The 72,089-nt window shown below is 38.9% G+C and overlaps 1 protein-coding gene and 1 long non-coding RNA gene across 7 annotated transcripts; one reads left to right on the top strand and one right to left on the bottom strand.

Moving 5' to 3' along the window:
- Positions 1-40,971: 40,971 nt before the first annotated feature.
- On the top strand, positions 40,972-49,584 carry LOC104221351 (uncharacterized). Of its 4 annotated transcripts, none has more exons than XR_709696.2 (4): positions 40,972-41,107; positions 45,719-45,787; positions 45,857-46,635; positions 48,980-49,583. It is a non-coding gene; the product is annotated as an uncharacterized lncRNA (long non-coding RNA). The 4 variants fall into 4 exon arrangements; XR_011404383.1 differs by lacking the exon at positions 40,972-41,107 and adding an exon at positions 41,115-41,375 and having other exon boundaries at positions 48,980-49,584; XR_011404384.1 differs by lacking the exon at positions 40,972-41,107 and adding an exon at positions 41,392-41,835 and having other exon boundaries at positions 48,980-49,584.
- On the bottom strand, positions 43,165-45,886 carry LOC104221350 (myb-related protein 2-like). 3 transcript variants are annotated; one of them, XM_009772404.2, is made up of 6 exons: positions 45,589-45,886; positions 45,421-45,497; positions 45,130-45,190; positions 44,957-45,032; positions 44,794-44,863; positions 43,165-44,221 (listed from the first exon to the last, which is right to left on the bottom strand). In XM_009772404.2, the coding sequence occupies exons 1-6, from the start codon at positions 45,791-45,793 to the stop codon at positions 43,484-43,486; spliced, it is 1,227 nt and encodes a 408-aa protein (XP_009770706.1). In that variant the 5' UTR covers positions 45,794-45,886; the 3' UTR covers positions 43,165-43,483. The 3 variants fall into 3 exon arrangements, with proteins under 3 accessions (XP_009770706.1, XP_009770704.1, XP_009770705.1); XM_009772402.2 differs by having other exon boundaries at positions 43,165-44,239; positions 45,589-45,883; XM_009772403.2 differs by having other exon boundaries at positions 43,165-44,239; positions 44,957-45,029; positions 45,589-45,864.
- Positions 49,585-72,089: the final 22,505 nt, after the last annotated feature.

The following is a 72,089-nucleotide window of genomic DNA, read 5'->3' as shown; positions in this document are numbered from 1 at the left end:
ACTCGTCCCATTTTCCATTTTTATCAATTTGGAGCTCGGGAAGAGGCAATTTTCGGGAGATTTTCAGAGAAAACAACGGGGTAAGTGTTCTTAACTTAATTTTGGTTAGATTACCCGAATCTATTACTAGTTTTGGCATTTAATTGGTGATTTTAGTTGGGAAAATCTTGAAAACCCTCTTGGTTTAATTTGAAGATTTGAGGGTCGAGTTGATGTCGGATTTTAGTAAAATTGGTATGGTTTGACTCATGGTTGGATAAGGTTTCATATTCCGTAATTTTTGTCAGGTTCCGAGACATGGGCCCCACAGGCGAATTTTGAGTGCAATTTCGGATTTTTAATGGAAAATGTAGAATTTCATATGGAATTAATTCCTATAATTTTTATTAACTGAATCGAATTATTGTGGCTAGATTCGATGCATTCGGAGGTCGATTTGAGAGACAAAGGCATCGCGAGCTAGAGGATTAGCCGGTTCGAGGTAAGTAATGATTGTAAATACTGTCCTGAGGGTTTGAAACCCCGGATTTATACGTTGTTGTGTTACTTTGAGGTGACTTGAACGCTGGATGACGAGCGTGGGGTAGAGCACCGTTGGGGATTGTGACCTAGTCCATCCCGAACGAATATTTTAATGCGTATTTGATAGTTAATTATTTGACATTATTATATTTTTGGGTTGTATGCCATGTTTGGGCCTTGTGCCGACTTGTTGAGACCCTTAGGGGCATTTTTACTATCTTTCCTCACTCTATTTGTTTGAAAGCATATTCTCAGTCATGTTTTACCTGTTTACAACTCAAATCTGGCTTTATCACTATATTCTTAAAATGTGGAAATTGTTTCGGGCTGAGTTCCCTGTTTTACTGAGATAGACCGAGGGTCTGATTGTAAGATTGATGACTGAGATAGACTGAGAGTCTGATGGTGAGGTTAATGACTGAGAGAGACCGAGGGCCTAGTTGTGAGGATTATATATCTATGGATCGGGATGCACGCCGCATCAACGTATATATATATATATATATATGGATCGGGCTGCACGCCGCAGCGATACTAATATGGATTGGGCTGCGCGCCGCAGCAATATAGCACTTGGGCTGTAAGAGCCCCTCCGGAGTCTGCACACCCCCAGTGAGCGCAGTCGACTATTTATATGGATCGGGCTATGCGCCACAGCGATGCATGGATCGGGCTGCATGCCGCAGCAGTTACTTTGATTTCAGTTATTGTGAGAGATATACGGATCGGGCTGCAAGCCGCAGTGGTTACTATATGGTACCAATTGAGCGTGAATGCTGAGTGCGAGTACTGATTGGTAAGAGTTGAGTTACGAGTGACAGAGAGGCTAGCCCGAGGGGCGATAGATATATACATGCATATGAGTGCTGTTTTTGCCTGAGAGGCCTGTTTATGAACTTATTGATTTCACTCCTCTTTAAAGTGAATTTCTATCGAATATGTTGATTTATCGACTATTTTCACTCATCTTTATATTGAGCCTCTGTCGGAAAGTTGAACAAATGTTTTAAAACAACTTTTATTTAAACTGGGGTTTATGAGATGTTCAGAAATTAATCACTGATTTGGCATTGGTTATTTCCACTGAGATTTTTAAGTTATGAAGTGTTTATGATTACTGTTTTGTCCGAGGGGCTATTTTACAAACTATGTTTTGTCCGAGGGGCCGATTATGGCTTTAATCTCTATTATTATCTTAAATGGTATTGAACCCCTACCGAAACTGCTAGAAAGTATTTCAAAATGATTTTTACTAAAAGCTGGATTTTAAAAGGGAAGATTGACTCGTATTATGATTTGAAGACCTGTTGTGGTTATTGAGCCTAACGTGAATGTGGATTCGTTGTTTCCTACTGCTCAACCTTTATTTACTCTTATTACTTACTGGGTTGGAGTACTCACATTACTCCCTGCACCTCGTATGCAGATTCAGGTATATCGGAACCCGGTAGCGGGTGTTGATAGCTCAGTCGCAGAGTCATCAGAGTTAGCAAGGTGGATGCATGACATTCGCAGCACCACTTCCTTCCCTTCATTGTTGTTACTGTATTTAGTACATTTTTAGACTTTTGTTGTATTCAGACCTTGATAGTTGCTCATGACTAGTGACACCCCGATGTCGGGCTGGTATTTTATTCCGCACTGTTATTCCAGGATTTTATTATGAAACATTGTTTAATTTAAAGACTTAAAAATGACTCTTAATGCTTAAAGGGTTAAGGTGAGTGTTGTGTTGGCTGGCCTTGTCTTCATGAGAGGCGCCATCACGATCGGGTCGGTTTGGGATCGTGACAAGTTGGTATGAGAGCCTAGGTTACATAGGTCTCACAAGTCATGAGCAGGTTTAGTAGAGTCTTGTGGATCGGTACGGAGACGTCTGTATTTATCCTCGAGAGGCTGCAGAACCTTTAGGAAAGCTTCACATTCTTGAATTCTTATCGTGCATCCTTTGATTCAGCTTGAAATGTAACTCTTTGAATTCCTTCCACGCGTTCGTATGCATGCATGAGCGCTCAGTATTAGATGTGCCTTGATGGCTTGTGATTCCCCAATCGAGGGGCGAGATGTGATCTCTATAAGTTTGATGTTGGGCCAGTCTGGAGAACTTGAGGCCGAATATTTGCCTATGGCTTGAGCACCGAGCTGCTGATTGTATGAGCAAGTATTTTTGAACTTATATATTCGGTAGTGTCCCTATTAGTGGGAGTGATGGCTGGATAACTATGTGATGAGTATGTTAGTACTGCGAGATGTATCCATTTTGATTTGAGGTATAGCCCCGAGTTATGGGTGTGCAAAGAGTCTTTTCATGTGTCCTAGTTGGGAGTGAAGTAAATTTCATGTTGCGATATGAGTTCAGACTCAGGAAGACTAAGTGACTGCGTAATGGTTATGACGGTGGATGGTATACATAAATATTAGTTTAAGGCGAAGAAGGTGGGTTATCTCATGCAAAGTGTTCTGAGGTTGTACGATCCTTATGTGTCTGTTAGATTTGCGAGTGAAGGATATGTGTTGCAACTTAAATTGGGTCGCTTAGTGAGTGGGTGTAACTGTTGCGAGAGTGGAATGCGAGATTTGCAGAAGAGTTAAAATTCTAAAGGCTATGTGTTTTCACAAGCTTATAAAAGATTTGAGTTTAATCTCATTATGGTATCATGGCATCAATAGAGTATAATCGTTATGAGTTATTGAGCGTGTGTTGATCTATGGCTTCGAGCCAAGTGGGGGAGTCCGCTATTGAATAGTTGATTGCACGGTTATGTGCTCTAATGGTTCCAGTTTGAGGCGTATTTGTGAATCAGTTATGGCTCGAGTAAAGGAAATTTCAATAAAGGTTATGTTATGCTTTATGGGTGTACGAGAATCGGGGAATGACTTGAGTTGTGGTTGGTAAGGAATGCTCGGTGCATAGGGCAGGAAGTTACTTGGTTATATTGAAATGAGGTCACATTCTGCAGTGTTAGAGTGCAAATGAAGCACAGGTTGTTCGGTTCGTTTAATCAATCTAACTGCGGTTTGAGTAAAGTGGATGCCTCTAGAGAATGGTCCTATTGTGTTCCAAATTTTACATGCAATAATTGGAGGCTTTCAAGTTATACTTATGGATAGAAACTGAGTTTTCCTTGGAAGACGTCAAGACTTGTGTTATTTTCTATATTAATTGTGGGATTCTATGTATTAGTATTAGGAGGTAACGGATTTAGATCCGCAGGAAGTTCTTCAGAGCGAAGTATTTCGAATGTGGTGTTTTTGGGAATATTTAAGAGAGTATTCAGCGGCTTATGAGTATTAGATAGTGTGGTTTTATGCTTGGGTCTCGTGTGGTAATCCTGGGTTGAGAAATTGTGGTGCTACAGCAAGAGACAATATCAAGTTGAAAATGAATCAGAAGGAAATTTATATAGATGGAATAGTTTGATAGTAGACCGAGTCGGTATGGATATGATTAATTTCGTGCGTGTGTTCGAGGTAATGAGTTCTTTTAGGTATTTTGCGGCGATGCTCTTAGGTTTTGATGACTTGCTTAGCTTGATCAAGTTAGAAGGATTCAGTCCTGACATGTCTGATTTGTGCAAAGGGAACTCAGAGAGTTCTTGATGGTTTTACCACAGTTTGGGTATGTATATTTTCTGTGAACATGGGATGTATAGTGATTTTCCTTCTAGATGGGACTAATGGAAGGTTCGTGACTAGTGAATATATAGTTGATTATGGCTCGGAAAGGAATTTTAAAGTTCTCATATTTATCATAGGATGACATGTTATATGTGGTATGTTGTGTAGGGCGGGGATTGGCATATGTAAGGTCACAATTCAGTTTTGAAAGGAAGGTCATAAATTCTTAGACAGCACAGGCAGTTTCAGATGACTAGATAAATGATATTACTAAATGGTGTGTCTTCATAATGGTATGCACTTCAGAAAGAGGGAAATGTGGTTGAGTTAATAATACATCATAGGTATTGCGGTTGTGGACTGTGAGAAAATAGCTAAGGTTGGTTAGAGGGTAGTATGTGCTATGATTCAGTCGTTGTGAACCTTCGGAGGATTATTTATCTGTTGTGTGTGACTAGACTTGATGTATGGTCCATTGGTAGACCTATGTGGATGCGTGTTCTAGCTCGAGTCGGCTTGGTTGGCCCCGAATTGTATTGTTGAGGGATAGGTTGATTCGACCGTTATTGAGCTTATTAGTGATCTGGGGAGATCTATGAGTTGCCTTTTTGTGTTGCGAGACATTATGATTTATTGGTTATGGGCACATATGGTGCGGTTCTAATGGGGTTCATAGTGGAAGTCGAGCGGGAAGAGTAATCGGGTGTTGCTCGGTGAATGGTGTATCGGTTACATCCTATCGGGTTTGCATGGTATATGTTACTTGTTTCACTGTTGGTGTAATGATTTGCTTTGGTTCCGGACGTCAAATTGTGCGTGGTTGTCAATTTTGAGCATAGTGAGTTGAGGTGTCCCATGTGGAGCAGTGTTTGGATAGGATCGTGCATTGTAGCGAAGCTATGACCTTGCGAGTTAGATTCGTGTGTCCTATTCTATGATGTGAGACGGGTTCTCAGCCCTGCATTGTGGTGGTACTGGTGAGCTTGAGGTATAACCCTTTCATTTGAGTCATTTTTATGATTTGAGTATGTTCGGACCGTTGCTTATTGGTGCGCGTATTATGCTAGATGTGGCTTAGGCCTCTATTGGTGTGACATGTCACCTGGGTAGTGTGTTGGGTCAGAGGAGATCGTTGGGATCATTAATGAAAATAAACGGATTCAATTTCAGCATGTTTGATGGGTAAACATCGAGGTTCGGTTCAAAAAAAAATTGCTATGGTAATTGCCAGAGGAGAAATGGTTCATGAATGGTTGATCTGAGAAATGGTTATGGTTTATTGCGTGTTTTATTTATCATTGGCAGTATATGAAAGTGTTGGAACGAGACTTTAGGTGATAAGAGGTTTTCTATCGGTATTTGGTTGTTATGGGCAGCTGCTGTGAATAGAAGTTATTGCTGCGAGCGTTAGAGTTATATGGTATATCATGGGATTGCTCCCGAGGTGGCAGGCATGGGTTACTACAGCTAGTTTGGGTCTATTCATAGTATAGGTGTGAGGTTTTGATCGTATTGATGGTTTTAGAAGTGAAAATGTGGTTCTATGATTTATGGGCTAGATTGGATTGTGTAATCAGACCTATATGAGATAGGGTGACGTGGGATCACCCCTGGCTATATGCATGGCAAGGTTATTTAGCGAATGGTGGGCTTTTAGAATAGCTCTGGGTACGTTCGAGGATGAACGTGTGTTTAAGTGGGGGAGGATGTAACGACCCGACCGGTCGTTTTGAACTTCTGCACTTTGATTGCCAGTTCCCGGGCAGGACTTGCCTCGTGTAACGTATTATGACTGATGTAGATCGTTGATTTTAGTTTTCAGGAAAAATCAGAATGAATTTGAAGGAACAGTCTCAGTTGAAAGCTTTGAAATTGAGAGGTTTGACTAAGAGTTGACTTATTTGTATATGAGCTCGGATCGAAAATTTTATGATTTGGATAGCTTCGTTGGGTGATTTATGACTTAGGAGCGCGATCGGAATGCATTTTGGAAGTCCGTGGAAGGATTTGGCTTGAATTAGCAAAGTTAATATTTTGGCGAATTTCTGTTGATAGGTGAGATTTTGATCCGAAGGTCGGAATGGAATTCCGAGAGTTGCTGTAGCTTTGTTATGTCATTTGTGATGTGTGTGCAAAATTTCAGGTCATTTGGACGTCGTTTGGTCGGCTTTTTGATCCAATTCGGATTTCGGAAGTTTTGGAATTCTTAGGCTTGAATCCGAGGGTGATTTGATGTTTTGATGTTGTTTTGAGCGTTCCGAAGGTTGGAACAAGTTTGAATTATGTTATGGGATGTGTTGGAATGTTTGGTCGGGGTCCCATGAGGCTCGGATATGTTTTGGAAGAGTTTTTGGAAGATTTTGCCGTTGTGAGCATAAGCATGTAATGATCCAAAGATCCATTTTTAGTTCTAGAGATCGAAATTTGATTTCGAGACTTCTGAAATTTTGATAATGAATTATAGGACTGATATGGAAAGTTTGGTCTAATTTCATCAAGCCGCGATTGGGTTTTTGACACGAAACATGAGTTAATTGTTTGACGAGCGAAATGGGTATTGAACTGAGCAAATGATCTCCGAATTGAGTTTCGACTGAAGGGTTATGTTTGTATTATTATTTGTGACTCATAGGAACAAGAATCATCAAATACTGAGTTCGTATGATGGAGTTAGAGCCTTTTTAGTGAAAAGAAAAGCTGCTGCAATTTTCTGGGCTGTTTCTGCATTTTTCGCACGTGTGAACAGTAACCGCACATGCGTGAAACGTATCTGTGTACAGTACCATGTACAGTAAACATGAACAGCATTCGTGTACAGTACCTGTGTACAGTACATATGAATAGTACCCCATGAATAGTGTAGTGAACAGTACCCAAACGCGTGAACAGTACCCCCGACATTTTGTGGGCAGATTCTTAAGTTCTGAAAATGGGACTTCCATTTTTATCAATTTGGAGCTCGGGGAGAGGCAATTTTCGGGAGATTTTCAGAGAATACAACGGGTAAGTGTTCTTAACTTAATTTTGGTTAGAATACCCGAATCTATTACTAGTTTTGGCATTTAATTGGTGATTTTAGTTGGGAAAATCATGAAAACCCTCTTGGCTTAATTTGAAGATTTGAGGGTCGAGTTGATGTCAGATTTTAGTAAAATTGGTATGGTTGGACTCGTGGTTGGATGAGGTTTCATATTCTGTAATTTTTGTCAGGTTCCGAGATGTGGGCCCCACGGGCGAATTTTGAGTGCAATTTCGGATTTTTAATGGAAAATGTAGAATTTCATATGGAATTAATTCCTATAATTTTTATTAACTGAATCGAATTATTATGGCTAGATTCGAGGCATTCAGAGGTCGATTTGAGAGACAAAGGCATCGCGAGCTAGAGGATTAGTCGGTTCGAGGTAAGTAATGATTGTAAATACTGCCCTGAGGGTTTGAAACCCCAGATTTATACGTCGTTGTGTTACTTTGAGGTGACTTGCACGCTGGATGACGAGCGTGGGGTAGAGCACCGCTGGGGATTGTGACCTAGTCCATCCCGAACGAATATTTTAATGCGTATTTGATAGTTAATTGTTTGACATTATTATATTTTTGGGTTGTATGCCATGTTTGGGGCCTTGTGCCGACTTGTTGAGACCCTTAGGGGCATTTTTACTATCTTTCCTCACTCTATTTGTTTGAAAGCATATTCTCAGTCATGTTTTACCTGTTTACTGCTCAAATCTGGCTTTATCACTATATTCTTAAAATGTGGAAATTGTTTCGGGCTGAGTTCCCTGTTTTACTGAGATAGACCGAGGGTCTGATTTTGTGAGATTAATGACTGAGATAGACTGAGAGTCTGATGGTGAGGTTAATGACTGAGAGAGGCTGAGGGCCTAGTTGTGAGGATTATATATCTATGGATCGGACTGCACGCCGCAACAATGTATATATATATATATATATATATATATATATATATGTATATGGATCTGGCTGCACGCCACATTGATACTTATATGGATCGGGCTGTGCGCCGCAGCAATATAGCGCTTGGGCTGTAGGAGCCCCTCCGGAGTCTGCACACCCCCAGTGAGCGCAGTCGACTATTTATATGGATCGGGCTGTGCGCCACAGCGATTCATGGATCGGGCTGCACGCAACTGTTACTTTGATTTCAGTTATTGTGAGAGATATACGGATCGGGCTGCACACTGCAGCGGTTACTATATGGTACCAATTGAGCGTGAATGCTGAGTGCGAGTACTGATTGGTGAGAGTTGAGTTACGAGTGACAGAGAGGCTAGCCCGAGGGGCGATAGATATATACATGCATATGAGTGATGTTTTTGCCTGAGAGGCCTGTTTATGAACTTATTGATTTCACTCCTCTTTAAAGTGAATTTCTATCGAATATGTTGATTTATCGACTGTTTTCACTCATCTTTATATTGAGCCTTTGTCGAAAAGTTAAACAAATGTTTTAAAACAACTTTTATTTAAACTGGGGTTTATGAGATGTTCAGAAATTAATCACTGATTTGGCATTGGTTATTTCCACTGAGATCTTTAAGTTATGAAGTGTTTATGATTACTATTTTTCCCGAGGGGCTATTTTACAAACTATGTTTTGTCCGAGGGGCCGATTATGGATTTAATCTCTATTATTATCTTAAATGGTATTGAACCCCTACCGAAACTGCTAGAAAGTATTTCAAAATGATTTTTACTAAAAGCTGGATTTTAAAAGGGAAGATTGACTCGTATTATGATTTGAAGACCTGTTGTGGTTATTGAGCCTAACGTGAATGTGGATTCGTTGTTTCCTACTGCTCAGCCTTTATTTACTCTTATTACTTACTGGGTTGGAGTACTCACATTACTCCCTGCACCTCATATGCAGATTCAGGTATATCGGAACTCGGTAGTGGGTGTTGATAGCTCAGCCGCGGAGTCATCAGAGTTAGCAAGGTGGCTGCATGACGTTCGCAGCACCGCTTCCTTCCCTTCATTGTTGTTACTGTATTTAGTATATTTTTAGACTTTTGTTGTATTCAGACCTTGATAGTTGCTCATGACTAGTGACACCCCGATGTCGGGCTGGTATTTTATTCCGCACTGTTATTCCAGGATTTTATTATGAAATATTGTTTAATTTAAAAACTTAAAAATGACTCTTAATGTTTAAGGGGTTATGGTGAGTATTGTGTTGGCTGGCCTTGTCTTCACGAGAGGCACCATCACGACCGGGCCGGTTTGGGGTCGTGTATGGAATTTTCTTTTAAGTGGCATATTTTAGTAAAAGTTTTATAAGTATAATTTTAGATAGTTACCATTTTTACTATTTTTGGATATGGTAAATTATACATATAGTATAAGAAAGTTTATGAGATTTTCTTTATTGTAAAAATAGAAATTATTTTCTCACTAGAAAGGAAAGTTATCTGTAACGACCCGATCGATTGTTTTGGGCTTTTGCACTTTGCTCGCCAGTTTTCGGGCATGACTTGCCCCGTATGATGTATTATGACTTATATAAATTGTTGGTTTTGGTTTTCAGGGTAACCAGAATGAATTTAGAAGAACAGTTCTCAGTTTGAAGCTTAAAATTTGAAAAGTTTGGCCAAGATTTGACTTATTGGTATATGATCTCGGATCGAAATTTTTTTTGGTTTGGTTAGTTTCGTTAGGTGATTTGGGACTTAGGAGCGTGATCGGAATGCATTTTGGAAGTCCGTAGAAGGTTTAGGCTTGAATTGGCGAAAATGAGATTTTGGCGTTTCCCGTTTGATAAGTGAGATTTTGATATAGGGCTCAGAATGGAATTCCGAGAGTTGCAGTAGTTCCGTTGTGTCATTTGTAACGTGTGTGTAAAATATCAGGTCATTCGAACGAAGTTTGATAGACTTTTTGATCGAAAGTGGAATTTGGAAGTTCTTGAAGCTCTTAGGCTTGAATCCGATGTGATTTTGGTCTTTTGATGTTGTTTTGAGCGTTCCGAAAATTGGAACAAGTTTGAATAGGGTTATGGGATATGATGGCATGTTTGATTGAGGTCCCGAGGGCCTCAGGCGGGTTTCGGGTGGTTAAACGGATCAATTTTGGACTTTGGACTTGGCAGTTTTTGCTGGTATCTCTTGAAGACGAATTGTTCTTCGCTTTCGCGGTCAGGGACTCGCATTCGCGAAGAGTGTTTTGTGTGATGATATTTTTGTTCTACGCATTCGCGAGGATGAGAACGCGAACGCGAAGGTGGAGGATTCATGTGCATCGCGGATGCGAGACTGGTGTCGCGTTCGCGTTGAGGAGTAAGGTCATTGGGCACCCCAGGCCCATGTGCTAAGCGTTCTCGAGAGTTGCATCGCGTTTGCGAAATCCTGGTATGGCGAAGCATCGCGTTCGCGAAGGGAAAAGTGGAGAGGCAGTGAATTTGGTCTACGCAAACGCGAGAGGCCGGTCGCATTCGCGAAGAAGGTAATTTTACCTGGGGAAGAATGTTTAAAGGTGATAACAACACGATAGGGGATTCAATAAGTACTAGAGAATTTCAAAAAAACATGCGGAAGCTAAAAGAAAATAAAGAAACGAAAAACACGAAAATTAAAGATAGATTGAATAAAAGAAAGAGTTTCTTGAATTCAAGAAATCTATTCTTGAAGTTGAATCCTAGCAATAACAATTGGCTAACGAAAACTAATCGCCTTTGGTAGAGAATTAAAAATATGAGATAGATTGTGAAACTCGACCCTTTAGAATAACAAGAACAACAATAAGCCTAAACTTATCACCTTCCTTGAATACCTAGATGTGATCTAAGATTTTGAAAATGGTGAAATCCGACCCTTTAGAATAACAACAACAACAATAAGCCTAAACTTATCACCTTTCTTGAATACCTAGAAGTGATCTAAGATTTCAAAAATGGTTTAATCTTACCACCTTAAGTTGATTCTTGAAGGTTGAAGAATAAATCCAAGAGTAACCACACACAAGGGTGCAAGAAAATTTCTCACATTTCTTTATTGATATTGTCTATCATAATATTCCCTAAAACAAAGAAGACACCCCTTTATATAGAGAGGGAGTCACTTAACTCTACCAAAACAAAGAAAGAAAGTCCTAACTACTTTGGACAAAAAATCCTAATTACTTTGGACAAAATGTCCAACTACCTTAGGATATGATCTTGAAAGTCCAACACCAATCTTGGAAATCTTAGAAATCCTTGAAAAAGAAATAAAGTCCTTCTACTTTGGACAAACTGTCCAACTACCTTAGGATATGATCTTGAAAGTCAAAAATCAATCTTTGACTTGGAAATCTTGAAAATCTTGAAGGAAATTTGCAAGCAACTTGGTACCAACTTGTACTCAACTTCTAGCACGTCTATTTTACCCTTCTTTGACATCAAGTAAGTCCTTTTTATGTTATAAAATTGTGACTTCATGTAAGACTTATTAGGCTGCAAGTTTGGACACATTTTAGGTGCCAAAATGGTCCAAAATTGGGCTGATTAGGACCTTCTTCAAAGGATGTCTCTTGGAATCCAATACTCCTCTTCTTGGACATAAATTTGGGCCATAAAACAATTTTAATACCTAGCCAATTCATATCCTTTATCCTTGAGCTCTTTCTCCCAATTAACAACTTCTTTATTTGCACTTGAAGTCTAGTGACCTTGTTTTTGCAACTCTTTAGCTTGACATCTTGTTAAAGGGCCTCTTTGAGATTCCAAAGTTTCATCCTTGTCCTTGAGTAGAGTTGAGCTTCCTAGGATGCTATCATTCCCCTCTTCTTGAAAAGAATTCGTCCTCGAATTTTGACCTTAATCTTCAAGAACTAGGATCCCCTCTTCTTGTTTCTTTTCTTGACTTGGAAACCAAATAATACTTGAATTCTGAAAATAATAATGAGCAATAACACCTTCTTCTTCTTCTTTTTTGGGTTGATTGTTTTTTTTTTTGCTCAAGAACCTCCCAAGATTATCAAGATTGGAATCTTAATATGCCTGTGCTCTGATACCATTTGATAGCAACACGATAGGGAATTCAAGAAGTACTAGAGAAAATCAAAAAAACATGCGGAAGCTAAAAGAAAATAAAGAAACGAAAAAGACGAAAATTAAAGATAGATTGAATAAAAGAAAGAGTTTCTTGAATTCAAGAAGTCTATTCTTGACGTTGAATCCTAGCAACAACAATTAGCTAACGAAAAACTAATCGCCTTTGATAGAGAATTAAAAACACGAGATAGATTGTGAAACCCGACCCTTTATAATAACAAGAACAACAATAAGCCTAAACTTATCACCTTCCTTGAATACCTAGAAGTGATCTAAGATTTTGAAAATGGTGAAATCCGACCCTTTAGAATAACAACAACAACAACAACAATAAGCCTAAACTTATCACCTTTCTTGAATACCTAGAAGTGATCTAAGATTTCAAAAATGGTTTAATCTTACCACCTTAAGTTGATTCTTGAAGGTTGAAGAATAAATCCAAGAGTAACCACACACAAGGGTGCAAGAAAATTTCTCACATTTCTTTATTAATATTGTCCATCATAATATTCCCTAAAAACAAAGAAGACACCCCTTTATATAGAGAGGAAGTCACTTAACTCTACCAAAACAAAGAAAGAAAGTCCTAACTACTTTGGACAAAAAGTCCTAATTACTTTGGACAAAATGTCCAACTACCTTAGGATATGATCTTGAAAGTCCAAAACCAATCTTGGAAATCTTAGAAATCTTTGAAAAAGAAATAAAGTCCTTCTACTTTGGACAAACTGTCCAACTACCTTAGGATATGATCTTGAAAGTCAAAAATCAATCTTTGACTTGGAAATCTTGAAAATCTTGAAGGAAATTTGCAAGCAACTTGGTACCAACTTGTACTCAACTTCTAGCACGACTATTGTACCCTTCTTTGACATCAAGTGAGTCCTTTTTATGTTATAAAATCGTGACTTCATGTAAGACTTATTAGGCTGCAAGTTTGGACTGATTAGGACATTTTAGGTGCCAAAATGGTCCAAAAATGGGCTGATTAGGACATTCTTCAAAGGATATATCTTGGAATCCAATACTCCTCTTCTTGGACATAAATTTGGTCCATAAAATAATTGTAATACCTAGCCAATTCATATCCTTTATCCTTGATCTCTTTCTCCCAATTAACAACTTCTTTATTTGCACTTGAAGTCTAATGACCTTGTTTTTGCAACTCTTTAGGTTGACATCTTGTTAAAGTCCCTCTTTGAGATTCCAAAGTTTCATCCTTGTCCTTGAGTAGAGTTGAGCTTCCTAGGATGCTATGAAAAGGTCAGTTTCGCGATTTTTGGTCTACTTTCTCCATTGTTGAGCGATTTTTGGAGCTTTTGAGAAGTATTGAATAGGGAATCGAAGGGGAACACTTGGAGGTAAGATTTTTGAACTCTATACTCAATCCTATGTTGATTGTTACTTGTTTAATCATGAAATATGTGGAAATTAAAGCTTAAAATTGAGTAATTAGGGCTTGAACTTGGAGAGTATAAATTGGGAATTCGATGGGCAATTGAGGTCCGAATTTGATGTTCTTGGTATGTATAGACTCATGAGAGGATGAAGATTCCATTGATATTAATTTTTTCGGATTCCGAGACGTGGGCCCGGGGCCGGGTTTGAGCAATTTTGGAATTTCTGATGTAAATTGGATATTTTCGAGTGGACTTTTTTCCCTTAGCATATTTTAATGATTATGTACTGATTGTGGATAGATTTGGAGCATCCGGAGGTCGATTCGTGAGGGAAGAGGCATCGCGAGCTAGAGTTTGGACCGGATCGAGGTGAGTAATGATTGTAAATGATGTTCTGAGTGTATAAAACCCCGGATTGCACATCATTGTGCTATATTGAGGTGACACACACGCTAGATGATGAGCATGGGGTTGTACACTATTGGGGATTGTGACTTAGTCCATCCCGAATGACTATTTTACAGCATATTTGACTAAAAAACTATTTTCTATCATCATGTTTTGGGCTGAATGCCATATTTGGGCTGAATGCCAACTATTTGAACCCTTAGGGGATTTTATTGATATTTCCTCACTACCTTGATTTCATACTTGAACTCAGTCATGCTATATTTCACTATTTTCATAACTCAGCCATGTTTACTCTATTTTAATATATCAAATGATATTTCAAATAATATTTTGGGCTGAGCATCATGTTTTACTATTGCCCAAGTGGCTTATGTGATTTTGACTGAGTAAGGCCGAGGGCCTGTGTTGTGAGGATACTTTTGGGTCGGGCTGCATGCTACAGCGGTTATACACTGATTATGATTATGAGGCTGTGGTCCTGAGTTTTGTACGCTACGAGGTGGCTTCTTGATATGAGGTCGAGAGCCTAGTGATGATGCCACGAGATGGCTTAATAATGCGCTTGGGCCGTAAGGGGCCCCTCCAGGAATCTGCACACCCCCAGTGAGCGCAGGTACCCATTGTGATGTGAGATATATCCCGAGGGTCTGGTATTGTTCTGAGATATTGCCCAAGGGGCGGATTTGTTGACATTGTGCCCGAGTGGCGAACCCTTATGTGTTTATCTTCCTTATTTGCCTATCATATACCTGTTTAATTGTGTAGTTGTGCCCGAGGGGCGGATTTTCTGTGCTTATCTGTTCGAATTGCTTTTCATTCAATTGCTTAATTGTTAAAAAGTTATTTTTTCTAGAGAAGTTTAAACTGAGCTAAGGTGCTTTAAGAGATTTCACAACTTCATTCTTTTCTTACTGGTTTTGTACTACTCTCTACAGCATGTTGATGTATTTTTCGTGATTTCCTATCACTCAGTCTTTAGTTATGATTATTACTCACTGAGTCAGAGTACTCACTTTACTCCATGCACCTTGTGTGCAGATTCAGGTATTTCTGAACCCAGTAACGGGTATTGGTTGATCGGAGGCAGAGTCATCGGAGTTTAGCAAAGTAGTTGTAGGCGTTCGCAGCATTGATTTTCTGCCTCTTGATTTCATTAGACCGTATTTAGTATATTTAAGACATTTCCGTTATATTTAGACCCTAGTAGATGCTTGTGACTTGTGACTCCCTGATGTTGGGCTATATTTATTTCCGCACTTATTTTATTTTGCTAAATCTATACTTGTTGGGGATTTATCCTTATAAATGACTTAAATTGACTTATTAAACTATTAAAACTGAATTTGGGAATTGTGTCAGCTAGCCTTGTCTTCATGAGAGGCGCCATCACGACCGGGTCTGGATTGGGGTCGTGAAAAGTTGGTATTAGAGCCTAGGTTACATAGGTCTCATGAGTCATAAGCAGGTTTAGTAGAGTCTCGCGTATCGGTACAGAGACGTTTGTATTTATCCTCGGGAGGCTGCAAAACCTTTAGGAAGAACTTCACATTCTTGAATTCTTATCATGCGTCCTTGATTCTGCTTGAAAAGTAACTCTTTGAATTCCTTCCACGCATTCGTATGCGCGTATGAGCACTCAGTATCAGATGTGCATCGATGGCTTATGATTCCCTGATCGATGGGCAAGATGTCATCCCTGGGTGTTGATGTTAGGCCAGTCTGGAAGACTTGAGGCCGGATTGTTGCCTATAGCTTGAGCCCTAAGCTGTTGATTGCGTAATGCACGTGTTTTTGGATCTATATGTGTTGTTTTGTCTCTATTAAGGGAAGTAATGAATGGATATATACGTGATGAGGGTGATGTGACTGCGAGATGTATTCATATGATTTGGAAGCGACGAGAAGGGTCTGCTGGAGGATAGAAGGACTATTGGGTGCTTGATTTCCATCTTGATTTGAGGTATAGCCCCGAGTTATGGGTGTGTGAAGAATCTTTCCATTTTTCCTAGTTGGGAGTGAAGTAAATTTCATGTTGTGGTATGAGTTCAGACTCAGGAAGATTAAGTGACTGCGTAACGTTTATGACGGTGGAAGGTATACAAAAATGCCAGTTTGAAGCAAAGCAGGTGGGTTATCTCCTGCGGAGTGTTCTGAGGTTGTGTGAGCCTTATGTTGTCTGTCAGAAGATCTCATTTATAAGTGAAATATATATGTTGCAATTTAAATTTGGGTCGCTTAAGAGAGTGGGTTTAACTGTTACGAGAGTGAATGCGAGATTTTCACAAGAGTTAAAGTACCAAATGGTCTATGTTTCACAAGCTTATAAAAGATTGATTTTAATCTCACTATGGTATTATAGCAGCAATAGAGTATATGCGTTATGAGTTATTGAGTGTGTTTTGATCTATGTCTTCGAGCCAAGTGGGGGAGTCTGCGATTGATTAGTTGATTGCACGGTTATGTGCTATGTTGGTTCCAGTTTGAGGCATTCGGGAGAATCAGTTATGGCTTACAAAGATCAGAGACCGAGGATGGCTCGAGTAAAGGAAAAGGTTATGTTATGCTTCGTAGGTGTATGAGAATCATGGAATATCTTGAGTTGTTATGGGTAAAGGGTGTGTGTTGCTTAGAACAGAGAGTTGCTTGGTTACATTAAGGTGAGGTTACACTATGCGGTGTCGGAGTGCTAATGAGGCACGGGTTGATCAGTTCATTTGATCAGGCTAAATGTAGTTTGAGTAGGGTGGATGGCTCTAGAGAATGGTTCTAACGCGTTCAAGGTTTTACATGTAATAATTTGAGATTTCAAGTGTATAATTTGGCTAGAAACTGAGGTTTGCATTGGAGGGTGCCGAGACTTGTGTCATTTCTATATTAATTATGGCATTTTATATATCAATATTAGGAAGGTAATGGTTCCAGATTCGCAGGAAATCTCTTCGGGGTAGGTATTTTGAATGTGGTGCTTTTGGAACATTTAATAGAGTACTCAGCTGCTTATGAGCCTTAGACGGTATGGTTTTATGCTTGGGTCTCGTGTGGTTAGTCTGGGTTGAGGAATTGTGGTGTTATAGCGAGAATGAGTATCAAGTTGAAGGTAAACCAGAAGGAAACCTGGATAGATGGGATAGCTTGGTAGTTGACCGGATCGGTATGGTAAGGATATGAGTAGTTCCTTGGGTGTGAACAGAGTAATGAGTTTCTGCAGGTGTTTCGCGACAATTCTCTTGGGTTTTTAGTGGCATGCGTAGCTTGGTTGAGTTAGAAGGATTCAGTCCTGACGGTTTAGTTTTGTGCGAACGGAATTCAGAAAGTTCTTGATGATTTCTACCACGCTTAGAGGTGTATATTTTCCACGGGCATGAGGAGCATGGGATGTATAGTGATTTCCTTCCAGATGGGGTCCAATGGAAAATTTCTTGGCTAGTTGAGTACGTAGTTGCGTGTGGCTCGGAATGGATATGAAGTTCTCATGTTTACCTTATGATGGTATGGTATATGCGGTATGTTGTGCAGGACTTAAATTTGCATGCATAAGGTCACGGATCAGTTCTGAAAGGAAGGTCACAAATTCTTAGGCAGCACGGGCAGCTTCAGATAATTAGAGAAATGAGCTCCAGATAATTAGGGAAATGATCTTCAGATGATTAAGGAAACGGTATTGCTAACTGGGGTGATTTGACGAGGGTATACGTTTCAGAAAAAGGTAATATGATTAAGTTGATGGTACTTCGGTAGTATTGCAACACTCTCTTGTTAGATCGACTACTGATATTCGAGTTTGCTTGGTGGCACAGAACAATTTTAGAGTATCTCTCGTGGAATGATTGGGTATTAGAGGTGTGGTATGTATTCGAATGGCGGAATTGGATCGGATATGGTGATTCGTGTGGCATATGGATTTGGAGACGGGAAGTTCTCACAAACAGGTTATATTATGGTTGTGGGTCGTGTGTATCGGCACTGTATAGTGACTACCGGGGTTTGGAGACCCAAGTGGATCTTTTGCTACTTGGTATGTTAGATTATGATGTAATATTAGGGGCAGACTGGTTGTCTTTCTGTCGTGTTATTCTGGACTATTGCACTAAGGCGGCATTGTTGGCTATGCCGGGAATGCCATGGATTGAGTGGCGAGGTTCGATGGATTATGTTCTTAATAGGGTGGTTTCATATTTCGAAGACCCAGCGGATGGCTGGGAAAGGTTTTTCTTATTTGGCCTTTGTGATGGATGTCAGTGCAGAGACTTCTACCATTGATTCAGTTCTAGAGATGGGGGACTTTTTCGGATGTGTTTCCTGCTGCCGGGCAAGTTGCCGGACAGGGTTGTTAATTTTGGTATTGATTTGGTGTTGGGCACCATATCGTATGGCACCGATAGAGTAAGAAGAGTTGATGGAGTAGCTTCCGGAATTCCTTGATAAGGGGTTCTTTGGTAGACCTATATGGATGTGTGTTCTGCATCGAGACGGCTTTGTTGACTTCGAGTCGCTATTGGTGAGAGATGTGCTGATTCGGTTGTTATTGAGCTATTAGTGTTCTGAGGTGATCTATGAATTACTTTTTTATGTTGTGAGACGTTATGATTTGTTGGTTATAGGCATAGATGGTGCGGTTCCATTGGGGTTTCATAGTGGAAGTCGAGTGGAAAAGAGTACTGGGAATTGCTCGGTGGATGTCATATCGGTTGTGTCCCTTCGGGTATGTGTAACATCGTGTCAATTGCTTCGCGGTGGCTATGATTATTGCCTTGGTTTTAGACATCATATTGCGCATGGTTGTCTATTTTTGAGCATAGAGACTCGAGGTGTTTCATGTGGACCAGTGTTTGGATGAGGTCGCGCATTGGAGCAAAGCTATGTGGATGTATGGCCCTTCGGGTTAGATTCATGCGTTCTGTTTTTTATGATGTGTGACGGATTCTCGGTATTGTGTGTTGTGGTTCTGCTGAGCTTGCAGTACAGCTCTTTTATTTGAGTCATTTTCATGATTTGAGTATGTTCGGATTATTGCCTATCGTTGTGCGGATTGCACGAGTTGTGGCTTTAGATGGTATTGATGTGTCATGTCACTAGAGTAGTTGTGTTGAATTAGATTTGATCGTTGGGATCTTTAATGAATACAAACGGATTCGATTTCAGCAGTGTTGGGAGGATAATATCGAGGTTCGGCAGAAATTTGCTATGGTCTTTGCCAAAGGAGAAACGGCTTCATGAATGGTTTATCTACGAAATGGTTATGGCTTACTGCGTGTTTCATTTATCATTGACAGTATATAAGTGTTGGAATGAGACTTTAGTTGATAAGAGGTTTTTTATCGGTATTCGGTTGTTGTGTGCAGCTGCTGTGAGTAGAAGTTACCGCTACAAGCGTTTGAGTTATGTTGTATATCATGTAATTGCACCTGAGGTGGTAGGCATGGGTTATTACAGCTTGTTCATGCTTATTCAGAGTATAGACGTGAGACTCTGATCTTGTGAATGATTTCAGAAGTGGAAATGTGGTTCTAAGGTTTATGGGCTAGGTTGGATTGTGAAATTTCAGTTACATTGTATTATCAGACCTATATGAGATAGGGTGATGTGGGATCACCCCCCCGGGTATATGCATGGTAAGGTCATTCAGCGATTGGTTGGCTTTTGGAACAACTCTGGGCACGTTCGAAGACGAACGTATGTTAAAGTGGGGGAGGATGTAACGATCCGACCGGCCGTTTTGAGATTTTGCACTTTACTTGACAGTTCTTGGGCATGACTTGCCCCGTGTGATGTATTATGACTTATATAAATCGTTGGTTTTGGTTTTCAGGGTAACCAGAATGAATTTGGAAGAACAGTTCTCAGTTTGAAGCTTGAAATTTGAAAAGTTTGACCAAGATTTGACTCGTTGGTATATGATCTCGGATCGGAATTTTTATGATTTGGTTAGCTTCGTTTGGTGATTTGGGACTTAGGAGCGTGATCGGAATGCATTTTGGAAGTCCATGGAAGGTTTAGGCTTAAATTGGCGAAAATGAGATTTTGGCATTTTTCGGTTGATAGGTGAGATTTTGATATAGGGGTTAGAATAGTATTCCGAGAGTTGCAGTAGTTTCTTTGTGTCATATGTGACGTGTGTGCAAAATTTCAGGTCATTCGGACGAGGTTTGATAGACTTTTTAATCGAAAGCGGAATTTGGAAGTTCTTGAAGCTCTTAGGCTTGAATCCGATGTGATTTTGGTGTTTTGATGTTGTTTTGAGCATTCCGAAGGTTGAAACAAGTTTGAATGAGGTTATGGGATATTATGGCATGTTTGGTTGAGGTTTCGAGGGCCTCGGGTGAGTTTCGGGTGGTTAAACGGATCAATTTTGGACTTTGGACTTGGCAGTTTTTGCTGGTTTTTCTTGCAGACAAATTGTTCTTCATGTTCGCTGTCTGGGACTCACATTCGCGAAGAGTGTTTTGTGTGATGATATTTTTGTGCTACGCTTTTGCGAGGATGATAACATGAATGCAAAGGTGGAGGATTCATGTGCATCGCGGATGCGAGACTGGGGTCGCGTTTGCATAGATGAGTAAGGTCGTTGGGCACCCCAGGCCCATGTGCTATGTGTTCGCGAGAGTTGCATCGTGTTCGCGAAAGCCTGGTATGGCGAAGCATCGCGTTCACGTAGAATTGTCCGCGTTCGCAAAAGGAAAAGTGGATAGGCAGTGAATTTGGTCTACGCGAACGCGAGAGGCTGGTTGCGTTCACGAAGAAGGTAATTTTACCTAGGGCATAATGTTTAAAGGTGAGTTTCGCGATTTTTGGTCTACTTTCTCCATTGTTGAGCGATTTTTGGAGCTTTTGAGAAGGATTGAAGAGGGAATCGAAAGGAACACTTGGAGGTAAGATTTTTGAACTCTATACTCGATCCTATGTTGATATTTACTTGTTTAATCATGAAATATGTGGAAATTAAAGCTTAAAATTGGGTAATTTGGGCTTGATCTTGGAGAGTGTAAATTGGGAATTTGAGGGGGCAATTGAGGTCCGAATTTGATGTTCTTGGTATGTATAGACTCATGAGAGGATGAGGATTCCATTAATGTTAATTTTGTCGGATTCCGAGACGTGGGCCCGGGGACTGGGTTTGAGCAATTTTGGGATTTCTGATGTAAATTGGATATTTTCGAGCGGACTTTTTTCCCTTAGCATATTTTAATGATTATGTACTGATTGTGGATAGATTTGGAGCATCCGGAGGTCGATTCGTGAGGGCAAAGGCATCGCGGGCTAGAGTTTGGACCGGATCGAGGTGAGTAATGATTGTAAATGATGTTCTGAGGGTATGAAACCCCGGATTGCACATCATTGTGCTATATTGAGGTAACACACATGCTAGATGACGAGCGTGGGGTCACGCACTGTTGGGGATTGTGACTTAGTCCGTCCAGAATGACTATTTTACCTCGTATTTGACTAAAAATCTATTTGCTATCACCATGTTTTGGGCTGAATGTCATATTTGGGCTTTGTGCCAACTATTTGAACCCTTAGAGGATTTTATTGATATTTTCTCACTATCTTAACTTCATACTTAAACTCAGTCATGCTATATTTCACTGTTTTCATAACTCAGCCATGTTTACTCTATTTTAATATATTAAATGATATTTTAAATAATATTTTGGGATGAGCATCATGTTTTACTGTTGCCCGATTGCCTTATGTGATTTTGACTGAGTAAGGCCGAGGGCCTGTGTTGTGAGGATACTTTTGGGTCGGGCTACACGCCGCAGCAGTGATACACTAATTATGATTATGAGGCCGAGGGCTTGAGTTTTGTACGCCACGGGGTGGCTTGTTGATATGAGGCCGAGAGCCTAGTGATGATGCCACGAAATGACTTGATATTGCGCTTGGACCGTAAGGGGCCCCTCCAGGAGTCTGCACACCCCTAGTGAGCGCGGGTACCCATTGTGATGTGAGATATAGCCCGAGGGGCTGGTATTGTTCTGAGATATTACCCGAGGGGCGGATTTATTGACATTGTGCCCGGGGGGCAAACCCTTATGTGTTTATCTTCCTTATTTGCATGTCATCTACTTGTTTAATTGTGTAGTTGTTCCCGAGGGGCGGATTTTCTGTGCTTATTTGTTCTAATTGCTTGCATTCATTTGCTTAATTGTTAAAAAGTCATTTTTTAGAGAAGTTTAAACTGAGCTAAGGTGTTTTAAGAGATTTCACAGCTTCATTCCTTTCTTACTGGTTTTGTACTACTCTCTACAGCATGTTGATGTATTTTTCGTGATTTCCTATCACTCAGTCTTTAGTTATGATTATTACTCACGGAGTCGGAGTACTCACTTTACTCCCTGCACCTTGTGTGCAGATTTAGGTATTTCTGAATCCGGTAGCGGGTATTGGTTGATCGGAGGCAGAGTCATCAGAGTTGAGCAAGGTAGCTGCCGGCATTCGCAACACTGCTTTTCTCCCTCATGATTTTATTAGACTGTATTTAGTATATTTCAGACTTTTTTGTTGTATTTAGACCCTAGTAGATGCTCATGACTTGTGACACCCCGATGTCGGGGCTGTATTTATTTCCACACTTGTTTTATTTCGCTAAATCTATAATTGTTGGGGATTTATCCTTATAAATGAATTAAATTAACTTATTAAACTGTTAAAACTGAATTTGGGAATTGTGTCGGCTGGCTTTATCTTCACGAGAGGCGCCATCACGACTGGGTCCGGTTTGGGGTCGTGACATTATCTTTTTACCATTTTAAGAATTAAGCATACAAAAATTTGTACTCTTTATATGAGATTAGGAAAATTAGAAGTTGAGAATTATCATGACCCGAATTTCTCACCCTCGGGAGTCTTTATGGAGGCTACTCGTGAAAGCTAGGCAAGTCGTGTAATATAGAATCACTAACTCTTTTATTTAGCCTTTTTAACGATTCAAATTAAGATGCGATCAACAATGAAATATTAACGATAAATAAATACAAGCGAAAGACTTAATCTGATAACTTAGCCAAAACCAATACGACAATACCCAACATACATCTCTACCCGGAATCTGTTGTTACAATATCACGGACCAACTACGAATACTACATACAAATGTCTGGAAAGAAAGGTACAATCTGTCTCTAAAGTAAATGAAAACATATTACATATGAAGATAGAAGAGAACGTCGGGCCTGCGGACGCCTGCAGAACTACCTCGGGATCTCTAACTAGACTTAAGGCAGCCACCCAAAGCTACGGTCCAAAAGCTGCTGCTCTGGGATCTGCACATAGTGCAGAGTATAGTATCAGCACAACTGACCCCATGTGCTGGTAAGTGTCTGGCCTAACCCCGTCGAAGTAGTGACGAGGCTAGGACCAGACTACTAGATAAACCTGTGCAGTTATATAATATGTAGCTGAAAATAAAACAGGAATATACAAGTAAAGATGGGAGGGGGTACATGTTGCGGGGGAATATCACTACCAACAGTAAATTAAGAGAAAGGCATAAGGGCAATCTATAATTTACAGCGAAACAATAAGGAACTCGTAACCAATCCCTAAACACTTTGTATTCTCAATTGTTGCGGCGCGCAACCTGATCCCAAAACATAATAATATTGTTGCGGCGTGCAACCCGATCCATATTATTTATCACTGTTGCGGCGTGCAACCCGATCCAATTATATCATTGTTGCGACGTGCAACCCGATCCAAGCATAATATTGTTGCGGCGTGCAACCCGATCCCAAAACATAATATTGTTGTGGCGTGTAACCCGATTCAAATATAATATTGTTGCGGCGTGCAACCCGGTCCAAATATAATATTGTTGCAGCGCACAATCCGATCCACATATATAGTTCAACACCAATCACAACAAGAGTCCCGACAAGGGATCAATAAAGAAACAGCACTATCCTGGCAAGAGAATTGACAGTATAAGTAAATACGTCCCAGCAAGGGAAAATCAGCTATAACCAAACTTGTTCCAACATCTAACTACCTCAACTAGCATCAATACTCAATCATAAGTAATTTCCACGAGAATAATCATAATCCTTGATCAACACAGAGAATCAACAACTTAGGCATTTGTAGTATTTATTAAGAACACAACAATTTCAATTTAAGACTCACGGTCATGCTTGACACCAACGTATAGATACTCGTCACCATGCCTATATGTCGTACTCAATAAGTAACATGTAGCAAATAGGACACAACTCCTAATCCCTCAAGCTAAGGTTAGATCAAACACTTACCTCGATGCCACGAACACAATTCAAGTCACTACTATCACTTTACCTCTTGATTCCACCATCAATTCGCTCGTATCTAGCCACAAGTTACTTAATTACATCAATAAATGCTCATTGAATCAATTCTAATGCATAAAAATAAGTTTTCCAAAGTTTTGCCCAAAAAGTCAAAAATCGCCCCGGGCCCACATGGTCAAAACCCGAGGTTCGAACCAAAACTCGATTACCCATTCCCCCACGAACCCAAATATATAATTTGTTTCAAAATCGGACCTCAAATCGAGGTCCAAATCCCCAATTTTCGAAAAACCTAGGTTCTACCCAAAACACCCAATTTCCCCCATGAAAATCATTGGTTTTAAGTTGAAATCATGTGAAAAGATGTTAATGATTGAAGAAAACGAGTTAAAATTGACTTACAATCGATTTGGAAGAAGAGTTGTCTTTGAAAAATTGCCCAAGAGTGTTTTTCTTTTGAAAGAATGTGAAAATAAAAGATTTTCGGCTAAGTTATAAAATTGTAGGTCACAGATGTCGCAATTGTGACCAGGGTTTGCAATTGCGAACCCAAACTTCTGCTAAGATCGCATTTGCGAAGTGATCCTTGCATTTGCGAGGTCGGAATTGCGAACATACAATCGTATTTGCAATAACAGGCCCAAATGGGGAGTATCGCATTTGCGAAGGAAAATCTCGCATTTGCGAGGAAGGGCTGATCTGGGTTGTTTTGCATTTGCGACTCAGCCTCACTCACATTTGTGAGCCAGGCTTCGCAAAGGCCTGCAATGAAACAGCTGAAGCCTGCAATTTCTCAAGTCCAAAATCCACCCCATGGCCTATCCAAAACTCACCCGAGCCCTCGGGGATCCAAACCAAACATGCACACCAACCTAAAAACATCATAAGGACTCGCTCGAGCATTCGAATCACTAAAATAACATCAACAACTATGAATTTAGCATCAAAATCATGAAATTTCTTAAGAACTTCAAATTTTCCAAATTTTCTCAAATACAATCCGATTCACGTCATTTCAAGTCCGTTTCTTACCAAATTTTATAGACTTATCTTAAATCACATATGAGACCTGTACCGGGCGCCGGAACTAAAATACGGGCCCGATACCGTCAAGTTTTAAACACATTTCATTTTCAAAAACTCATAAATATTCCAGAAAATAATTTTCTTTAAAAATTTATTTCTCGGGCTTGGGACCTCGGAATTCGATTCCGGGCATACGCTCAAGTTTCATATTTTCCTACGGACACTCCGGGATCGTCAAATCATGGGCCCGGGTCCGTTTACTCAAAATCATGACCGAAGTCAACTTAAATTCATTTTAAGGTCAAAATTCATCATTTTTCACAGATTTTTCAGATAATGGCTTTCCGACTACGCGCCCGGATTGTGCACGCAAATTGATGTGATGCTGAAAAAGGTTTTTCAGGCCTCGAAACACAGAATTCATTTTAAAACAAGTGATGACCTTTTGGGTCATCACAAGAATATATATATATATATATATATATATATATATATATATATATATATATATATATATATTTACATGGATATTTGTGACGACCCGGCCCGTCGTCACGTGAGTTACTGCCCCGTTCCCCCATTTTATGCTTCTTCATGTTTCGTTATCGGTATTCGGTGTGTAGAGATAAATCGGATTGGTTTTGATAGGAAATGAGACACTTAGTCTCTTTAAGGAAGGCTTGTTTTGGAAAAGTCAACCGGATGTTGACTATTGAGTTAGAGGGCTCGGATGTGATTTCCGGTGATTCGGTTAGCTTCGGGGGTTGATATTTGGCTTAGGAGTGTGATCGGAATTGATTTTGGAGGTCCGGAGTAGAATTAGGCTTGAATTGGCGAAGATAGTATTTTGGCGAATTCTGGTTGGTAGGTGATATTTTGATACGGGGGTCGGAATGGAATTCCGAGAGTTGCAGTAGCTTCGTTAGGTGATTTTGGATGTGTGTGCAAAATTTTAGATCATTCGGAGGTGTTTTGGTCGGGTTTTTGATCAAATGCGTATTTTGGAAGTTTTTAAGAAATTTAGGCTTCAATCCGATGTAATTTGATGGTTTTGGTGTTGTTTGTGGTGTTTTGATGATTGGAACAAGTTTGAATGATGTTTTAGGATGGCTTGGCACTTTTGGTTGAGGTCCCGGGGGGCCTCGGGGTGATTTCGGATGGTCAATCGGACCAATCTTGGTTTTTGAAGTTGCAGATTTCAGCTGAGTGTTGCAGAACATTTTTGTTCTCTGGGATCGCAGGAGTGCAATTGCGATCGCATAGAAGGCTTGGGGAAGGCCGTTCTGATTGCTCAATGCGATCGCAAAATAGGGTATGCGATCGCATAGGTTGAGGAGGTTGTTCATTGCGATCGCATGAGGAGTAATGCGATTGCGTAGTGTTAAATGGACATGAGGTTCTGAGGGGTACTTTGTTTAATGCAATCGCGGAGTAGTGTATGCGATCGCGTAGGTTTGATTGGTAAAGCAGTGCGATCACAGTTAAGGGGTCGCGTTCGCATAGGACATTTTGGAGGCCTGGGAAAGTTGAGTTATGCGATCGCAGAGGCTTGGATGCGATCGCATAGAGTAAAATCTGGGCTGACAGAAGGGTTTTAATAAACATTTCACCTGCGAACCAAGTCCCATTTACTCTATTGTTGAATAACCTTGGGAGCTTTTGACGAGTATTAAAGAGAGTTTTGACTGGAAATCGATTGGAGGTGAGTCCTGTGGCCTAGAAACGTCATTTAATTGTAGATTCAACATCTAAATTCATGGAAATTTGATTAAAAAGGGAAGGATTAGGGCTTGACTTTTGAAATAGAAATTTGGGGGTTTGAGGGAGCATTTGAGCTCGGATTTCGATAAATTTGATATGTATAGACTCGTGGCGAGATAAGGAATCTGGCGATGTCAATTTTCTGATTTTTCGAGAAGTGGGCCCGGGGCTCGAGTTTTGCCAACTTCGTGATTTTCGATATTTTTCGAGTCTTTTCGATTGAGTTGTATTCCCTTAGCCTATTGTAACGTATTACTTGTAGTTTGATCAGATTCGACGCTCGAGAAGGTTGATTTGCGAGGCAAGGGAGTAGCGAGCTAGGATTTCGGCCTGCTTGAGGTGAGTAATGAATGTAAATGATATCCTGAGGGTTTGAACCCCAGATTTGCACATCATAGTGCTATATTGAGGTGAGACACGTGCTTGATGATGAGCGCGGGTCGTTTACTATTGGGGATTGTGACTTGGTCTGTCCCGAGTGATGCTTCTACTACGTATTTGATTAAAGCTTATTTGTTATCATCATTATTTGGACTGATTGTCATATTTGGGCTTCTTGCCAATTCTTTGAACCCTCGGGGGAGTTTATTTACTATTTCCTCACTGTTTGACTTACTACTTGAACTCAGTCGTACTGTTTTCTACTGTCTTACAACTCAACCACTTTTACTTAATTTTTGAAACTAAAAGATATATTAAATGATGTTTTGGGCTGAGAACTACTATTTTACTATTGCCCGAGGAGCTTATATGATTTCTGGACTGAGTACGGCCAAGGGCCAGATGTGAGGATACTATGGGATCGGGCTGCGCGCCGCAGCAGTATTATACTGATATTGATATGAGGCTGAGGGCCTAGATTTGATGCCACGATATAGCTTGATATTGTGCTTGGGCCGTAAGGGGCTTCTCCCAGAGTCTGCACACCCCCAGTGAGCGTCGTCGACGATAAATAAATGGAGTGGGCTACACGCCGCAGCGGGTACTATAGGGTACCGTTCTATGTGTTGATTTCTCTTTATATGTCTGTCACTTAACTGCTTATTTTTTGTAGTATTTCTACATTTCGCTTACATTGGTTTATTACTCTTATATTACTTGTTTTTAAACTGCCACCGTGTAGATTACTCTGTGTTTTCCGTGATTTCTTATTCTCAATCATTATTTATGCTTATTACTCACTGGGTTGGAGTACTCACATTACTCCCTGCACCTTGCGTGCAGATCCAGGTGCATCTGAGGCTGAGTGAGGATTATTTCAGTTGAGCAGCACATATCCGGGAGCATCGAGGTAGTTGCATGGCATTCGCAGCCCTGATCTCTCCCTTCTATCCTTGTTATTAATTAGTATTCCCTATATGGACATGTATTAGGTTGTTAAACTTGTACTAAAGGCTCGAGACTTGTGACACCAGATCTGTATGGGCTATGTAGTGATATTGTCATCTGACTTTCCGCATATTTAACTCGTTTTCTTAAACTCTTATTGGAGTAATTTAGCAATTTAACTGTGTTAACTGATAATGATTTTCATAAGAAAACAGAAAGGGTTGTTAGTTGGTCAGGTTTGCCTAGCAGTGTGTTGGGCGCCATCACGACCGGGGTTAGGGTCGTGACAATATTTTAATAAAATAATAGTGTATGTATTTATGGTACCACATGATTATGATAGTAGGATATATAAAGTGTATCAAAAATAAGTAGAATTTTAAGTAATTTGGGATAATTCTTAATTATTCGGGTAATTGGTTAATTACAGGGTAGCGGAATATTACCTAATTAATTAATTGGTTATGGAGTAAGATTAAAGCCCCTCCCCACCCCCACGTGGCAGCAAGACACCTACCAAACAAATGACTCTTGGTCATTTATGATGAGGTGGCAACCAAATATATTAATTTCAAGACAAGTTTCAAAGATGCATATTTGGTTTATGTGTTAATGGATATTGATTGACATCACATCATCAAATCCCCTCTAAGTGTGTGTTCCCACTATCTGAGGGCACGATTGATTTAAGTGAATTTGGAGCATGCTACTCAATTTGGAGCAGTTCTATTGAAGTTCTAGTCCCCATAGTAGTGAGCATCTTCATGTAGGAAGTGTGCTACGTCAATCCCTTCTTTAGTTATTGTACCTGAATAAAATGTGTGACGGCTCGGTCAGTCATCTCATGAGTTACCTCTCCGTTTTCTCCATTCCCGCTTCTTTATGTTTTGTTTATTCGTGTTATGTGATATCGGGTTGGTCGGATGGAATCCGAAATGATTTTGGTAAGGTTGAGACACTTAGTCTCTTTTAAGGAAACTTAAGTTGGAAAAGTCAACCAGACATTGGCTTATGTGTTAGAAGGCTCAGATGTGAGTTCCGATGGTTTGTTAGCTTCGGGAGGTGATTTGGGACTTAGGAGCGCGATCGGAATATGTTTTGGAGGTTCGGAGTAGATTTAGGCTTGAATTGGCGAAGTTGATATTTTGGCGATTTCTGGTTGGTAGGCGAGATTCTGATCTAGGGGTCGAAATCGAATTTCGAGAGTTTCAGTAGTTCCTTTGTGTCATTTGGGATGTGTGTGCAAAATTTCAGGTCATTCAGATGTGGTTTGGTTGGGTTTTTTATCAAAAGCAAAATTTAGAAGTTTTTGGAATTCTTAGGCTTGAATCCAATGTAATTTTGATGTTTTGATGTTGTTTTGGGAGTTCCGAGGGTTGGAACAAGTTTGAATGAGGTTTTGGGGTATGTTGATGCCTTTGGTTGAGGTCCCGGGGGCCTCGGGTGAGTTTCGGAGGGTTGAACAGATCATTTGAAGTTGAAGAAAGTTGCAGATTTTTGTCTTCAGCAGTTGTAGGTATTTTACTCTTCGCGAGTGGAGGAAGGTGGAAATTTAGCCTTCGCGTTCACGGGGAAGGCTATGCGTTCGCGAAGGGCTACGAGATTGTGCATCGTGTTCGCAACTGTGGTGTCGCGTTCGCATAGAAGGATAGAGCAACTGAGCTTCAGGGGAATCAACTCACCGCGTTCGCGATACATGGAACGCATTCGCGAAGGTTCGTCTGGGTAAAGCATCGCGTTCGCGAGTGTCTAATCACGATCGCGTAAGAGGAAATTTGGTCAAAGTTAAATTGTGTTTCACGAACGCGAGGCATTGACTGCGTTCACGAAGAAGAATTTTCAGGCCTGGGCAAAAAGTTTAAAAGGTCGTCTTGTCCGCGAATATGGGGTTTATTTCCTCCATAGTTGGTCGTTTTTGGAGCTTTTTGAAGGGGATTGAAGAGGGATTCAGGGGGAATCACTTGGAGGTAAGATACTTGGACTTAAAACTCGATTTTAATATGAATTTCACCTAGAAAATCATGAAAATTAAGCCAAAAATTGAAGAACTGGGGCTTGGAAATTTAGATCTTTGATTGAGGATTTGAAGGACCATTTGAGGTCGGATTTCAGAACTTTTGATATGTATGAACCTGTGGGAGATAAGGAATCTATTGATGTAAAAATTATCGAATTCCGAGACGTGGGCCCGGTGGTCGGGTTTTGGTAATTTCGGAATTTGTGTCGTATTTTGATTATTTTCGCTTGGGCTTAGTTCACTTAGCATATTTTGACATCCTCGTTCTGATTTTGGATAGATTCGACGCGAGTGGAGGCCTATTCGAGGGGCAAAGGCATCGCGAGCTAGAGATTTGACCGATTCGAGGTGAGTAATGATTGTAAATGATGTTCTGAGGGTTTGAAACCTCGGATTTATACATCGTAGTGCTATATTGAGGTGAGGCACACGCTTGATGACGAGCGTGGGGTCGTGCATTATTGGGGATTGGGACTTAGTCCGTCCCGATTGATGATTTTACCGCATATTTGACTGAAATCTATTTGCTATCATTATTATTTGGGCTGAATGCCATATTTGGGCCTTGTGCCAACTATTTGAACCCTTCGGGGATTTTTACGGGTATTTCCTCACTGTTTTGACTTTATACTTAAACCCACTCATGTTATATTTTACTTTTTTTTGTACTCAGCCATGTTTACTCTGTTTTAACACTTACATGATCTTTTAAATGATATTTTGGGCTGAGAATTATGTTTTACTACTGCCCGAGTGGCTTGTGAGGATTTTGACTGAGGAAGGCCGAGGGCCTATGTTGTGAGGAAATATTTGATACTGATTTTGAGGCCGAGGGCCTGAGATATGTACGCCATGAGGTGACTTGATTGATATGCGACCGAGGGCTTAGTGATGATGCCACGAGGTGGCTTGATAATGTGCTTGGGCCGTAAGGGGCCCTCCAGGAGTCTGCACACCCCCAGTGAGCGCGGGTACCCATTGTGATGTGAGATTGAGTTCGAGGGATTGGTATTGTTCTATGTGATTGCCCGAGAGGCTGGTACTGTTCTGAGATGTTGCCCGAGGGGTGACGTTGTTGATATTGTGCCCGAGGGGCGAACCTTTATGTGTTTACTTTTCATAATTGACTGTCAATTACCTGCTTAATTATTGAAAAAGGTTTTTTCATGAAATTGCGTTTGAGTTAAAGAATTTTACTATCTTTCATTGGTTTACTGTTTTAATTGTTTTACTGCTTCATTATAAAATATTTTGTGTCTTACGTGATTTCTTGCTTTCAGTCTTTATTTACATTTGTTACTCACTGAGTTGGAGTACTCACTTTACTCCCTGTACCCCTGTGTGCAGATTTAGGCATTGCGGATCCTGCTAGTACGAGTTAAGAGCTCCCGGCATATATCAAAGTCCATGAGGTAGCTGCTTGACGTCAGCAGTCCCGTGTTTCTCCTCCTTTATCATTTCTATCTCTTTTCAGACATTTATACTAGCTTATAGACTTAGCAGACTTGTATTATGACTTATAGATGCTCATGACTAGTGACACCTCGTTATCAGTCTGTGTTGGGTTGTTCTTCCGCGTATTTATGATATTATCTGCTACTTTGGATTATTTTATCATGTTTAGACCATTTCTTAATGCTTAACTGTTAATGATTGGAAAAATGGGAAGTGTCGGTTGGCCTTGTCTTCACGAGAGGCGTCATCGCGACCGAGTCCGAGTTTAGGGTCGTGACAAAATGGGTACTACATAGGTGTAATTACTTTGTGCAGATTCTTTGAAATGCACCAAAAGTTGTCCGAAAGGTGCACATACCTGTTTAGGATACCTACACGAAGGCATGAACCCGTACTGCATACATACGTTGAGTCCAGGTAACATGGTTTTGGAACACAATTAGAAGAAAGTCGTTACGGCTCTCCAGAATTTTCGGTCTCTTTTTGGACCCTAGGAAGTTTTTTCACAGTAGTGAAAATGAATACTAACAGGAGAAGAGACGAATAGAAATTCATGATAAGAATTTTGGGGCATAGTTTCATCATCTAAGTGGATCGAAGTTACAAAGTTGAGAAGAAACTCAAAACATCCTAGTGATTTATACAACAAAAGTTGCAAATTTTCATATGGAACAGAGGGGAAATTTATGCAAAGAAAAATGTGGAATTTTTAGTTCAATGATCAAATTATTATTACACTACACACATCATTGATAAGGACATATAATGCTAAGTTTCATGTCTTGGCAAATGGGTTTGTGTTATTTAACAGTTTAAATATAGAAATGGGTAAGGATTTCGAGATAGTAAAGGATTATGCGATTGGGGTAGATTCAGATGTGCTTGTTATAAGCTTTGTGCCCATTGATAAGTCAAAGTTTGCATTTGTAAATGGGATTGAGGTTATTTCTGCTCCTAATGATTTGATTGTTGGTGTAGCTCGGGTATATTAAGGCTATCCCTTCTTTCTTTTTAGCATGATCTATACGATACAAGTAAACGAGTAAATGCACAACTTCCATAAATTACTCTATTCGTAGAAATGTTAGAGATGCGTATATTCTTATTCTCTCATGTGTCATATTATTCTATCATCTGTTCAAGGGTCTAAAAAATACGTAAGTTGATAAAGTTTATTTCATGATATTAATCAGAGGCATAATAGTCTTATAACGTATCGATGGATTTTATTAACGTATATATATATATATATATATATATATATATATATATATATATATATATATATATATATATATATATATGGGAAAGGTTATGGCGTTATATACGCACGACCACATGATCAGCCGGTAGATGTTGATGATTTACCCATAGTGACCGAGATGATATGATGAGGTGCCCTCAGAGGCGTGATGATATTATGGCGTTATATACGCGTATATATACATGTATATAGGATATGGGAAAGGTTATGACATTATATACGCACCACCACCTGATCAGCTGGTATATGTTGATGATTTGCCCACAGTGGTCGAGATGATATGATGGGATGCCCTCAGAGGCGTGATGATGTTATCACACATGTACCTATGCACAACATGACATTCATACGCATATGCATGACACTATAAGTATTTTATGATTTACAGTGTTATCCAGACTTACACGTTGAGTCATTTACTATATATTTCTTCCATGTCTTTTATGTACTTATTATGAGCCTTACATACTTGATACATTATTCGTATTGACATCCCTTTTGCCTGGGGATGCTGCATTCATGCCTGCAGATATAGACAATCAGTTTGACAAGCCCTTATAGTAGACGAGATTGGCATTCAGCGAATAATCGGTAAAACTCCACCTCATTCGTGGTGCAGCCGAGTCTATAAGTTATCGTGTTAGAGTTTTGCTATAGACTTATGGGTAGACCGATACCTTGTCCCATTTGATGTCAAATCATCTTAGAGGCTTTGTAGACAGAGGTTCATTTTGTGTAGTATTCAGAGGCCTTGACGGCCCATATGTATTTATGTTTTAAGAAAAAAAAAGGGTTCAGTGATACAACATTGTCCACTTACAACTGTACATTACGAGTGTAGCCATGTGGGCCTATGATAGTTATAAAAAGAATGAATGAGTTTCAGAGTGGTTCGCTCGGGCCAGTGCATCACTGGATGCCAGTCACGCCTCCCAAGGTTGGGGCGTGACAGTTTTGATTATTTCCTACTGTGTGTCATCAAAGATTAAACGGTTTGTCTCTTTTTCTCAGTATTATTTGCCATTGTTCTTGATGATACAACAAATTTGCTGGATTTCATAATGTTAAAGTTATTTCCGAAGGTAATAGAGTATAAGACCTATTAGAAGTTTAGTTTATGACTCTGTTCATGTTGGGCCCGTGCTTTTGCACGGGCTACACCATACTAGTAGATTTAGAAAAGAAAAAGTTCTCTTCTCTGAGGTTTTTTTTTCGAAAATACAAAAATATTTTGAGTTTTCACTGTAATTTGGGGCTCAAAAACATGGAAATTAACTAAGGCCTGTTGAATGCTCGTGAGATTCAAGTTCGTCGGTTTTGAATCCGTTTCTATTGTTGTCTTGCTCGTTTGTTGCTAGAAGTTCGAACTCCAGTGTCAAATTTGTTTGTAACAATTATCTAGCAGAAATAATAAAAAAAACTCGCATTCAAGTTCCTCTTTCTCCTCTTCTTTGTTATTTGAGATGATACTTTCATGTGTTGTGATTGAAATATGTTGCTAGCCTACTCTCTTAATTGTTCATTGATTTCATATGTGTTTGTCAAGTTCGTTGCATGAATCAGTGCCGGTCTTGGATTTAGTTCTTGTTGTGTTGAATGTCTGAAGTTAATTCACTAAGGAAATAGATGCATATAATGTCTTGACTGATTACTGAAATCATTTGATAAAACAATTTCAGCATTTAGGTCCAAGTTTTTTTTTTTAGTTTTGACCTTCTGTTTTCTTCGAATGGTTTGGATTTTGGATATTTATTTCACTGATTGGTTAAGCGGACATGGAATTATTATTTCTGGACTGGGTCCAAATATGATTTGAGCCCTAGTTGAAGGGGATTGGGAAATGGTTAGTTTATTTAGCTTTCAATCAAGTGTTAATAGCAATCAATCTTCCTGAGGTGTATGAGAACCATTTTGAGCAGCTTTCCTGTACATCTTAGTATGTGAAGATCTCTTAAGCACTTAAAGTGTTAGGGGTCATTTCTTTAGGTGCATAAGAATAATGCTGAATAAGGTGTATTAGTAATGTTGGTATTAGTTATGCTTGCATTAGTTATGTTGGTATTAGTTATGCTAACATATTTCTTATCCATTGTTTGGTTTGATGTATTAAAGCATTGCACAGTTTCTAAAAGAATTGTTTGTTTACAAAAATGCCCTCAAAACTAGTCCGTACTCTAACTTTTTAAAAGAAACATATGTTGAGAAATGTTTTTATATGAAAAAGTTTTAAAAAAAATTATTTTATTTGTCTACCTATATTGTAAAATAAAATTAAATATTTATTTATAAAAAAGGAAATAATGTTAAGTATTTATTTATTTACTAGGGATATAATTTTATTTCTCACTATTTGAATTATTTTGAACTTGCATTAATATACTAACTAGCATATTTTAATCAAGCATAAATGTTGAAGGACAATTTTGTCTTTAACTAAGCTAATGCATGCATTAAAACCCATTGCATTGCTAATACCATTGTTTTCTATGCATTAGTTATGCATAGGATAATACCAAATAAGATGTATAACTAATGCTTGCATAACTAATGCATAGGTTCAAAATGTCTACCAAACAATATATTATTAATACACAAAGCTTATCCATTAGCTTATCCAATGCATCCTACCATACGACCCGTTATTGTAATATCAAATCTATTGGAGTATTATTGTGAATAAATCAAGTTAAGATTGTTTTTCTGTTCTTTTGAAACTGTCTAGGCAAAATCTAGTACTCCGTACTTGATATGTTGACTTGGCAAAAAATTTTGAAGTCTTTTCTTGCTGTTTCAACGTGAATTTCCTTCAAGTCCTCGCACCCCAGTTCCTACTGGAATGAGACCTGTTTCATTTCTTTAGAAAGTTCTTTTTGGTTAAGGTTAGATAATGTGAGTTTCTATAACCAAAGGTCTTGTTCACAATGCAAGGTTATAAAATTGCAGATTTGGTGATGTATTAAATTATTTTTAATCATTTGTAGCATGTCTTTTCAGTTAACTTTTCTTGAAAACCTTTTAGTGTGATCAAGCTTTTGGACAATCGTAGGGTTAGGCAAGCTTTTAGGCGCGTAAATAAATTGTCGTAGCTATGGGTACGGTTCCCGTGATATGGTTACGACACGTAAATCTAAATTCAAGTGCACATTTCATGTGACTCGACTACAACTTCAAATCTTTAATAATAAAATAAACATGTCGCAAACCACAGATGCATTTCATGTAGCGTGGTTTACGATGTGTCCCAAAACAAAACAAGCGTACGACGATTATGGTTTATTCTAAGTAATTAAAAGTGGTTTTAAAAGGTTAAAAAATGCACAATAGGTTTTAAACATGTAATAAATCAGATAATTAGGGCAAGTAATAATAGTTGAGCGACCGTGCTAAAACCACGGAACCCAGGAATGCCTAACACCTTCTCCCGGGTTAACAGAGTTCCTTACCCGAATTTCTGTGTTTCGCGGACTGTAAAATAGAGTCAAAACTTTCTCGATTCGGGATTTTAAACCGGTGACTTGGGACACCATAAGTTATCCCAAGTGGCGACTCTGAATTTGAATAAATAATCCCGTCTCGATTATTGTCACTTTAATTGAAAAAACTCTCTTATCCCCTTTCGGGTAAAAACGGAGGTGTAACACCGATCAAGATCGAGACCAGCCATGGTAGAGACCGAAGCGCGATAGAGATCGAGCGAGGTTGAAGAGAGCCAGCTAAGTCGACTAACGGAAAGCCGAGATATCCGTGATCGGACAAGGATCGTGGCGGAAATCTTGGCACGCATCGAATCAAGACCGTTTATTTAGTCTATCATGAGATTTGCTTCTGTATTTTGAATTGTACCATAAATAGAATTCCTCTACTATATAAAGGAGGTTCTAATCATTTTGTAATCATCATATTCACGCATAAAAAGGCAATATATTACATTTTTTCTCTTAAACTCTGTTATTCAATTCATACTTTCCATTAAGTATACTCAGTTGGTCCGATGACGGTTTAGCTCGAGGGTCACTGTTGTTCATCATATTGGTTTGCTTTATTTTACTGTTAATTCCTAACATTAATTCTCATATTTATCAGTTTGTGCCAAGTGATATCACATATCCTTACAACCACTTATAAGTTTAACTGTTATCCGATTTTAAGGGTAAACAAGAACAAAGAATACAGACGAATTACCAGTGTTCGAAAAAACGTCGTCCTAATCGTTTTCGACGGCTGACCGTCGATAATTCCGCCGAAGACAACCTTCTGACGTTCATGAGGATAAACTTTTGCTCTAATGGAGTAATTACTATAGTTGGCAAATGAGATCACTTTGGATTAACTGGAAATGACGATGGATGAACTTTTTAAAAATTACTATTGTTTATATTCCGACTTTGTTAAGAAAAGTTTTTGAAAAATAGTTCCGTGTTAGAATTAAAGCACGTTACGTTGGTCAAAATTTTAAAGCACACTAGTCAGAATTTTGATGCTAGCAAGTTCGACGATCACGAGAATTTTCAATCATAATTCGAAAAATTCTGTTGATTGATTAGAATTTTGTAGCCAATTGAACAAAGATACAGCAAGCATCAAAATTTTGTGATGATCACCATAACTTCGCAAATTATGGCAACCGTCAGAATTTTGAGGAATCACCATAAGACTTGTCCAAGAATTTCTGATCAGTGTGCTTTATAATTTTGACCACAAACTATTTTTCAAAAACTTTTCTTACAGAGGTAAATATTTTTAGAGAAATATTTATTTTTGTCCACTCTCAAAAATAATAGTCGATAAAATATCTTTTTTATATATGTGCATTATATACAAAAAAAATTACATATATTTATATAATTTTGGCTAGCGAATATAAATAATTTTGGTCGATCGATCAATTTTATATTTTACTCAAAATTTTAATGGTGGCACCAAATGATCCTATTTGTTTCATTCTCCCGTGGCTTATAGCGTCTATTTCTTCTTTAGGGGGGGGGGGGATCAAAATTAGGCAAATTTTCAATTAGTAATTAGAAAATAGCCATAATTTAAAAAGTAATCGAAATTTAGTTATTTTTTTATGTAAATATAAAATCTAAACAAAAATAACCTTAAAAATCCGGAAAAATACCAGCATAATATGCTGGAGTTCGAATTTTCTACATATGAAATTCCACTATAATGTTCTGGAGTTCCAACATAATATGCTGAAAGTTTATATGCAGGAGCTCCATAATCCGGCATATTATGCTGGAACTTTTTGTGTGATAGAGTTCCAACATAATATGCGAGAAGTTTATATGCATGAGCTCCATAATCCAGGACTTTCCGTGTTTCAGCAAAATAGTAGTAATTATTTTTTAATGACTTTGCAAATGCTAATTATTTTCAATTACAAGTCTGAAAACTAGTTAGCTCGTGCTATTTGCTCCATCTTTAGAGTACTGGTAATGAGTAGCCCATGCTGCGCATGGGCCCAATAACACTATATTTAGGTTGCTAATCAGCATGCATAAATTTTTCTTAATTTATATGCATTGATAATATAAATTTTACTTATAATGTCAAGTTATTAAAATAGCTATGGATAGTTTCTCAGACGATACCATCTCTCGTTCAAAATAAGTGCTTCTAAGTTTTTGACATGCTCATTAAGAGAATTATTTAATAGTATTAATATAAACGTTATTTAACTAAAATCCTTTATATCTTCTTAAATTACTCTTTGTATATCGTCATATTTTGTAGATCATTTATTAGATAAGGATGGATTTGGAAAATACTAATTAATGCCTTCTTGTTTTTTCAAAGTCATAATGCCAAATTAATTTAGCTAAAATATTTTTGATCATAGGGAAGTCCGTGGAAGCTACTAAATGTACTGGTAAGACACCATGTAATGCCTCAAAAGCTTATATACATAATTTTTAAAGTTATTTAAATATTAATTAGGAAAATAACTTTACAAGGGGTCATTACTTGTTTTTCTTTTTTTATGTTGAGTTGGACTCCGTTTTACTCTACTATTTTATTTTTATAAGATTTTAGAGATGAATATCGCTAATTTTAGGTCTAGTATAATTTTTTCGTTAATTTAACCGTGAATTCCTTATCCTACTTGGTTCCTATTAAGGTAATTAGTAATACTTTGTTAGTTTTAATGGGGTTCAATTTTTTTTTTTTTTGTAGCTAGTGGGAATTGAACTCATGACCTTATGTAGATTTTGAACTCCCTTGACCACTAAACTACACTTTTGGATTGTGCTAAGGGTGTTCAAAACTTAATATATAGAGATAAAAACAGATTTTGCCTTATATATACAGTGTAATTTTTCGGCGAAGGGTGTTCGGGTGAACACCCTTGCGCCCCCCTAAATCCGCCCCTGAGTAGGAGTAATTAACAACTATTTTAATGCTTGATTTTGAAGCTTCTATATAGTATTTGACTGTATCAAATTATTTTTCTCCCCTTTAGCAAAAAAAAAAAAAAAAAGAAATTAGACAAAAATGAAACGTTAGTTGTCATGTGCGAGATAACATGGATACTTGATGTGGAACTACATCGCCGAAATTAGTATGTGTTGGTAATGATACTTCTTAACCTCCTTTACTGCTTTCAATACAGTAATTTATTCGACCAAAAAACATAGACACTTGGTACGGAAGAAACTGATATCTTGTAAATTATTGGTACATATTTAATTCTTTTTATATTATTTTATCACTTGTTAATAGTGTCACTGGAACTTGAATTTTCATTGCTAAATTATGTTCATTTATAAGTTGGATAGCGGTTTAGTGATATATGCTATATAATATTTCACTATCATAATTATATTTTTATTAGTGAATTATTTTAGTTATTTGGTTTTTGTAATTGAAAAATTAATGCATTGGAAAATATTTCTATGATAATTTTAAACTTATCTAAGATATTATAGATTTTAAAAATATTGTAACAGTCAGTGAAAAATTTGGTCATTTTGTTAAATCTTAATTTGGATTTTTAATCAACAGTAGTAGAATCGTTTAAGCATAATCGACACCTCAAAAATGCCACTTTTCTACAAACAAAAGCAATTAGCAAAAAGCAACGACCACAGTTCGAAGGGATGCATAAGTAGCTACAGAAACCGTTTTTGTCAGCCGCTAAAATAATTTTAGTTTAATGTACTCTCTCAGTTTTATATTATATGAGGTAATTTGACTTGGTACGGAGTTTAAGAAAAAAGAAGAAGACTTTTGAAACATGTGGTCTTAAAAGTTTAAGGGGTAAAAAGTTTGTGGGGTCATGATATTTCTGTGGCTATAAAAACTTCTCGTTAAGGGTAAATGAGTAAAATGAAAGAGTTTAAAGTTGAATTATTTCCAAATTTAAAAATGTGTCATTTGTTTTGGAATAAACTAAAAAGGAAAGTAACTCATTTAATATGAAACAAATCACTAAAAGCATCCAGCTGGGCCCATATCACATCATTAGACCACCTGAATTCTCCAAAAAGCCCCCCACGTGGTCTGTCGTCATTTAAGCCCTTACTAAAATGTACCAAAATTGAAGCAACAACGTATTACTCAATAAAGCATACCCAATGAGTAATTTTCATTTTATCCCTGATTGGCAAGCAGGCATGTTGACCTGCTGCCTGCTTATTCCCTCTTCTATAAATCCATTTTAACCGAAGTGACCATAATACCCTCGCGGGGACAAGCAGGCATGTTGACCTGCTGCCTGCTTATTCCTTCTTCTATATAGTAAAAAAATATGTTATTTGGGCCTCTATTTGGCCCAAAGTCATTGTTACGTTTTGGAATGGGCCACCCTCCAGCTGTCTTGTCTTGTCAATTTGCCATTCCTCCACGGGCAGGCCGCAGGGGAAATATCTCATTTGACAAAACTTGTATCGAATTTCCGTGAAAGTGAAAGATCACTCAGAACAGGAAATCGCGTGACTGAAGCTCTTGAGAATGGCGAATGGGCATTTCTTTCCTTTTCCTTATAAGGTATGCATGCATGCAGGCAGATATAGATAAGATCTCTTCTTATAAAAAAGGAAATTCGATACCTTATCAATGGTAACAACTCATTTGAATCATATATAGAGGAGGAATTTGTCTCTTTAGGCCCTTTTATTTACTGTTCTCCCGAGTATCATTATCACCAGAACAGATTCTCCTAGTATTTTTTTTGTAGATTAATGATGTTACTGTTCCTATGGCTTTCACTTTCTATTTTGATTCTTGTTTCAAAATGGTGAGACGCGGCACAGAGGTAGAACCACCTATTTTACACATTCCATAAATAGTGTTATTGTTATTAAGACGTTTTAGTTAAAGTGTACTGTGTCTTACTCTTTAGCTAGTTAAAGTGTACTGTGTCTTGCTCTTTAGGCTTAGCTATTGGTAGTTGACATCTGTACTGAAATTTAATTCATGGGATCCAAAATATTAGAAATGAAGTTATTAGGGACAAGGTGGGCATGGCCCATGTGGAAGACAAGTTGCGGGAATCGAGGCTGAGATGGTTCGGGCATGTGAAGAGCATAGATAGCGATGCCCCGGTTAGGAGGTTTGAGAGGCTAAATGTGGCGGGTTAGCGGAGGGGTGGGGGAGTCCTAAGAAGTACCGGGGAGAGGTGATTAGGCAGGAACATGACACTACTTCAGCTTGCCGAGGACATGACCCTCGACAGGAAGGTGTGGATGTCGAGAATTAAGGTTGTGGGTTGACAGGTAGTCGAGAGCTTCTCCTTGTCTTACCAGTAGTATTAGTTCAAGTCTTGCTTTTTCCTATTCCTAGTTCCTTGTTATTACACGGCACGTCACTCTCCTGTAGTATTGGCACCATTCTTGCATTTTCCGTATTCCTAAATCTTTATTATTACACACTTTGCCATTTGCTTCCGTTGCTTATTACCTGTTGTTGCTATTATCTGTTAATTGCTTCCTTTTTGTTAATTGCTTCCTTTTTACTGATCTTGAACCGAGGTCTATCGGAAATAACCTCTCTACCTTCTTAAGGTAGATAAGGTTTACGTATACATTACCCTCCCCAAACCCCACTTGTGGGATCCCACTGGTTTTTTTTTTGTTGTTGTTGGGATCCAAATATCCAATATCTTGAGTTTCTCACACATCAGTCGGTGGAACGTGAATTTAGTCTCCTTATAAGTTATATGGTCTTTGGTCATTCTCACCTCATGAGCTAGCTTTCGGGGTTTGAATTAGACCCAAGGTTCATTTTCTTATTAAGCGAAGGTTGGAGTGAATGGGCCTCTCCAAACATTATACTCCTATTACTTTGAATTTCTGCCATTGTGTACATCTATAGGATATTTCGTTTGTTCAAGCCAATGGCATGTAGTACATGAGTGTTTTGGTATGAAGATAATTGCTGCCATATGCTTATTGGTTGATGAAATTCCGGATGTTGGTCAATACATGAGCAAAATTATTAATTAATCCAAGTGTATTATCCAAAACAAACAATATGTTTAAAGACAGTTTTGATGTTAAAGGAATATGAAAGGAAATTGGCAGAAACATTCTCTATAAAAAGTTTAAAAATAGAGAAATACCAATCTTTTTTTATATTTTATGTACTTTCATAGGCCAAAATTGTTATCTATATCACTTGTGTTGCTTTTCATCGGTAGTTGTTTGAGTGATACCTGAGAAAACTGCTTTACGGTGGGTCTTATTTCTGATTAGTTATAAAAATTTCAGTACCTTAGCATGTAGAAATCTATCATTATCAACTGACTCAAAGAACACAACTTCGTTTCTTTTCCCTTTCCTCTCATCTTTGTTGAAGAGCTTGAATTGAGGAAGAATGATATAAAATATGCCTATATAGATTCTCCATCCCCTAAACTTGGATTTGTAATACAGTTTTCTTATCCTTATATTTAGACATATTTCAGAGAGCTTATGTTGATTTGTGGAGTTAAAGACTTGATTCTCGCTTAAAGTAACTTCAGATGCAATAATGATCTAAGAAGCATATGAGAACTTGAAATTTGAAGAAGCATTTGCAATATTTCTGAAGGTGCAAATGGAGGAAAGTGCTTAACACATGATTTGTTTGATTAGAATTGGTTTCTGTATATGACATTGCAAAGGCTTTTTACTGCAATAATTATATGTACATGGAACACTCAACTGCTAAAGGTTACGAATATCCTGTAATGCTATAAACTATGCAACCCGGAAGTTTAGATATTAGATCAGAAAATGTGATCCTAGCAGATCCAATATTGTTATAATATCATATATAATCTGAAATTCTAATTGTTACACGTTATTTTCATCCTTCTAAAAGGAGCATCAGGCTTAGTTTCCCCATGCAGGCATCTCATCTTCTTTGTGGAGATGTGATCTGTTAGCTCCAACTGAAACCATTTAAGTCAAGTTGCTTGCAACTAGAAGCAGCATCAGTTTGGTCATCCGTGTTTAGGTCCAGCTTAGGAGCAAAGTAAGGCAGCTCATATCCTTGTGACGACATCTGCTTCTCTGGTTTCATTGAATCACTTCTGTCAGCATCCTGGTGAAAACGTTTGATGTCTGCATCTATTCCATTTAGTCTTCCATCAAAGTAGCTACTGCTAACATTCCGTCTTTCTCCTTGAAGTCCAATGTCCATTGATAAGTTGCTCCAATTTGTCTCTTTGGTAAATTCTTTTTCTGAATCCCCATCCATTTTGGGAAACAGTTTTCTGTTCTCCTTGAGGTCGTCACGCCATCTTAGTTCAGTCTGCTGTAACCTGGTCTCATTTTCAATATCCTTCGTACATGGTCCGAAGTTTAAAGGCCTCAAACCAATCTGGTTATTATGCATTTCCCGCAGGTCCCTCAGGGGTCGCTCAGAGGACGTTAAGCAGCTATCCATTGAGCAATCTGCTGGCGGGATTGCTTGTGTTTGTGGGTTGTGAAATCCTGAAAGTTCTTTTATCTCTGAAAATGCAGAATTCAGGCATTGGTTGGATACTTTGGATACCAAATCAGACAGTTGATCCTTGGCTGCCTCTAATCCGATTGTTCCCAAGTTTTGTGTTCCAAGGGTTTCTTGTGCTTTCTCAAGCACAGCTTGCAAATATTTCCCTTGAGCCTCTATCCTTAGCTGCAAATGTCGTTGCACCTATATCAGTTCAATTATGCCTCATTTAGATGCCAGCAAGGAAAACTTGTCATTTACTTTTAAAGTTTGGCTAGAAGTAAATCTATGCAGAGTTATAATTTAGATCATTAAGCCTTAAAGCAGAAGCACTATCTGGGACTAGAAAATTGACCAAGTAATATATCATTTGGAGTGTAATTAGTCATCATCAGGAGTCCATAAGGAAGATTTTTCATTACTCGTAATGTTTGGATAGAATAAAAACTTATGGAGGGGTCACATTGTTAAATTATTACTCCTTAGAGCAAAAGCACTATTTTGGACTAGGACTATTAAATTTCTTGCTCAAGCTATCATTCTGTTATCTTGTTTCCACAAATACGAGAAATATGGTTCTGGTCTTAAAATGAAAATGCCTTATAATGTTTCGACAATGTATTGCTTCTGGCTTTTCTTCAGATTATGACACAGATTATGACACAGGATGTCTCATCTTTTGCTACTAACATATTACGCATTGGCTTTTATGGTTCTAACTTCTCTCATGTAAGATAAATTTTGCAACAGTTTCTTACCTCAAGCTGTTCATGTAGCCTTCTTTGTACTTCGATTTGCATTTGTATTGCTTCGTTTATTGGTATGTTGCTGGACAAAAAAATTTAATGGTTGCTACAGTGTAAGGTATGGTTCAGACACGAAGTAGGATGATATTAATAATTCAGCTTTGTTAGTTCTTACTTGTTTGGTTGGGGTCCAATACTTGGATGGCTCATAGGGGTTCCAGTGCTCTCACATATCTTCTCTATACCTGCTGCTACAATTATTTAAAAACAATAAATTTATGAGTGTTCTCTCTCTGTAGAAGAAGCTTTTTGGATTTATATATCCTTGAACAATATTGGATTTCGTACCAGCTTTATTGACCCCACTAATATTTGCTTGTCCATGGAGGTTCTTGCTTAGTCTGTATTTCTGCCAGGAAAAAATAGAAGATCAGATTTTATTGAGCAATTCAAACATATCTGAATGTCAGCTTTGCTCTTCAGTCATTTGACATAAACAAATTTTAACCGTCTTTGCAGTTAGATGTTTTTCACTCTTAACCAAATGGTTTTGTTTTGAATGGTTTGTGGCAGCTATGTTATGAAATGTCTAGTTTCTTCACATGTATTTTGTAAACCATGGAGTGAATAAAAACTAACCTGAAGATGGCTCTTTAAGTGGTACAAGGTTAGTCCCTGGATCCCCATAAGTTTCAGAACTGATTTCGGAGTGGCTTCTGCAATAGAAGAATGGTAATTTAATCAACTCAATGAGAGATAACATGCATCTGGTGCTTATCCAAATTAACAAATTTTGTGTGCACTTACTGTCTGCTCCACCTAGTTGGTTAACTGCTTCTATAAACCTCTCATGGAGGTCTGCTGTCCATTTCAATCTTGGCTTAGCATCGGTAGAAAGAACAAGCCCTGAGTCTCCATTGACATTCCCACCTTGCAGGAACAGATGCCTTTCAGGGAAAGACATTCTTGTCGAAGGGTGCATATTGGCAGTTTGGTGGTGTTGATGGTACATCTTCTGGCCTTTGAATATGAATATATGATGATCAGCAAATAAGTCTTACGGTAGGATTTATAGGAATGATGGGCGACTGAAAGTATTTATCACGTACGTGGAAGGAATCTGATGTCGCTTCAGGTTCAGTGACTCCACTCTTGTCTTACCTTTTTGAATTGCAAGTAATGATTCTTTACTATTCTTCGCAGTATATAACATTGTTTTTCATTTGGTTAAACAAAGTTGTCAGCTACAGCTCTATATATATCTCCTTGTTTTCTTTGACCAAATCCACAAATAAGATGCAAGGGAGGTTCTATGGGTTTAACTGAACCAATTGTTTTCAGCTCGAACTAGGTATATATAAGAAGAAGAAAGACATTTAAAGTCTATACATATAATAAGATTACACTCATTGTGAACTCAATAATTCTAGATCCTGAATTTGCCTCCGACTCTCGACCAATCTAATTAATAGCAGCTAAAGAAAAAGATGTTGGTTTTACACATTTGTGGGTCCAGAATGCAAGTTCGCTTTCTAATCTACAGGAAAGGCACCATGCATTATATTCCTCTGCACTATAAGTTCCTGAAACACTTACACACCTTACAATAGGTACAAGAATTGATCCACCAAAGACTTTTTCTTATGCACACATATTCTTTATCTGGCAAAGTTTGGGAATCATATTCCAAGAACTAATAGTGGAATATTTTTTTGTCCTGATGGAGACTGGCGGAATCCACTATCTATGATGTCTTGAAAACTACAAAACCATCTTCGTTTTCGAATGGAAGATTCTATTGACTGGAGCATCTAGTACTGGGAATTAGATACATGCAAGAAAAAAGGCAAAAAGGTAAGAAAATGGTTCAGATGCTTCTCCTATTGAATGCCTAAACAAGAAGAAATGAACATTCTTTCTTTGGTTTCAGTTTGTTTAGTTATGGATGTTTTATGAATATTATGTTGATTATAGTTTGTCTTGGCAAAAGTAGATAATCTAGTGTCTTTGAGTTTCTAAATCTCATTGTTTTACCAAACCTTTGCTAGTAATGAATTTTCTTCTTATTTGTTTGTTAAGCCATGTTATGCCATCTAATTTCGTTTCCCCATTTCTGTAGATTTGTGCTTGCATATATTCATTTAAGGTATGAGGGAAATTTCATCTATTTTTGTGAAGTGTGAATGCCCTTTCGAGGTCTCACATGTTTTTTTTAAGTGGGGAGCGGGGTGGGCAATTTATGTTGGTGCTGGGGCCTGAGGCAGTGCCTCTGGTGCTCTGTCCAGTGCTATGATGTTTAGACACGGGATAGTCACAAGCATGCCGGTTTTGGATGGTTAATGACTTTAGTACAACATCTTGGCCTGTACATAGTGATATGAATTTCTTGAATATCTTAAGCATTCTTTTCATACTACTTATCTATTATAAAATTGTGTGAATAGGGAAAATGGATGAAGAAATAAAAATAACCAGAAATAGTGGAGAGATGCTTCTTCGCTTGGTCTGAAGGCTAGGAATCGAATGAAGAATACTTTCTTGTGGTCTCCTTCAGTAAATTTGGTACTTATTCAGCCTAAAATAGAGAAAAGAGGACCTCCAGCTAAAAGTTTTCTATTCTTTTATTGGTATGAAATGGCCATCTCCAAAGCATTGGGACCCCTTTCAAAAGAATAAATAAATCAATACTTGTCTGATGGAAAACATGACAACTCGCAACTGAAGATCCCTATTTACCTTTCCCTTGACTTAAATCTTAATTGGTTTTGGAGGTACACTTAATGAATCTATATATCCTGGTCTTACAAGATAACTTTTATGCCCGTTTATGGGTTGAAATGTGCCCATACGCCACATAAAGATACAGTTCACTTTGTTTTTAATCATAGTTCTATTTTCTTGGACAAGCTTGAGAATCTTCATTTATCTCCTCATATGTTGAATGACTAGTTTTCTTCTTAAAAGAAACATCCTTATATTGTGAAACTCTTTTTGCCCTTCTCTTTTAGGAGTTTCTGTTAAGTTTGTATAGGAAAAATCAGGGAACTCGTACTAAGCTGTTTCTGAAATGTTTAGCCTATTTTGCACCTCTGCCTCGTTTACTTTGTTTTACTAAGTGTATATCTGCCTTTTCATGTTTACTCATAGGAATATATTAGGAACCATTACAATGAATAAAAACGAGTGTAGTGCACATATATATATGCAGCTGTTTAGTATAAATTGAGCTGTGTAGCATTTCAATCTACTGTATAGATATAGACGATTACATTGGATAATATTTTCAAAGGAGAATCTTGTTACTGTTATCAAGGAATTGATCCTGGAGATTATTTATACTTTGAATATTATCTTGGATCAGTCCTTCAAGTTTCATTTAATGGCTATGATATGTTAGTTGAAAAGCATGCCACACCCTTCATTTCATGTTTTGGCTAATGGATTATAACCTGGATATTAACACAGCCTATTAAAATAAGCAAAGAATATTATCAACTGATGAACAGCCAATGCAGAATAAATTCGCATTCTAAGCATTGGAACCTAGGTCTACATTTTGGCTATTGAGAATACTAGTTGAAATCTGCAGCTGTTGAACAAAATGAGGTTATTGCATTGCAAAATTAAGAAATGCTAGGTGCCAAAAGGAAAAAGAAAAATTGACATTATTATTGGTTAGGCTTATGTTTTCTATGTTTAATTAGGTACAAATTTGATTCAAAAATTAAGTGAAAATTCCTCATCTTTGACAATGATATGCACATTAGTTTCAGTTGAAGTTTTGCAGAAAAAAGAATCAGGTGACTCTGATATGTTAGAATATTTTATGGAGTTTGGAGGAATGCATTTTGTATGCAGTTTAAAGGAATCTGTTACAACCTTTATATAGTTGAAGTGGTAAATAGAATCTCAAATGTTTTGCTGGCATAAGGGTAGTTGTAGCAGCTGCTAGCTCTCATATGCTAAATACTTTCTCTGATGGCTTGCTCCACATCATTGATCAATATGAAAGTTTTCAAGTATTTTAATGTTCTTTCATTGAGATATAACCAGATTCATTTTTGCTTATGAGTGTGGTACTTAATAGTAATATATATTGGAATTTGTGCATTTTAATCCTGCTAACATAGGTATCGAGTAAATCTCTTCACAAAGACTTTGACATATGATTGTTTTTAAGTACTCTTAATTTTTGAAGGGATCAACCTCGGCTTCATCAAGGGAAAGGATAAACAGAGAGGACAGCAACTGGGAAGCTTTTCTCCCATCAATGTAAAACAAAACACTAGTCATCTTAGAAAATCTTGGTTTGTGACAACTTGGCCTGGCAGAGTTTTTAGGATAAAACATGTGTTGGGCCCGCTTTGGGCCAAACCCTGCATGGTTTTCCCCAAAGAATTTTTTTTTTTCTACTTTTTATGTGGGACTTTGGAAAGATATATGAAGAAATTTTGGAACCTCCATTCTAGGTGTGGGGGTGGAAGAAGAAATGGAAGGGGAAGAAGGTGGTGAGATGTCATACCACGTACTATCTATCTCACCCATGTCAGACCAGTATTTTCTATTACTTTCCTAACGGGTGGGATAAATTTAGACCGAAAGTATATCGGAGAATAAATGTGGACTACAGGATAAATCTGGACCTTTTCTCCTAATATATTACAAGAAAGTACCTAATTTATCCTTGGTGTTGCCAAAAAGCCACGACTGTTGTTTTCTCTGAGCAGAACCCCGTTTGCTTTTTTCTATCCAATTTATTTTCTAGCTCTTCTTATCCTTTGTTGTTTCCTTTGTGTTAATTGCATGATATATTCTCCGCTTTAAGGAAGAGAACATGTGCTCTTGTTCTTTCATGTACTTGCATTTCCTTTTTGAGGTTAACTTAATTTTACTTTGAAGGACAAGAAACTTAAACAAAAAAGAAGATAAGAACATTTAAAATCATCTCTCGAGTAGTTGGGGGTGGGGTGGGGTGGGGTGACTAGTCAATGATTGGCTTAAAGTTGACAGAAATGACCACAGAATGCTATTCTCAATGGGGAAAAGGGATTATGCTGTGACGGGATAATTAAAGTTGGATTCTAGGGAATGGAATTTCAGAATCTTAACTCTAACCTAAAGCCATGGGTCATAGAATTTCTTGGTCTATGTTTCCCATTCGAATGAAATGAACCTGAATAAATTTGATCTCCATTTAGTCGATTTCAACTAATTTAAAAATAGAAACAGTTGAAGGGAGCATTGAAGCAACGATAAAGTTATCTCCGCACGGGTTCGAGTTATGGAAGCAGTCACTAATGCTTGCATTAGAGTAGGTTGTCTACATTACACCTTGAAGAGTGTGTGTGAACGCGGAATACTTTGTACACCAGGCTACCCGTTTTTTAGGAACATTTGATTGCTTGTTAGTATTTTAGATGCTTCTAAACAATCAACAACATGCATATAATCTATGATTATATCCTCCAATTTGTCAAATATTTATAATGCTTTGAGATATTTGTCTTTGTTTTGCTTATGCTAGACTCTTGTTTCTTTCACTAACTATTCTCTTCCCCTCATGCTAATATTTTGACTATTAATTCGAAGAAAGTCGATTTCAAAAGATAAAGAAAAAGGATTTTTTTTAATCAACTTGTCAAAAAGGTTTGATGGTTTTAAGCAATCTTAGTGACTGGCCACAGATATTGTGGTTTTATTTTGAGAATGCAACTCAGAGATTTTCTAGCCATGGCTAACGTATTCGATCCTACAAAATATTGGAGGTTGAACTAACTTTACTGTACTAGAAATCCTCTATTCTACATTTCTATTGTTAGCTTTACTTGATTTCACTACGTATATTCTTTGAGGCTATGTATTCTCATGGCACTTCCTTCTGTTTGCTTCCACGAGTGCACCACTTTGGATACCTACTCGTATTCTATAAGGCTACTTCTATTCAAAGAGTAAATCTCACAAATGATTATTTAACTATTTAACTTTTTTGGGGCATTTGTATCTATACTCAGTTTTTGGGTCATCATTTAACTTATATCCGTTTTGCACAAAAAATTGCAAGTGTACCCACTTTTCGGGTAGCTTCAGACATACGGGCCTGAAATAAACTTCAATTTTTTTTGCCTGAAGTGTAGCCTTATCAAAGCAAAACTTCAAATATTTTTGCCTCAAGTTTGGCCTGACTTGCAAAGGCAATCACGCAAACTTCAGTTCATAGTGCAAGGGCAAACTTCAGTTCAATTGTGTATATCTGAAGTTTGAACTTCAGAATTTTTTGCCTGAAGTGTAGCCTTATCAAAGCAAAACTTCAGATACTTTTGCATGAGTTTGGCCTGACTTGCAAAGGCAATCATGCAAACTTCAGTTCATAGTAAGGGCAAACTTCAGTTCAATTGTGTATGTCTGGGGTTTGAATTTGAGAATTTTTTTGTCTGAAGTGTGGCCTTATTAAAGCAAAACTTCAAAATATTTTCACCTAAAGTTTGGCCTAACTTGCAAAGGTAATTGGGAAAACTTCACTTCAACAACAACAACAACGACCCAGTATAATCCACAAGTGGGGTCTGGGGAGGGTAATATGTACGCAGACCTTACCCCTACCCCGAAGGGTAGAGAGGTTGTTTCCAGGAGACCCTCGGCTCAAAAAAAAGCAACAGGAGACGATATATTAGTACCATAAAAATGCATAATAAAATAACAACAATATAAGAGATATGAAATACAGAATACGAAATACGAAATAGATGGCTGGTATAGTAAAAACTAGCAGGTAAAGCTCTGCATCAATAGACGACCAATGACATTCTTAGTCTAACTCCTAACTGGCTAGTCTCACTCTATTGTGCTGTAGAAATATTCACAACTTTCCCCTAACCTACAACCTTAATGCTCGACCTCCATAATTCCCTGTCAAGGGCCATGTCCTCAGTAATCCTAAGTCGCGCCATGTCCTGTCTGATACCTCTCCCCAATACTTCTTAGGTCGCCCTCTACCTCTCCGCGTGCCCACCACAGCCAGTCGCTCACACCTCCTCACCGGTGCATCAGTGCTCCTCCTCTGAATGTGCCCGAACCATCTGAGTCTTACTTCCCGCATCTTGTCCTCCATGGGGGTCACGCCCACCTTCTCTCGAATATCTTCATTCCTAATCTTATCCATCCTTGTATGCTCGCATATCCACCTCAACATCCTCATCTCTGCTACTTTCATCTTCTGGATGTGTGAGTTCTTTACCTGCCAACATTCAGTTCCATATAACATGGCAGGCCTAACCACTGCTCTATAAAACTTACCTTTTAGTAACGGGGAAAACTTCACTTCATAGTGCAAATTTCAGACAAATTAGTCTGAAGTTATTCTTCAATTTGTAGTGCAAACTTCAGGACAAAATCAGCTTGTTATATTTGGCCTTCAGATAGTTAAACTTCAAATAATTTGTAGTGCAAATTTTCACATCGGTGATGTTTTGAGATTTTGGCAGCAGTTGAAGAAAATTCTGCGCATAATTTTCAGTGATGAAATTGCACAATGCGATCTTTACTTTTGGTTGGTCAAGGGAAAATGGTCAGCTCAAAATCACTGGCATCCTTTTACACTATTTATCTCAAAAGCACTACCTCTTCGAAAAGGGGAAAAAATAATGGGTTTGGTCAGATCCTAAGCTGAGCTGCTCTCAGCCTCATCAGAAAAGAAGAGGAGGAAGAAAGGAGCACATAGGTCAGGAGGAAGAAGAGGAGGTGTCTGAAGTTGTCAAAATTAGGTATAGGTTAAATAATTTTAAAAATATGGGTATAAGTTAAATGGAAGCGACCAAATAGGGCGCCCCGTATAAAAATCATATTATTATGTTTTCTAATATAAAAAAATTATAAGACTTTCACCAGCTCACTCAAAAATCACAGTTGCCGAAAAACATAACTTTTCGGTACAATATTTTTTACTCCATATTTTCTACTTTTAATTTTTAATCTAATAAATATTGATCAAAAAGAGTCTGAATTGCTTTTTAATCCTCTCTATATGATAACAACTTTGTATACTGTGTTCACTCATCTCTATAAGCGAATTTCAAGCTTGCTAAAAGGTATTTTAGTTTATGCTTTTACATTTAGGCATTTAGGTTAAAAAGATGCTCCCCTCTATCTTATTTTTAATGAAGTTATATTTTTTGGCTGTTTCACCTTTATTTATCTAAGTTTTCATTTATAACCTTGTTTTAGTTTTTAAAAAAATTAAGGATGTGAGTCGCAAATTACATTCTACCTCAAGCCCAAATAAAAGCGAGGAATTGTGCTAACATCCTGCGTAAAACTACGGGCTAATATCACTTTTAGCATGCGTCAGAACTATTTACATTCGCTATATATATACAAAACATATACATGTTTTCGACTATTATTTTGAGAGCGGTTATACAGTGTCATTTATCCTAAAACTAATACTTAATAATTTTTACATGATTTTGGTTACTCTACGTATTTGAAATTGGAAAATAAGCTCTTAAAAATTGTTGCAGCACTCAGGTACTACTTCAGCTAGGAGAATGATGATATCATCCGATACTCGTTGCTACACAATTTGGACCTTAAATTTAATGACCTGATCGGTCGTTTTGAAAATTTGCGCTTCGCTTGAGTTTGGGGACACAAGTAGCTCCGTATGATGTATTAGGACTTGTGTGCAAAATTTGAGTTCATTCTGAGTTGATTTGATATGTTTCGGCGCGAGTTTTTGGAAGTCGAAAGTTCGAAAGCTCATTAAGTTTGATTTGAGGTGCGTTGCGTCATTTCGATGTTGTTATACGTGATTTAAGGCCTCGAGTAGGTCCGTATTTTGTTATGGGACTTTTTGGTATGTTCGTATGGTGTCCCGAGGGGCTCGGGTGAGTTTCAGATAAGTTTGGGTTGTGTTGCACTCGTTTTTCTTATGTTTCGACGTCGTTTCTTCAAGCATTGGTACCACATTAAGCAAATGAGCTCCGATTTCTGTTTTGATTGAAACATTAGATTCGTATCGTAATTAAGGAGCCATAGCAAAAAGAATCGTCAAACTTGGACATCGTATGAGGATTTTATGATCATTTTACTAAGAATTGGGCTGCCAAATTTTTCAGATTAATTACGAAACTGCCACTGACTTCGTATTTAAAAATCTGCACTATTTCCAAATATTTAAACCAATATATCTCCTTCATTATAAGGTCAAATAGAGTGATTTAAAAGCCTAACTAAATTGAAATTTCACAAGGAATCATTGGAGGCATCAAAAACGAGTTGCGGGATTGTTTTGCATGCAAAACGAGGCAGAACAACTGGGCAAGAATACTTAATATCGAAAGTTTGTTCATTTGGTCATATTTTGAGTTAGAAAGCTAAAATTTAGACAATATTTGGAGGTGATTTTCATTATATGGATTGGGGTAAGTGTTATATGCTCGATTTTGGTTATATTTCATAAATCCATCTTTGTTTTAGGCATTTGAATGATGATTTCAAAGTGAAATTTGGGGGTTTTGTCTAAAATTTCAAAAAGTGAATTTTTGAGTTTTGAATATCGATTCGGAGTCGGATTTGAGTAAACCTAGTATAGTTGGACTCGTAATTGAATGGGTGTTCGGGTTTTGTAAATTTTATCGGGTTCCGAGGTGCGTGCCTAGGGAGTTGACTTTTGCAAATCGTATAACGATCATAGCTTTGTTAATTGAAATTATTTTCTCTTGCATTGTTTGATGTATTTAAGCCTTCTTTGGCTAGATTGGGCCGAGCAATGGTGAATTGGTAAAAGAAAAGTTAAATTGAATATTGAGTTGGCCGAATTGAGGTAAGTATCTTGTCTAACCTTGTGTGGGGGGAAATCACCCCTTAGGAATTGAGTCAATTGTGCTATCTTGATATGTGAAAGCCGTGTATGCAAGGTGACGAGTCGGTACACAGTTCATATGTGGTGTTGACCGGTTGGATTGTCTAGTTTTTTTTCTATGCCTTTAATCAAATTGTCATAATATGTGGTATCTTGTTGTTAGGCTACACTTACATGCTCTATATGATGCTGTTAGCATTTACTTATCTCTTGCTCATTGTTTGGCCTTATTTACCTTAGTTGAAGTTATTGCCTTTCTTGTTGTTTTCTTACTTCTTAATTGTGAGTTCCTCTATGGACTCTGTGCATATATGCTACTTGTCTAAATTGTTGTGATTACCTATGCAGTTATCACGTGCCTTATATGTCTTGTTGTTTTTGTAAAGGTTGTTGTATTCCTTTGATTTTTACGTGATTCTCTTGTTATTGTGTACTCATATTCTTGGTGGTAGAAATTTTTATAATTGAGTTGTAGATTTGTTGTTGTTGATTTAAATTATATACGGTGGGATCGGATTTCACGCTGCAACAGGAGGAATAAGGATGATATATTGAGGAGGAATAAGGGTGAATTGATATTATATGGTGGGATCGGGTTGCGCATCGCAACATATTATATTTATTGTTATGATATTGATATTGTACGGTAGGATCGGGTTGCACGCTGCAACAGGAGGAATAAGGGTGATATATTGAGGAGGAATAAGGGTGAATTGATATTGTATGGTGGGATCGGATTGCACGCCGCAACAGGAGGAATAAGAGTAATATATTGAGGAGGAATAAGGGTGAATTGATATTATATGGTGGGATCGGGTTGCGCCGCAACATATCTTGTATTTTGGTATCCCATGTTTTACTGTATTGACTTTAGTTCCTTCGTGCAAGACTTGATAATTTGTTTTTCTAGCTTTCACTGAGTTTTGAGGATCGAGTTATTGTCATTGACTTATTGACTTGCCGTCATTTCCTAAGTTCTTTTCCTAATACTATTATTCTGGTGAATTAATTTTCAAAGTATAGTTACTACGTTAAGTCATTTCCTCTTGCCCTGTTGGGTCATTCGTAATATCGTGATTTAAAATGAAGGAATTAATATTATGTTTCCTTGTGTGTCTTTAAGTTAGAACTCGCTGTATATTTGAGTATCCATTATTTCTAATAATTGTTATATTTTATTTCAATCGGTTTCTCAACTAAATCTCCTTAACCTGTCTGAGGTTATATTTTCTTAAAAAGGAATTTCTGTTAAGTTTTAAATTAATGAATCCTATATTAAAGGCGATAACTTATCCGATGTTATATCTCTATTTGAAAAATGTTATTTTCTTCACTCAAATGATTTCTAAAAATAACTTCATCTATTCTCGCTGGTTTTCCTATTTGGTCTAGAAACTATAAATTTACCTTATGATATATAAATGGAACTTCTTGAATATCTTAATTAGCATTTGTCACGGATATTATGTACTGAGCAACACGTGGATCTTTGACGTACAAAGTGAAAGGGAAATATGTGGGCACAAGGTGCCATGTGTGTTAAAGGTTTGGAAGTTGTGATTGTGATCTGAGACTTCGAGGATTGGGATGGTCGGAATTGTGTATTAGGAATGATGCCTCGGTTGAGTTAACATTGCTTTCCTTATTTGAGCACATTTTTACTTGTCTGTATCCCAGCTATGTTGGTGTGAATTTAGTTGGTTACTTCTCGGTACCATCCGTGTTTTCCTCCTTATCGTCTCTACAATTTTTAATTTGATTTATTCCTGCTATTGGTGTTACTTTGTTATCTTTATCTTGTTAGTTTATTATCATATCTTGTTCAGCCTATTAGACCAGTAGGTGTCTTGACTTTTCCTCATCACTACTCCACCGAGGTTAGTCTTGATACTTACTGGGCACCGCTGTGGTGTGCGTATACTACACTTCTGTACATTTTTGTACAGATCCAGATATTTGATCGTTAGTGGCTGTGCGGATCGTTACTGTGGAGACTCAAGGTAAACCTACTGCTGCATTCGCAGGCCTCAGAGTCACCTTCTATTGTACATATTTTCATTGTTTCTTTTTGTTCTGGAACAATGATGTATTCATTTTGTATAACTACTCCTAGAAAGGCTTATGACTTGTACTACCGACTTTGGGAATTATAAATTGTTCAGAGATATCTAATTCGAAGTTAGTAAATATTGTCGTTAATTATGTTAATGCTAGGCTTACCTAGTTTTAGAGACTAGGTGCCATCACGACCCCCCTAGAGTGATTTTGGGTCGTGGCAAGTTGGTATTAAAGCCCTAGGTTCGTAGGTGCTACGAGTCATAAGCAGGTTTAGTAGAGTCTTGCGGATCGGTATGAGGACTTATGTACTTATCTTCGAGGGGCTACAAAAACTAGGGGTGGCAAATGGGCGGGTTGGGCTAAATTTCGGTGGGTCAAAATGGGTCATTGCCCAACCCAGCCCAAAGTGTACTTGGGCTAAGATGGGCTGAGTCAAGATGGGCTAAACAATGGGTCATAATCCAACCCGCCCAACTTGACACATGTTTTAGAATCATGCTCATCTTGCATAAAAAAAGCCTTTTACCTTAAAAATGTATAAGTCAAAAAATTTTTTGGGTTGGGGTTGGAGGGGGGGGATAGGAGATGCAGAAAAATGAAAAAAAATAGAAAATAGAAAATTAAAAATAAAAAAACGTATTTTTTTAGGGGAGGGGGTTTTGAGGGGGGGGGGGAGTGGTGCAGAAAAAATAGAAAATACAAAAAAAAAAAGTAAAAAAGTTTTTTTAGGAGGGGGTGGGTGGTGCAGAAAAAAAACAGAAAATTGAAAATACAAAAAAAAGGTAAATTTTTTTTTAGGGGAGGGGGTTTTGCGGGGGGTGGGGCAGGAAAAAAACAGAAAATTGAAAATACAAAAAAAAAAGTAAATTTTTTTAGGGGGGTGGGGGTGGTGCAGAAAAAAAAATGCAGAAAAAAAATACAAAAAAAGTAAAAAATTTCTTTTTGAGGGGAGCGGGGTTTTGCGGGAGGGGGGGGGGGGGATGGATGGTGTAGAAAAACAAAAGAACATAAAATTAAAAATACAAAAAAAAAGTAAAATTGGGAAAACTAATGTGATGACCCAAAATGTCATCTTTAAATTAAATAATCATCTCAGTGTTTTAAGACCTTGAAAAAAAAACGCTATCAACAATTCATCGACTTGCGTGCACAGTCCGTAGAATTTTCGGAAGGTTTTTGTATAAATAGATTAAATTATGAATTAGAGCTTTAAAACTCAACCGAGTTGACTTCGATCAACATTTTGAGCAAACGAACCCGGATCTAAGTTTTGACCATTCCGGTAGTTTCGTATCGTGATTTGGGACTTTGTCATATGCCCGAAATCGAATTCGGAGGTCCCTAGATCAAATTATCGCCATTTAACGGAATCCAGAAATCTAAGGCTAAAGATTTTTAAGTTTGACCGGAGATTTGACTTTTGAGAAAACGACCCTGGAATAGAATTTTGATGATTCAAATAGTTTCGTATGGTGATTTTGGACTTAGGAGCATGTTCAGATTTGGATTTAGAAGTTCGTCGGACAATTCGGCGCATTTTGGCGAAAGTTGGAAAATAGAAGATTTTTGGAAAAGTTTGATCGAGAGTTGACTTTTTGATATCGGGTTCGGAATCTAGTTCTGAAAATTTTTATATCTTCGTTATGTCATTTATGACTTGTGTGCAAAATTTGAAGTCAATTGGACTTGATTTGATAGGTTTTTGCATCGATTATAGAAGTTAGAAGAATTGAAAACTCATAATTCGATTCATGGCGCGATTCGAAATTTTAGTGTTGTTTAGCGTGGTTTAAATCCTCGACTAAGTTCGTATTGTATTCTGGGACATGTTTCCATATTTGGTTAGAGTCCCGAGGGGCTCGGGTGAGTTTCGGAGTGGTTTCGGACCATTTTTAGGCCAATTCAACTTGCTGGATTTTGACAGCAAGGTTCGAAAATTCTGATGCGAGGAGCATAATTTGGATGCTTATATCTAGCAATCTATAAGGAATCTGAAAATGTACAAAACATAAAAGTTGTAGTCCTTGCATTCTAGTTTCCAGAAACTTTAACCATTAAGCATTTGGATATATATACAGAAAGTTATGATCGATTAAATAAGGGTTGGTAAAGCTGTTTTGAAATTTCCAAAAATTTCTGATGCGAGGAGGCTACTTTGGAAGCTTATATCTCGAAATATATAGGGAATCCAAAAGTTAAACCATTCGTCATTCGAAAATTTTTACAGAAAGATATGATCGATTGAATATGGCTAGTAATGCTGTTTCTGGTGGACTTTTAGTGACGACCTTTAGTGACGGATGGGCAGAAACTTAAGGACCAAAAATGCTCATTTTCTTCATTTTCGTTTTGGGATTTTTGGAGCTCGGTTCTTGGGCGATTTTGAGGTGTTCTTCACGATTTCAACTCAAGTAAGTGTCCTACACTCGAAAGTGTTTATATTACATAAATCCATGGTTATTTTCATCGTTTAATTCGGATTTAAATGGAAGAAAATCAAGATTTTTGCAAATTCTTCCAAAAATGAATTTTTTTGATTTGGAGGTCGAGTTGTTATCAAAATCTGATAAAATTTGTATGGGTGAACTCGTGGTTGAATGGATTGTCGGATTTTGTGATTTTTGTCGGGTTCCGAGATGTGGGCCCCACGGGCAAATTTTTAGTACAATTTCGGATTTTTAATGGAAAATGTAGAATTTCATATGGAATTAATTCATATAATTTTTATTGACTGAATAGAATTGTTTATGACTAGATTTGAGAATTTCGAACCCGAATTCACGAGGAAAAGGCTTGTTGGAATTTTGAATTGGTTGCAAAGCGAGGTAAGTGTTTGGTCTAACCTTAGCTTGAGGGATTGTCACACCTCCTTTTTCCGCACCTGAGGGGCGCAGGGGAGTTTTTCCAATTAAAGGACAATCGAAACGGGGATGGTTTATTAATTTCAGAGTCGCCACTTGGGAGATTTAGGGTGTCCCAAGTCACCAATTTTAATCCCGAATCGAGGAAAATAATGACTCTATATTACAGTCTGCGTACCAGAAATCCGGATAAGGAATTCTGTTAACCCGGGAGAAGGTGTTAGGCATTCCCGAGTTCCGTGGTTCTAGCACGGTCGCTTAACTATCATATTCGGCTTGATTATCTGATTTTATACAAGTGTGAACTTATGTGCAAAATTTAACTTTTAACCGCTTTTATCATTTTACTGTTTTTATCAGGAATTGCAACGTTGTGAAAATGTATCTCGAACCGCGTTACAATCAATGTACCCGTGGTCGTCGACACACTTTGACTCCGTTGAGATTGGGATTTGGGTCACATCAATGCGCACCCGAGTTTAAGGAAATTAAATTATTAAAGACGCGCCTAAAGCGACTAGCGTACTTATTTTGGGTAAGACCGTGGAATTTTACTAAACGGTCCATCCCGAAATCCAAATAATTTTTAAAGCAAATATTTACCTGAGGGCCCCGCAATTTGTATTTTTATTTGGCGAGGCTCATCTCGTTCTTTATTTTTTATGAATTTGCAACGTCATGGACATGCATCTCGAACCACGTCACAATCAATGTACCCGTGATTAGAAACACATTTCGACTCCGTTGAGAATTGGATTTGGGTCACATAAATGCGCACCCGAGTTTAAGAGGGTAAGATTTATTAAGGCGCGTCCTAAAGAGTCTAACGTATTGTTTTTTTTAGGAGGGTTGTGAGATTTGCTAAACAACCCGTCCTGGAACCTAAATGCTTCGATATTATACATTTAAACAAGGGCCCCGCATCTGCACGTTTTGTTTATTTTCATCGAGGCTCATCTCGTTCTTATTTTAAAAGGATATCCTATAGCAACTACGTTTCTTATCGCGTTTGTCCTTATCAATTGAAAACAGTAGATAGTCCTAATTAATTACATGCTTGCAAGTTGTTTGTAACAACATTCAGAAACGCCTAAAATCAGAAACGAGGCTGTCCGAACAAATAATCCCGGGCCCAAATCCAGCCCAAGCGTGGTTGGCCAGACCTGGGCCACTGCTTGTTCGAAGCAGGCCGGCTTGGCCTGTTTTGGCCTGAACTCGACCTTTGTGAGTTTGAGGCCCTGAATTTGTGTTCTGGATCTTAAAACATGGTTTTAAGAGTCATATATAGCAATTTATTGGAAAGGAAAGAACTTAGTTAGTGTACAAATTTCATGCTTGGCATACATTACAGGCTTATACTACACTTTTGAACTAAATATGAGATACAAACTACTGCCTTGGGCATACTCTCATCACCAACCTATATGCACATTCTAGCATTCAACTACCATACATTGACATTTATAGGCATGAAGACTATCTCTAGTACCCAGAACAAAAATGTAAAACTATTACACATTGCATGAATATTTAATGTAACAATCGATATCTATAAAAAAAAACATTCTTCAGGTCTTTCCTTTACATTCATGCTCAAATTTCCAGCTACATCTGACAGTGTCTTAGGGGTGTACCTGGTATAGAGGAACAGAAGAAGAAGAAAAGGGATAAGCTGAGTAGCACACAACAAACAACAGCAATCAGCAGATTCACAGCAACAACACAGCAACAACAAAATCAACCAACAAAGATGAAGCTCCCGAGTAGTCGAGCAACAAACAACAATCCCAGAAACAGAGTATGAACCAGCAGAGACAGCAGAGTATTCAATGTAAACACCCCAGCAATTCAACAACCACAAGCAGCTCAAACAGGCAACCAACAGTAATTGGCCAAGACAGCTAAACCAACATAAACTCTTATGTAATTTTCAGACAGTGTTTGGTTACAATATTCTGAGACTTTATGTTTCTTGTTTTTCTTTTCTGAAGACTAAGAAAATGTCCAGCTCTTTTTAAGTTTTCCACTGGCCTATTTATAAGCCAAAGTGACCAAGTGCAGCTAAGCTACCCTCATCTGCAACTTGCAGTCTGCCCATACCCCTTAAACCCATGCCTAAGCATCTTTTTGCCAGCCATTGGTTCCCCACGCCTGGTTTTGTTTAATCAAGAGTGATGGGCTCATTTTATTATTCATTTTAAGCCCCATACCCTTGTGTCTTGTTCCCCATTAGTATTAGTTTAATCTTAATTAGTATCCTACTTGTCAGCTTCATTTAAACTAACCTTTTCTGCCCTTTTCAAACCCCAGGTTACCCCGTTTAACCTTGATTATTACTGCCCTGCCTATTGCAGCATCAGGGCACTTTGGGGCTTTGATTATTCGATTTCAGAACTGCCCCAGCCTGGCCTTTTTTAATTGTTTACAATGTAGTTACAAACTACCATTCATGGGTAATGCCCAACATTCAAATCACAATACAGGCTCATTAGTCATGCGACATTATTAGCTCATTCGATTCATTAGTTATAGAAAACTAATCGACGACATTTATCGAGTCGACTATACTAATTATAGCAGGTAATAATCAGTCGCTCGTATAAACAATACGTTCAGGGACCTAAGGGGTATCAGACAACTTTTGTTAAATTACTGGGCCTATATGAATTAGTTCATTTGACGATTAATCTAACTGACGATCATGTTTATCACAGAGTGTATTCAGAACAAACAGAAGACAATCGACCAAATAAAAGGCCTTTAACAGAGATGGAAGAAATCCGAAATAAAAATAACAACATAACAAACAAACACAACAGAACATGCTGACAACTTAATTAGAACTAAAACAAAAGAAAGAAAAACTTACCAAAAGGGTTTGAAATCAAAAATGACCCAAATTCTGATTCAACTTCGAACCCGTGAGGCCGAACAAACTTTAATCAGGGTGTTCTCACATGAGAACACCTTGATTAAGGTCTATTAGACCTCAAACCCTTGTCAAGACTGGCCGGGTTCCCCAGGTGGATGTGTTCTAAGGTCTGGATTTCCAGATCTGATTTTTAAGGAGTTGTGGGTAGATTCGGACCAAACCAAGCTTGGTTTGGTCACGAGGAAGGTCAGGGGGGTGTCTGGTATGAAGATGGGGTGGTTTGGCATAGATCCGGGTTCGACTCAAATCTTCAAATGAAGATTCGAGACGAACGAAAGTGATTCGAGGCTAGGGAGTAACAGATCCATGTTCAGGAGAGTGAGGGGGTCTTAGGGTGTTCGGGAGGTGGCCACCGGCGTTCATGCCGCCGGGTTTTGGTGGAAGGGAAACTAGGGCGGCGTTAGGGTTTGGGGGTTTCAGGGTTCGTGGAAGGAGATGATGACTGAAGGGGGGGGTTCGGATAGGGGGTGCGGGGTAAAGGGGCTGAGTTTATATATGGGGAGGTTGATTGGATCTGAGCCGTTAGATCAGATGATCTCAACGGCTTGGATCTGATGCTGAGAAATGAGACGGGGTCGTTTGGTAGTTAAACGGGGTCGTTTGGTTTAAGTGAGGGGTTGGATCGGATTGGTTCCTGGGTCGGGTTTTGAAGCGGGTTACTGATAGAGGTCCTGAGCCGTTGGATCGAGAGTTTGAACGGCCCAGATTGATTTGCCTGAAACGGCGTCGTTTCAGAAGAGGCCTGGGCAGCCGGACTTGGGCTGGGTCTGAGTGCTGGTTGGGCCTATTATTTTTGTTTAATTTCTTTTGGCCCAAACCAATTTCTTTCACTTTTTGTTTTCTAATTTCACTTTTCTTTTAAAACAAAAATAAAAATAACAAATAATAAAATAACGAAATTAAAACTAAGCAACAATGCAACATTTTAACACAATTATCACAAAAAATATTTAAGTAAGTTAGCTAAAAGCCTAGAACGGACGATGCACACATATATATATTTTTTTTGAATTTTCTTTTACTGACCGAATTATGGTTTAATCATCCTGACATACATGTTTGGTATTTTGTTTGCCAATGATTAAATGCAAAAATGGACAGATCCACAAATGACTAACAACACATGTCATGAAAACTCAAACATTGTACAGCGAAACCATTTGTTACTATTTTTATTTTCTTTTGGAGCGATTGCTCGTAAAGCAAAAATCACGTGCTTACAGCTGCCCCTCTTTGCACGAAGACACGAAGGGTTTTCGCGCAAAGATAAGCGAGCGATTTTTGCCCGTCCGAATACTCCGTGTGAAGCATTTTTGAAAAAGATTTGACCGAACCTTTGCTTCAGAGGTTTCCTACATATCCTGGGCTGAAACAGGAATCAGGTCAATGTAGTTCGGGAAATTTTGGTAGCTGGGACTACCGTGCGACTGTATTGCTTGCTGCTGTTGTGCGCTGTCGCATGCTGCTGTAGGATGCTACTGCTCAACCGATCTCCCTGTTACATTGCTCTAAAAGGAAAAACAAGAAGTTAAGCTAGAGTATGAGATCTCATCCATCTCCAACTTGTTCTTGTTGTCTCGCTTTCTTGTCGGCTAACGCTTTCTTCTGATGCCTTTATTTTGTGAACTTTGGAGATGATGCTGGTCCACCGCCTTTCTGAATGCCAGTTTTCATCACTTTGTTTGATTTGCTGGGAACATGGCTTTCTTCTTTAAATCTTCCACTGGTTTCTTCAGTGGTATGTCTCTTCATCAGTATCGTCATACTGGGCATGCTACAATGTTTCCGAACTGCTTCTTCTGAGACGCGTTCTTTCTTGCTTTTGAATGTGCGCTTGCTTTGGCAGACTTCTGCTTCTTGGCGCTGGGGATTTTATTGTTTTTCCTGCTTGGGGCTCTCTGTTGTAACCTTCCGTCTTCAGGTGGGGCTACTGATTCCAAACTCTAGAGCTAAAAGTATTCCCGCATTATACTGGTGGGCGACCTAGAACTTAAAAGTATTCCCGCATTATACTGGTGGGCGACCTAGAACTTTAAATGTATTCCCGCATTATACTGGTGGGCGACCTAGAACTTAAATGTATTCCCGCATTATACTGGTGGGCGACCTAGAACTTAAATGTATTCCCACATTATACTGGTGGGCGACCTAGAACTTAAATGTATTCCCGCATTATACTGGTGGGCGACCTAGAACTTAAATGTATTCCCGCATTATACTGGCGGGCGACCTAGAACTTAAAAGTATTCCCGCATTATACTGGTGGGCGACCTAGAACTTAAAAGTATTCCCGCATTATACTGGTGGGCGACCTAGAACTTAAAAGTATTCCCGCATTATACTGGTGGGCGACCTAGAACTTAAATGTATTCCCGCATTATACTGGTGGGCGACCTAGAACTTAAATGTATTCCCGCATTATACTGGTGGGCGACCTAGAACTTAAAAGTATTCCCGCATTATACTGGTGGGGGACCTAGAACTTAAATGTATTCCCGCATTATACTGGTGGGCGACCTAGAACTTAAATGTATTCCCGCATTATACTGGTGGGCGACCTAGAACTTAAATGTATTCCCGCATTATACTGGTGGGCGACCTAGAACTTAGATGTATTCCCGCATTATACTGGTGGGCGACCTAGAACTTAAAAGTATTTGCGCATTATACTGGTGGGCGACCTAGAACTTAAATGTATTCCCGCATTATACTGGTGGGCGACCTAGAACTTAAATGTATTCCCACATTATACTGGTGGGCGACCTAGAACTTAAATGTATTCCCGCATTATACTGGTGGGCGACCTAGAACTTAAAAGTATTCCCGCATTATACTGGTGGGCGACCTAGAACTTAAATGTATTCCCGCATTATACTGGTGGGCGACCTAGAACTTAAATGTATTCCCGCATTATACTGGTGGGCGACCTAGAACTTAAAAGTATTCCCGCATTATACTGGTGGGCGACCTAGAACTTAAATGTATTCCCGCATTATACTGGTGGGCGACCTAGAACTTAAAAGTATTCCCGCATTATACTGGTGGGCGACCTAGAACTTAAAAGTATTCCCGCATTATACTGGTGGGCGACCTAGAACTTAAATGTATTCCCGCATTATACTGGTGGGCGACCTAGAACTTGAATGTATTCCCGCATTATACTGGTGGGCGACCTAGAACTTAAAAGTATTCCCGCATTATACTGGTGGGCGACCTAGAACTTAAAAGTATTCCCGCATTATACTGGTGGGCGACCTAGAACTTAAAAGTATTCCCGCATTATACTGGTGGGCGACCTAGAACTTTAATGTATTCCCGCATTATACTGGTGGGCGACTTAGAACTTAAGTATTGAAATTGTTTCCCCGTTCTTCCGAGAAAATTTTCGACAATCGGCAGAAAATTTTCTGCCCCGGTTTTTGGTGACTTCCATGGCGTTGCATCTTGCTGCCCTCATCAATCCTCTGTTCCCTTGCAACAGACAAAAGGATTTGGTTAGTTTTAATCGTGGTGGTAGAGGGTGCCTTTCTGGCGAGCAATTTTTCTCTTCCTCTTTTCTGGCTCTTTGTCCCCATAATTGGTTTGCGGGCAAAGTTGCCTGTTGGGGGTCTCTAGCCTGCTGGGGAATGGTTTTCAATTTATCCCCTTTTCTGCTTTCTTTTTAAACACATGATGTGGGAGTCTGCTTCTAACTCCCGAAACCACTCCCTTTTGGAGCCTACTTCTTCCAAAATTTCCGGGCACAATCACTGCATTGCCCGGGACCGGCCTTTAAGACTGTTTGTATTATCCTGCATTGGATGAATTCCCCTTCGGTTTCTGGTAGTAAGCTTTGAAAAATCCTTTCAAGACACATTTTAGGGAAAGAAATAAAAGATATGGAAAGGATAAAATCTTTCTGAACCAATATTTTTTGTGGGAGGAGACAATCAAAAGAACTTATCTGGAGGACATGACTGGTCCCCGTGATCATGGCGTGCACCATAGATTCCCGACCCAGTCTATTTGTATCAATCGATTTGTCCGATGGTCTGACTTGCTGGGGATGATAAATGGATGTTCATCTTGTTGCGAATGTGGTAGCTTTTGCTGCTCTATCTTGTCGCCTCATAGTGCCCTTCGAGGGGTTTTCACTAATGAGACTCTCTCTTTTCTCTCATCTCCCGGCGCCTTATGGTGCCTGTGAAGGTTTTCACCAATAAGACTCTCTCATTTTATATCCCTCATCTTACATCGCCTCTCGGTGCCTGCGAAGGTTTTCACCGATGAGACTCTCTCATTTTATTTCTTTCGAGGAATCGGGGTGTTGTAGATACGACCCTCTTTTCTGGAGATTCCTTTGACTATCAATTCGTTCCCAATCTTACGATCCTCTTCTTTGCTGGGGCTTGGTGTATTATTCTCGGTCTTATTCGCCTGACTCGACATCTCTTGAACATTGATCGGGAGGTCTTTTGGACGTTGATGTTGGTTTTGGTGTGGGGTTAAAGAAAGGCTATAAAATTGAAGATAATTTGATGGGTGATGTGCTACAACTTTTGGAATCAAACCTTTGTTGGAACTTAAAAACATAACCTCTGCCCCAGTTTTCTTGCTTGGGGATTTTATCTTTTTACACTTATGTTGCGTTATGTGCGTTACGCACGCTGTGCCTATTATGCACACTATTATGCATCCTACATTTACTATGATGCCTACTATGACCGAGCCGTGAGGCGCCTACGTATCCTCTTTGAGGAATCAGGTCAAACGTAGTTCCCAACGATTTTATATTCCTTGATTTTTCTTTTCTTTCTTTTCATTTTCTTTTCTTTTTCTTTTCTTTTCCTTTCTTTTCTTCCTTTTTTTTCATATCTTTCCCATTAGTGATTCCAAAAGAGGGGTATTGAAAGAATTGCTTAAGGATCAAAGGGGGAAGCAAGGGTTAAACAGTGTTTGGGTAGAAGAAAGAATTGCCTCCGTCATCTCATTATTCAACAAATGCCAAATACAAACAAATAAACCAAAAATTGCCATAATTAAAGAAATTACGCATAATATCTCTTGACTGCATCTGAATTGATAGCCATGTCGACACATCTACCTTCGACATCTGTCAAACACAAAGCACCGTTGGCCAATACTCTGGTCACGATATAAGGCCCTTGCCAATTTGGGGCGAATTTGCCTTTTGCCTCGACCTGATGTGGGAGGATCTTCTTCAATACCAGCTGCCCTACTTCAAACTTCCTGGGGCGCACCTTTTTATTATACGCTCTTGCCATTCTCTTCTGGTACAGCTGACCATGGCACACTGCTGCCAATCTTTTCTCATCTATCAGGCTCAACTGTTCCAAGCGAGCTTTGATCCATTCATCATCATCAATTCCGGCTTCAGCGACAATTCGGAGGGACGGAATTTCGACCTCCGCTGGTATCACGGCCTCAGTTCCATACACCAACAAATAAGGAGTTGTGCCTATGGAAGTCCGGACGGTAGTGCGGTAACCCAACAAGGCAAAGGGTAATTTCTCGTGCCATTGTCTGGACCCTTCCACCATTTTTCGCAGTATCTTCTTGATATTCTTATTGGCTGCTTCGACTGCTCCATTTGCCTTAGGACGATATGGGGTGGAATTGCGGTGTGTAATCTTGAATTGTTGGCATACCTCTCTCATCAAGCTGCTATTAAGATTCGCACCATTATCCGTGATGATCACTTTTGGGATCCCAAATCTGCAGATGATATGGGAGTGAACAAAGTCCACCACTGCCTTCTTGGTTACTGATTTGAAGGTTTTAGCCTCAACCCATTTGGTGAAGTAATCAATGGTCACTAGAATGAACCTATGACCGTTGGACGCTGCTGGCTCGATGGGCCCAATGACATCCATGCCCCATGCTACAAACGGCCAGGGTGCTGACATCGTATGTAACTCTGTTGGCGGAGAATGAATCAAGTCTCCATGTATCTGGCACTGATGGCATTTCCTCACGAAAGTGATACAGTCGTGTTCCATGGTGAGCCAATAACACCCTGTTCGAAGGATTTTTCTTGCCAATACATATCCACTCATGTGTGGCCCACAAACTCCAGCATGTACTTCTGCCATAACCGTTGTTGCCTGCCTGGCGTCTATGCATCTCAACAATCCCAGATCCGGGGTTCTTTTGTACAATATTCCCCCACTGAGGAAGAAACCATTCGACAAACGCCGGAGGGCTCTTTTTTGGTCTCCAGAGGTATGTTCTGGATATATCCCCATCCTGAGGTATTCCTTGATATCATGAAACCAGGGTTCGCCATCTGCTTCTTCTTCTATGGCATTGCAGTAGGCGTGCTGATCACGGACCTGGATGTGTAGAGGATCAACATACATTTTGTCAGGGTGGTGCAGCATTGATGCTAAGGTGGCTAAGGCATCCGCAACCTCATTGTGAACTCTCGGGATGTGTTTGAACTTCACCGATCGAAATTGCTTGCTCAGATCATGCAAGCATTGTCGGTATGGTATGAGCTTTAGATCTCGTGTTTCCCATTCACCCTGAATTTGATGTACCAAGAGGTCCGAGTCTCCCAAGACCAAGACGTCTTGGACATCCATGTCGGCAGCCAAGCGCAGACCCAGAATGCAAGCCTCATATTCGGCCATATTGTTGGTGCAATAGAAGCGTAGTTGAGCCGTAACAGGATAATGCCGTCCTGTTTCAGAAATGAGTACTGCTCCTATTCCAACCCCTTTCGCGTTTGCAGCTCCATCGAAGAAAAGCTTCCAACCCGGTTCCTCAGGCAATTCCAACTCATTTGTATGCATTACCTCTTCGTCAGGAAAATACGTTCTTAAGGGCTCGTATTTTTCATCAACGGGATTCTCTGCCAAATGGTCTGCCAGCGCCTGGGCTTTCATGGCCGTCCTCGTCACATAGATGATATCAAACTCTGTGAGCAGAATTTGCCATTTTGCCAACCTTCCCGTGGGCATAGGTTTCTGAAAGATATACTTCAATGGGTCCAAGCGGGATATGAGATAAGTAGTATATGAAGACAGGTAGTGCTTCAACTTCTGAGCTACCCAAGTTAGGGCGCAACATGTTTTCTCGAGTTGAGTGTACTTGACCTCATGCACTGTGAATTTCTTGCTAAGATAGTAGATGGCCTGCTCCTTCCTTCCTGTGTCATCATGTTGCCCCAGTACACAACCAAATGAATTTTCCAAGACCGTCAGGTAAAGGATTAGGGGTTTCCCGGGCTTAGGCGGGACCAATACGGGTGGATTAGACAGATACCCTTTGATTTGGTCGAAGGCCTCCTGACACTCTGCTGTCCAACCTACTGCAGCGTCCTTTCTCAGCAGCCGAAATATGGGCTCACAAGTTGCTGTGAGTTGAGCGATGAACCTGCTGATATAATTGAGTCTACCCAGCAAACTCATTACCTCTGTTTTGTTCCTTGGCGGTGGCAAATCTCGGATGGATTCAATTTTGGATGGGTCTAACTCAATCCCCCGTCGACTGACGATGAATCCTAGCAACTTTCCTGATGGAACCCCGAATGCGCATTTGGCCGGGTTAAGCTTGATATCATACCTCCGGAGTCTTTGGAAAAATCTCCTTAGGTCTGCCACATGGTCCTCCTGACGCCAAGATTTGATGATCACATCATCGACGTACACCTCAATTTCCTTGTGTATCATGTCATGAAACACCGCAGTCATTGCTCGCATGTATGTTGCCCCAGCGTTCTTTAACCCGAACGGCATTACCCGATAGCAGTAGGTTCCCCATGGCGTAATAAACGCTGTCTTCTCAGCATCCTCCTCATCCATTAGGATCTGATGATAACCTGCATAGCAATCCACAAAGGATCCGATCTCGCGCCCTGCGCAATTGTCGATTAAGATATGAATGTTGGGCAGCGGAAAATTGTCCTTGGGACTTGCTTTGTTGAGGTTGCGGTAATCAACGCACACCCTGATTTTTCCATCCTTCTTTGGGACTGGTACCACATTGGCCAACCACTCGGGATATCGAGTGACCCGAATGACCTTCGCTTGTAACTGCTTAATCACTTCTTCCTTGATCTTTACACTCATTTCCGTTTTAAATTTCCTTAGTTTTTGCTTGACCGGAGGGTATGCCGGGTCAGTGGGTAATTTGTGAACCACTAAATTGGTGCTTAATCCAGGCATATCATCATATGACCAGGCAAAAATGTCTTTGAATTCCCTGAGAGTTTTGATCAATTCTGCTCTGACATTCGGCTCAATGTGGATGCTAATTTTGGTCTCTTGGACGTTATCAGCGTCTCCTAGATTCACCGCCTCGGTGTCATTTAAGTTAGGCTTGGGTTTCTCTTCAAACTGGCACAGTTCTCTGTTTATTTCTTCGAAGGCTTCACCTTCGTCACATTCAGATTCATCGTCACAAACGACCTTTTGCATCATTGAGTCAGTTTCAGATTGATTTATTAGACTAGGTCGAAGATCCGCTGTGCATGCCATGTCATTAGAACCAGTAAAAAGAGAACTGTTCAGAAGGAAAAAGAACAAGACAAAAATTAAAATGAGACCAAAGAAGAGAACTTTATTAAATTTGCGGGATAAAAGGGTTCACACTTTTACAAAAACGAAAGTAAAATTTGGATTACACCCTTGAATAATCCGATCAAACAAATAAACAAACAAAACATTAATCAAAGCCTACTACCAAGACTCCCCTCGGACAGGAAGAGGAGTAACCGTCCAATTGTTGGTCTTGGCCTCAGGCCCCACAAATTGTATCTCTGCTCTGCTGGAACCTTCTCCAGCTTCCACCATACTGACATCCGCGAACAGCCTCTCAAAACTCTGATTCAGGTCTTCATTTATACCGATCAAAGGTCCTCGAATCTTTGGGATTCACTGACCCCTTGGCACTTGCTTTAACAAAAGACCTTGAGAGGCGTGGCACTGGTTTAGGCAGAAACCAGACCCTCTTCTTCATTCTTCGCGCCTCCTTCCTGTCTGCTGCGGTTGGTTTGAACCCCAACCCGAAGGTTTCCAGATTCTTAGGAAGGGAAACAGGTTGGACTATCCCTTGAAGTTCAACTCCCAGGCCTTTTCCCGGCACAAATCCATTACCCAGCATTTCTGATACCATCATGACTGTTGCGGCAGCTACCCTAGGGTGCGGGATGATTTCTCCTTCAGAAATTTTGTTGGCCGACCCTGTATCGAGAATCTGGTAGACCCAGGGACCCTTGTCATCAGTGGTCTCTATGAAAGGCACAATGGTTCCGCCCATGGTGCATGTTGTATCCTCGCCGTGCAACACGACCTCTTGTCTTTCCCACTCGAACTTCACTGTCTGATGTAGGGTGGAAGGCACCGCTTTAGCTGCATGAATCCAAGGTCGTCCTAACAGCAAGTTGTAAGATACCGTGGCGTCCAATACCTGGAATTCCATGGTAAACAGGACCGGGCCAATGGTCAGTTCAAGTACAACATCCCCCACAGTGGCTGTTCCGTTTCCGTCAAACCCCCGGACACAGATGCTATTCTCCCGGATTCTTCCACGGTCAATCTTTAACTGGTCCAGGGTGGATAATGGACAAATATTGGCGCTTGAGCCGTTATCCACC

This window comes from Nicotiana sylvestris, chromosome 12, assembly GCF_000393655.2.
Source record: "Nicotiana sylvestris chromosome 12, ASM39365v2, whole genome shotgun sequence".
Taxonomy (NCBI): Eukaryota; Viridiplantae; Streptophyta; class Magnoliopsida; order Solanales; family Solanaceae; genus Nicotiana; species Nicotiana sylvestris.
This window is presented reverse-complemented; position numbering and strand designations above follow the sequence as displayed.

Bases quoted from the DNA above. Each gene is read 5' to 3' on its own strand.
- LOC104221350 (XM_009772402.2), bottom strand. From the start codon at position 45,793: ATGTACCATCAACACCACCAAACTGCCAATATGCACCCTTCGACAAGA. The intron at 45,498-45,588 runs GTAAGTGCACAC...CTTCTATTGCAG, and splicing joins CCAACTAGGTGGAGCAGACA to AAGCCACTCCGAAATCAGTT. The intron at 44,240-44,793 runs GTAAGAAACTGT...GAACTGATATAG, and splicing joins GGCTACATGAACAGCTTGAG to GTGCAACGACATTTGCAGCT.